Raw genomic sequence first — 72,089 nt, 5'->3', positions numbered from 1 at the left:
TAAAGGAATATGGAGATACAAGACTGGCATTTGAGACTAGGCCATGCATCAGCAAAGTCTATGGAACATATTTCAGCATTGAGAAATAATATAACACTAAAGTGCATAACAGTTTTTAAGTCTGTCCCTTGGCAAAGTAGTGTAGATTACAATTCCCTACTAGTAGTACTAGGTCAAGTGCTTGTTTCCAGCTTGTTCACATAGATGTTTGGGGACCTCATAAGGTACCTACATATGATAGAAAACTCTATTTTGTTACAATTGTAGATGACTATAGCAGATTTACTTGGGTATGCTTAATACAATCTAAGTGTGAAGTAGTTGTTGTAATAAAGAACTTGCTTGCAATGATAAAGACTCAGTTTGAAATCACTGTGAAGGTTGTTAGATCAGATAATGGTACCGAATTCTTCAATTCTCAATGAAACACTTTATTTTCTTCTCTTGGAATTATACACCAAAGTAGTTGTCCATACACCCCACAACAAAATGGGGTGGTTGAACGAAAGCACAAGCATATCTTAGAGGTAGCAAGAGCCCTAAAATTTCAAAGTGCAGTTCCTAGAAGATTCTGGGGTGATTGTGTAAGGACTACAATATACTTGATAAACAAATTGCCCACTACTGTGTTACATGGTAAATCACCTTACGAGTTATTATATGGAAAACCAATTAAGGTGGATCACTTAAGGGTGTTTGATTATTTGTGCTATGCATGTAATCTACCTAAGGGTGATAAATTTACAGTTAGAGCAAAAAAGGTTATTTTTATTGGATATTCAGAAACTCAAAAAGGTTATAGGCTATGTGATCTTGAGAATAAGAGCATATTTGTTAGCATGTGGTGTTCAAAGAGGAGATTTTTCCTTTTAGCACTACTACAAGTCCAGATGATGCAGAGGATCTTTTTTACTTCTCAACATTCATTAGAGACAGAAGAGATGCAACAATCACATCCAACTATGATTTCACCTACATCTTAGAGCATACATCCATAGATTGGAGACACTACTGCTACAGCAGGAGAAACACAAATGATGCAAGAGTTCTAGACAATGTCATATCAGATAGAGAGCATGAGAGTGCAGATCAAATGAATGACAATTTTATTGATGATCAAGCAGCTGAACCAGCAGAAGCCCAGCAACACTCTTCAGAACCAACATCATGTAAACAAGCAATTGAGGCAACAAAAGCTCAGGAGCATTATTTAGAACCAACAGAGGAAGCAAGTGTACATCCTCAACAAAAATCTGCAAATGTGGAAACTAGGAAGTATGGTCGACAAGGAAAGCCTTCCATTTGGCTGAAGGATTACATCACCACTGTTAAGACACACACTAACAATCCCTACTCAATTTCTAATGCCATCTCCTATGATACTTTATCTCCTGCATATTAGTCCTATCTTAGTATTTTTTTCAGTCTTAACTGAGCCACATTTTTTCAAGGAAGCTTCACATGATCCAATGTTAGAAAATAAACGTCCACCAGACTGTTAAGACAACCGGGTTCTCTATGAGTTTCCACTGAAGATACTAATGAACCGAACTGTATAGCGATCTAGTCCTATATCAGTTCCCACAATGCTAATTTCTGAACCAGTATGTAAATGAGACACAGGATGAGTTCCCACTGTATAGAGAACCAAATTCTCTATAAGTTCCCACTGTAAGCAACAGACTGTAGAACCAACCAGTATAGGGAATCAGGTTCTCTAATTGTTCCCACAGTAGCTCAGCAGTAAGTAAAGAACACAGAGGATTTTTTACATGGAGAAATCCCAACTCAAGGGGACAAAAACCATGACCTACACTTGTAGGCTTTCAACATCACTAACTTGTAAACACCTATTACAAGCCACTTTGTAATGACTCTATTACAAAGAATTCAACTAACTTGTGATACTCTTACTACAAGCCACTTTGTGACTCCCTAGTTACAAAGAATTTAACTAACTTGTGATGCTCTCACCACAAGCCACTTTGTCACTCTATAGTTACAAAAGCTTTTACTCACTCTAAATTGTAATAACACTTATTACAAGTCACTTTGTAACTCTCTAATTACAAAGACTTTAACTTATGGCTAAACCTAGTCACAACATAAACTGGAGAGTTTACGAATTTGGATTTCCTAAAAACAGCTTCTAAAAATCAAGATAGGAGTTACAATGAACAACAAATAACAAAGACTCAACAAACCTAAGGACTTAAGATATTTTCAATCTTGGATCCGGTCCTTGAGGTTGAAGTAGCTTTGTTCTTGAGAGAGGTTGTTCTTGCACTTGAGAGAATATTTTCGTTTCTGATTTTGCAAGTCTTAAAGAGGAATGTCTTGTGCCTTGCACCATGTTTATATTACAAAATACATCACCTTAGTGATGTCAAATCTTGGTTAGTACATGCCTCTTCTCAATGGGAAGTGACTGCTGCATTGTCTGTTGAACTGTTGCATGTATAGTTGATTTCCATCTATACAGTTGACTTATACTTCTGTCAGGGGAACACCAAGGGATCATGTCCCTAATCTGGTTCCTATGAATCTAAAGCATACTGCCCAGATTATCTTGAGTCGATTAACTTGAATGATTGTACCAGGCATGCTTCAGGTCCTTTGTTTGGTTCTCTCATGAAGTAAGTTGTTTTACCTTCCTTGATGGTATTTATACGTGTGTGACATCACTTACAATGATGTAAGCAAGGTAGGTAAAAAGCCTTCCATAGAAAGTTGAGTGTTGTACTGTTCCTGTGCAGTAGCGTGTGCAGGCAGTAACTTTCCTACTGGAGAGTTGACTTCATACAGTCTCCTCGGGAACTGTTAGGGACCTGTTTCCTCAATTGTTCCTTCTTCTCTGAAGAGTTGAGTTATATCCCACGCTGGATCCCAACCTGGAACTTTGTGATCTCAAGGTCTTGTAGATGTGAAACAAGTTCCGTATCTGGTTCTGGAACCTAAATCAATGATTAAACTTAGGAACCCAAGCCATCTTGGGTCCCTTATAATGATAGAACGGGTGGATCAAACTTTTTTTTGCCATGCAGGCAGCACATATTTTCTTTTCCGGGAACCAGGTTCCTCATCAATATGCCTCTTTTCAATAAAAACTTTATTTTTCTGCAACAACTGAATTTTAACTTTACAGGAGTCCTTGTAATGAGAAAAAGGGTGAATGAGGGCTCTTTTGGTCCAAGAAGGTATTATACGGTTTTTATGTGAAGGACCAGGTTCCGTAGCAACAACTATTTTTTCAGCAAAAACTTTGTTTTTCTGTTGAGATTGAATTCTGACCTTATAATTTTCTTTAAAGTGCCCAGTGTTGCCACAGTGAGTGCAAAGCCAATTGTCAGGTATAGTAACGTACTTGCTATGAGGGTTGTAGGGAGTCTTTTCCCTGTGAACCCGATTCCCTACCCGTTTCCCTCATTGTTTGTGTACAAGGCAGTGATAGCATCAGAGGACCAGGTCCACTTGAGTGATTTTTCAAGATCACTCTTCACTCTACCTAGTTCTTCTTGAAGTTGTTTGTTTTTCTCAAGCTTAGCACACAAACTAGACTTCACTGAATTTAACTCACTTTCAAGCTTAATGTATGACTCACTTGCAACTTTCTTTCCCTTTTGAGTGTTCCCAGACCTACTTTCCATTTTTAGTCCTCAATTATTTTCTTTAGGTCTACACCTACAACTGATAGGTCATCTCTCTCATGCTCAATGTTAACAACCTTCTCATTAAAACCTCTTTCTTCTTTCTAACACACTCAATGGTCTCCTTTAGATTGACCACAACAACCACTAGATTATCTCTCTCATGTCCTATGTTTGCAATTTTTTCAGTTAAGGCATCCTTTTCTTTCTTCAAACTCTCAATGGTTTCTTTTAAGTCTACAACCCGAACTTCTAGATCTTCTCTCGATTGTTTTGCTTCTCCCAGTTCCAAAGTTAAGTCATCTTTATTATACGCATCAATTAAAACATTAGCCAAAGACATAAGTTTTTTCGAAGAATAATACTTTAGATTTCTTTGAACATCAAAGAAGTTTACCTCATCATCATCATCTTCTTCATCCTCATCAGATTTTGTCATCAATGCAAATATGGAATCATATTTTGCAGCTTTTCTTTCAGCGGCCATCATGGAGGTGTCTTCCTTTTCATTATCACCCTCAGATTCACTAGAGGAATCTCCCGGGCAGTCAGAGCTTGCTTTACAATATTGTCAGCGACATCTCTTCTCTTGAACTTTCTGTCGGGGACCAGGTTCCTCTTACCTTCCTTGTCAGCATTGTGTTTGTAATGGACCTGATTATGGAGAGGAGAATCTTTGATAAAATGTCCTGGTTTTCTACATTTGTGACAACAATCGTATCCTTTAGTGTTTTTGCTAGAGCTACCCTTCTTGGGAATGCCTCCATTTCTACTAACCATTTAATGAAATCTTGGTGGCCTGTAGGTTGATTGACCTTCCTCAAAGTCTAGTAGAGCATCCATGTAGATCCTTTCTAGGTGTTAACCTTTTAGAAAGAACCTTCTCTGATACCAATTGTTAGAAACTAAGCGTCCACCAGACTGTATAAAGAACCGGGTTCTCTATGAGTTTCCACTGAAGATACTAATGAACCGAACTGTATAACGATCTGGTCCTATATCAGTTCTCACAGTGCTAACTTCTGAACCAGTATGTAAATGAGACACAAGATGAGTTCCCAGTGTATAGAGAACCAAATTCTCTATAAGTTCCCACTGTAAGCAACAACCTGTAGAACTAACCAGTATGGGGAATCTCTAATTGTTCCCACAGTAGCTCGGTAGTAAGTAAAGAACACAGAGGATTTTTTACGTGGAAAGATTCTAACTCAAGGGGACAAAAACTACGACCTACACTTGTAGGCTTTCAACTTCACTAACTTGTGAACACCTATTACAAGCCACTATATAATGACTCTATTATAAAGAATTCAACTAACTTGTGGTACTCTTACCGCAAGCTACTTTGTGACTCCCTAGTTACAAAGAATTTAACTAAATTGTGATGCTCTCACCACAAGCCACTTTGTCACTCTATAGTTACAAAGGCTTTTACTCACTCTAACTTGTAATAAAACTTATTACAAGCCACTTTGTAACTCTCTAGTTACAAAGACTTTAAGTTATGACTAAACCTAGTCACACCATAAACTAGAGAGTTTACGAATTTGGGTTTCCTAAAAACAGCTTCTAAAAAGCAAGATATGAGTTACAATGAAGAACAAATAACAAAGACTCAACAAACCTAAGGACTTAATATATCTTTAATCTTGGATCCGGTCCTTGAGGTTGAAGCAACTTTGTTCTTGAGAAAGGTTGTTCTTGCACTTGAGAGAATATTTTCGTTTCTGATTTTGCAAGTCTTGAAGAGGAATGTCTTGTGCCTTGCTCCAGGTTTATACTACAAAAGACATCACCTTAGTGATGTCAAATCTTGGTTAGTACATGCCTCTTCTCAATGGGAAGTGACTTTTGCACTGTCTGCTGAACTGTTGCGTGTACAGTTGCAAGCAATCACTTTCTATAGTTGCTTTCCATCTATACAGTTGACTTATACTTCTTTCAGGGGAACACCAAGTGATCAGGTCCCTAATCTGGTTCCTGTCAATCTAAAACATACTGCCCAGATTATCTTGAGTCGATTAACTTGAATGATTGTATCAGACATGCTTCAGGTCCTTTATCTGGTTCTTTCATGAAGTAAGTTGTTTTACCTTCCTTGATGGTATTTATACGTGTGTGACATCACTTACAATGATGTAAGCAAGGTAGGTAAAAAGCCTTCCATAGAAAGTTGACTGTTGCACTGTTCCTGTGCAGTAGCGTGTGTAGGCAGTAACTTTCCTGCTGGAGAGTTGACTTCATACAATCTCCTCGAGAACTGGTAGGGACCTGTTTCCTCAGCTGTTCCTTCCTCTCTGAAGAGTTGAGTTATATCTCACGCTGGATCCCAACCTGGAACTTTGTGATCTCAAGGTCTTATAGATGTGTAACAGGTTCCGTATCTGGTTATGGATGGTGATAACTAGGGATTTTAATGTATTTTATACTCCTTCTTACTTATGTTTGATTAGAAATTTGTACAAAATAGTCCCAAAAGGCTCACAAGTTGTGCTTGATTGCAGGTTTGATCAACAAAGTGACAAGATATCAAAGATCAACTAAAAAGGGAGTAAAACTTGCACAAGTACCAAGACAAGGAAAAACTCAAGCAAAACAGGCCCAATGCGGCCGCACACCATTCTGTGCGGTCCGCACAAATGAGGTTCAGAGAAGGCGATTTCCAGGCCAATAGGCAATGTGGCCGCTTGAGATTTAATACGGTCTGCACTGAAGTCACTACGGCCGTACTTGATTTAGTGCGATCCGCAGAACCAAAGATAAGAGAGTGCCAGTTTTGGAGATTGAAGTCAATGCGGTCTACACTCCATTTCATGCGGACCACACTAGAAGCCATCGTGGCGGCAGTCCATTCTGTGCGGTCCACATTGCTCGATTTCAGAGAGCTGGATTCTCAAGCTTAGAGCCTTAGTGCAGCCACACGTGATTTTGTGCGGTCCGCACTAGCCCCGCAGGGGTATTTTTGTCCAGATTTTTCAGCTTAGTATAAATGGCTTCTTTTCCCATTTTAAGGTCATCGGATAGTTTTCTCTTCATAGCTGCGCTCGTGACTTCATAGTTTTAGCTGTTTTGAGTAATTTTAGCTATATTTCAACATTGAATCTTCTTGTTTCATTTAGTAATTAATTAATATGAGTTTTTCTTCATCTATTTCTTGGTTTTCTTCTCTAATTATGAGTAACTAGACCCATAAGCTAGGGTTGTGGCTCAACCTCAGTGTGGGTAATTGATGGGACTTGTGTTTTAGGGCTATATTGACTATGGGTGTTTGATATTTGGGCTAATTTCATGTTTAATTGTTGAATTAGTGGTTGCAAATACTAGTTTGTGTTTAGTTGACTTGAGCTCTTCTTGAGAAAGAGAGCCTAAGTCTCTGAAATTGGTCCAACAAGGAATTGGGGCATATTCAAGAGATTGATAGCCCCAATTAAAGGGTTAAACCTCAAGAGAGTAATACCCAACTTGAACCTTGATTGCTTGTGCAAATTTGTAAACCCAATTGGTCTTGAAAAAGTCAATTCGGGCAAAATCACTCGAACTATCGAGAGGTGTAGAGTGGGTAAAATCGTGCAAAGGTTATATCATACTCCCCAAATATGTCAACCATGTCTTATATTCAAGTACCCGTCAATTGACCACCTAGGTGAAAGTCACTACCCTAGTGCCTTTTAACTATTTGAACAACTCGCAATAGTTTACTCTTAGCTTATTCTAGTTTAATTTAGCATTGTAGTTTGATAAAAGTAGAAGTAAAACAAAAATCCAAAAATGTTAAGAAGTGCAATTTGGAACACATACACGACTCTAAATTAGATAAATACCCGACTCCAACATCTAGCTCCCTGTGAAAATCGATCCCGACCCTAAATCGGGTAAAGGCTGCTTCGACCCTAAATCGGGTAAAGGCTGCTTCGACCCTCTCTCGCTACTCAATAGTAGTTCAGGGTAGGCTCCGATCACTTTTTAGCGCCGCTGCCGGGGAAGCTAACGGTATTGGCTATCTATCTAAATAGTTTTGTGTATTGTTCTTCTTTCCTTCTTTGTTACTAATTTTGTTTGTGTCACAACTCAAGTACCAAATGGCAGCGAACAACGCCAATGACCCTCTTGGAAATGTGATTGCGGGGGAGAAGGTAGATGATGTCGGAGATGATGAGGTACCTCTTGTACCTCAAGGACAACGTAGAGGCCGCCATGCTAATGCTAATGTTAATGACAATATCCTAGACCCTCCTCCGCCACCTCCAAGAGTGGCTCCTAGAGTGCTTCCGAACCAAGGCTATGCAAGTGCTATTGTCCCATCCTGAATCCGAGCGGGCAATTTTCAAATAACCAATGTGATGTTGACCTTACTAGAGCAACGTGGGTACTTCACGGGCGTTGCAAATCAAAATGCCTACAAACATCTCAAGGGGTTCGTGGATACATGTTGGGGGAGCAAGCAAACTAATGTGTCCGAGGATGCTCTTAGGTTGAGACTCTTCCCATTCTCACTTAGAGGGAAGGCATTGGATTGGCTCGAGCGACTTCCCACTATTCCATCACTACTTGGGATGAGTTGGCGGACAAGTTCATTGCAAAATATTTCTCACCGGGGCATATGGTTGCATTGAGAGATGAGATCTTGGCGTTCAAGCAAAAGTCCATGGAACCTTTGCATGAGATTTGGGAGCGTTATAGAACAATGGTGAAGGAATGCCCCAACAATGATATGACTAAAACAATGATCCAACAAACCATCTACCGGGGCATTAATACAACAAACCAATGCATAGTGAACCAACTTGATGAGGGCAATTTTATGAAGCTATCGTATGATGAGGCTTGTGATATTCTTGATGAGATGACTAACACTTCTTCCGCTTGGCAAAGTAGAGCCAATGTGCCCCAGGGTGACCCCACGGTTATTCATTTGCACAAGGAATTATATGATCATGGGCAGGCTATAGCTGAGTTGGCAACCACGATGAACCAACTAGCGAAAGCACAGTTGCAACAAGTTCAAAGTACTCGCCAAGTGAATACCATGGAGGGTGTTAACATGCTTGTCAACAATAGAAGACAAAGAGGGCAACAGAACCAAGGGAATTCGGAGCAATTTGATAATGATAGTGGTGGATTTCAAAATGATGGTTATGACAAACAAATTGAAGAGGTGCAATACGTGAATAATTATCAGGCCAAAGAGGCAATTCTTCCAACCAACAACAATGGATACCCCAAGGCAATTGGGGCAATCAACAACAAGGCAATGGTAATTAGGGGAACAACAACCAAAACAACAACTGGGGCAATCAGAGCAACAATCAAAACAACTAAGAAAATTGGAATGGTAATAACAACAATTGGGGTAGTAATAACAATCAAGGTGGATGGAACAATGGAAACCAAGAAAACCGGGGGCAAGGCTTTCAAAGGCCCCAATGTACCAACAACTGAACAATCCACCCTCATTTCCATCTCAAGGTCCTAGTTCTTCTAGCAATGATATGGGTAGAATTGAAATGATGTTCGAACAGATAATGAAGAAGAATGCGGACTCGGATGCTCAGTTGGCTTTCCACAATACCTCTATTAGAAACTTGGAGGTGCAGTTAGGCCAAATCTCACAGTCTTTAAATCCTCGCCCTAAGGGTGCGCTACCAAGTGATACGGTAGTGAACCCAAAGGGTGAGAACAATCATGTTATGGCAGAAACAACAAGAAGTGGGAGAGGCGGCGATGTGCATGCCTCCAAACAAAAGCAAATTGTGGATGATGATGTTGAGTTGCAAGAAGATGAAGTTCCTTTGGTGGTTGAAAATGTGATTGACAAAAATATGAATGAAGAAGTGAGGATTGATATTCAAGATGTCGAGGTGGAAACTCAAAATGATGTGAACCCGTCTAGGGAACACATAATAGACATGCCGGAGCCAGTTGTGTCTAAAGCCAAGGCTCCTTTGACAAGGCCACCTCCGCCTTATCCTCAAAGGCTCGCGAAGCAGAAAACTGAAAATCAATTTAAAAAGTTCATTGACATGATGAAGAGCTTATCCATCAATGTGCCTTTGGTGAAGGCTCTTGAACAAATGCCGAGCTATGCTAAATTCACGAAGGACTTGGTAACAAAGAAGCGATCTATAGACTGTGAAACTATAAAGATGACTCACCAAGTTAGTGCAATAGTGCATTCAATGGCCCCGAAGCTTGAAGATTCCAGTGCTTTCACCATTCCTTGCACCATTGAGAGTGCGGATTTTGCTAAAGCTCTATGTGATTTGGGGGGTAGTATCAATTTGATGCCCTATTCCGTTTTCAATACTTTGGCTATTGGGCAACCGAGGCCGACTTCCATGAGATTACAAATGGCAGATAGAATGATGAAGAGACCATTGGGTATTATTGATGATGTGCTTGTTCGGGTGGACAGATTTATCTTGCCAGCTGACTTTGTGATCTTGGATTGTGAGGTAGATTATGAAGTTCCTATCATTTTGGGGAGACCTTTCCTTGCTATGAGGAAGGCCTTAGCTGATGTGGAAGCAGAGGAACTCACCTTCCGGGTGGGTGACGAGAAAGTGGTCTTTCATGTGTACAAATCAATGAAGTAGCCCAACACTACCGAGGTGTGCTCTTTTGTGGACCTCGTCATAGCAGTGATATGATGACACCAGTGCAATGATCAATGTGGAGGACCCATTGGAGGCCGTATTATTAAATCTTGATGTTAATGAGGATGCAAGCCGAGTGGAGTGCGTGAGTGCTTTACATGGAATGGGCTCTTACTCTTTTGTGCCTAGGAAATTATCTTTGGACCTCGAGAATAGAAAGACTCCACCAATAAAACCTTCAATTGAGGAGCCTCCGATGTTGTAGTTGAAACCACTGCCTCCACACCTCAGGTATGAGTTTTTAGGATCAAATTCTACTTTTCCAGTTATTCTTTCCTCTTGTCTTACTAACATGCAGGTTGATGCCACATTGGCGGTACTTCAAAAACGGAAAAAGGCAATTGGATGGACTTTAACTGATATTCAGGGGATAAGCCCCGCATTCTATATGCACAGGATTATTCTGGAAGATGATGCAAAGCCCTCCTTGGAGCATCAAAGGAGGTTGAACGAGGAAATGCAAGAAGTTGTGAAAAAGGAAGTGATCAAGTGGTTGGATGCCGGGGTTGTGTACCCCATCTCTGATAGCTCTTGGACTTCACCGGTGCAATGTGTACCGAAGAAGGGTGGAATGATCGTGGTTGCAAATTCACAAAATGAGTTGATTCCTACCAGAACCGTCACCGGTTGGAGGGTATGCATGGATTACCACAAGTTGAATAAAGTGACCCGCAATAATCACTTTCCTTTGCCTTTTCTTGATCAGATGTTAGATCGACTTGCTGGGCGTGCCTTCTATTGTTTCTTGGATAGGTATTCTGGGTACAAACAAATATTGATTGCTCCGGAAGATCAGGAGAAGACCACATTCACTTGTCCATATGACACATTTGCTTTTTCTAGGATGCCTTTTGGGTTGTGTAATGCACCGGCTACATTTCAGCGGTGTATGATAGCCATTTTCACCGATATGGTGGAAGACATTTTGGAGGTGTTCATGGACGACTTTAGTGTTGTGGGGGATTCATTTGATGAGTGCTTGAAAAATCTTGATAGGGTCTTGACTCGTTGTGAAGAAACCAATCTTGTTCTCAATTGGGAGAAATGCCACTTTATGGTGGAAGAGGGCATAATTCTTGGGCATAAAATTTCAAAGCATGGTATCGAGGTAGACAAAGCAAAAATTGATGTGATTTCAAGGCTCTCTCCACCTACATCGCTCAAGGGAGTCCGAAGTTTTCTTGGGCATGCGGGGTTCTACCGGAGATTTATCAAAGACTTTTCGAAGGTAGTGAACCCTTTGTGCAAGTTGTTGGAAAAAGATGCTAAGTTCGTGTTTGATGACAAATGTATGCAAGCCTTTGAACTTCTCAAGCATAAGTTGACCACCACTCCTATCATTACCGCACCTAATTGGAGCTTGCCCTTTGAGCCCATGTGTGATGCGAGCGTTGTTTCGGGTTGGGGCGGTTTTGGGTCAAAGAGTGAACAAAATGTTTCATCCGGTGTACTATGCGAGCAAGACAACGAATGATGCTCAAGTGAACTACACGGTGACCGAGAAAGAACTTTTGGCTATTGTGTTCGCAATGGAAAAATTCCGACTCTATCTTATGGGTGCTAAGGTTATTATTCATACCGACCATGCCGCACTCCGATACTTGATGACGAAGAAGGATTCCAAAGCTAGACTGATGCGATGGGTATTGTTACTTCAAGAGTTTGATTTGGAGATTGTGGACTGGAAGGGTAGTGAGAACCGAGTGGCGGACCACATGTCCTACTTGGAGGAGGAGGGGAGGCCTCGTGACGGCCTAGAGACCAATGATTCATTTCCCGACGAACAACTCCTTTCGGTGTTGATGAATGATATACCATGGTTTGACGATGTTGCTAATTTCCTTGTGATTGGTATAATCCCGTGTGAGCTCTCTTCTAACCAAATGAAAGAAGCTCAAGCGGGAAAGTTTGAATTTCTATTGGGATGAGCCATACTTGTTCAAGATTTGCACGGATGGTGTGATCCGAAGGTGTGTCCCGGAGGAAGAGCAATTGAGAATCTTGGAGGCTTGTCATTCCTCTCCCTATGATGGCCATCATGGCGGGGCGAGGACGACCTCCAAAGTTCTTAGTTGTGGGTTTTATTGGCCAACTTTGTACAAAGATGCAAGTGAAATTGTGAAGAGGTGTGATGAATGTCAAAGAGCAGGTGAAATTTCGAAGAAAGATGAGATGCCTCTCAATACCATCCTTGAGGTTGATATTTTTGATGTATGGGGCATTGACTTTATGGGCCCGTTTGTTAGCTCGTGTGGGAACACATACATTCTTGTGGCGGTGGACTATGTTTCAAAGTGGGTTGAAGCCGTGGCTTTACCCAACAATGAGAAGGCCCGGAGTGTTGTTGCATTTCTCAAGAAGAGCATCTTTACAAGGTTTGGTACTCCTCGTGCAATCATAAGTGATGGGGGATCTCATTTTTTTCAATAACACTTTGCTTTTAAAGTATGGTGTCAATCACAAAGTTTCTACTCCCTATCACCCTCAAGCAAGTGGTCAAGTTGAAGTCTCCAACATGGAAATCAAAAGCATATTGTCAAAGACAGTTAACGCAAATAGGATCGATTGGTCAAAGAAGTTAGATGGTGCTCTATGGGCTTATAGAACTTCTTACAAGACTCCGATTGGTATGTCTCCGTATCAGTTGGTGTTTGGGAAAGCTTTCCATCTACCGGTTGAGTTAGAGCACAAGGCCATGTGGGCTTTGAGGAAGCTAAATCTTGAATGGGATGTTGCAGCCAATCTTCGTGTGGAGCAACTTAATAAACTTGATGAATTCCGATTCCATGCCTACTCCAGTTAGTCCTTGTACAAGGACAAGATGAAGTACCTTCATGATAAATATGCTCGTAGCAAGGAGTTCAAAGTTGGTGATTTGTTTCTCTTGTTCAACTCTCAGATACGTCTATTTCCGAAAAAGCTTAAATCAAAATGGAGTGGACCTTTTGAAGTGGTGTGTGTGACCCCGTTTGGTGCTCTTGATTTAAAGAACAAAAATGGGAAAGTTTTAGAGTGAATGGGCATAGGGTCAAACACTACTTGGGAAAAATTGATGACAGCCACGTGGTGGCACATCTTCATCTCAAATGATTTGATGGTAACCTGCGTCGTGCCGCGACGTTAATTCAGGTGCTTCTTGGGAGGCAACCCTTGTGTTTTTCTTTGATTTTCATGGTGGTATAGGATTTATTTTTGGACTAACTGGTTGTGAGATGCTACATGATTGTGTTGAACAGTGCAGAACATAGTGGAAAAAGTGTCAGGTCTCTGAAGTTTTCAATGCGGACGTACTACATTTAGTGCGGACCGCACTGATGATGGATGAAATGTCCAACTCTCTGAAGTTTGCCACCGCGGCCGCATTACGTTTTGTGCGGACCGCAGTGGGTTGCCTTTTCAAACTTGAAACAAGCTATGTGGTGCAAACTTCAGTCCATTCTGTGCGGTCCGCATTGGGTTGATAAGACTGGGCCCCAGGTCCTTTCTATAAATAGGGCCTGAGGTCCTCCTTTTACACTTTTCGATCCTTTGCTCTTAGAACTCTTAAAAGCACTGCTCATCTTGCCTTTTGCTCATAATTAACTACTTGGACTCATTTACCTTCCGTTCATCTCACATCTGGTAAAATCAACTCCCTTTTAATTGCTTTAATTTTGTTATTTTTCTTTTACTATTTGTCTTTCTTGTTTCTCATCCTATTCTCCCCGTATTTCTTTCAATTTTATAGGATTATGTTAGTTATTTTCTTGGTTAATGTGGACTTAAGTAGTTAAAATCAATTGTTCAGAGAGTGGGTAGTCTGAACCCCACCTCTGTGCGGACCGCATTGACATTTTGTGCGGACCGAATTGGCCTCTGTGCGGCTGCACTCCATTTTGTGTGGTCCGCACTATGTGATTTCTGCAACTGTCTGCAACCTTTTATCTTCTGCAACTGTGAACTTAATTGAATCTACTGATACTAACAAAGCATACCTGAACTTGTTTGCAAACAATGGTGAAACAACGAGGCAATGGCTCTAAACAACCAGGCAGAGGAGAATCCTCCCGGGGAGGGAAATAGAAAATGGTAAGATTGATTGTTCAAGCCCGGCAAAACATTAAAAACATGAGGAAGATGATTAAAGCTGCTGATAGGGCAATTAACATGTTTGGGAGTGAGTACGAGCCCTCCCGGGAGATATCTTAAGACTCAATCCCAGAGTACATCCCTGACTGGCCGGAGAGAAATAGACAAAGAGACACTCCTCCCACTTCCCCCGCTGCCTAAGTGTAGACATGTGATTTTTGTCCCTCTCCAAGATTTTTTATATTTTAGTACGTAAATATTTGATTAAGGCCTAATATAGCTATTTCAACTCATTTTGACTCTTTTACTTTATTTTATTACAAGAAAAATAGAAATTACAAAAAATATTTTAGTTTATGTATTTTTCATAATTTCTTTTTTAAAAAAAATACAAAAATAGTACCTTATTTTTATCTTTATATAATTTCGAAAACACAAAAATAGTTTCATGTTTAGTTTAATTAATTAGGATTAAATTTGGCATTGTGTAGTCTAGGGACCCTTCTAGACTATTCTTTGAGACAAAAATAAATAAATAAAAAGACCCTAAGAACTTAACACAAAAGGACCTAGAGAATAATTGACAAATACACAAAAATAACCCTAAAATCCTAAACCTATAAAAGGAAGACCCTAGACAACAAAAAGGATCGGACTCTAGGACCTAGGAAAAAAGGGTGCGCCGTTTGAGAGAATAGAAGGACCCATCGTTCTGTTACTTCTTCTCGAATTGAAAAACCAGCAACACAAAGAGACCTTAACTTCCATGGCTGCTCCTTAACCAAAACCAAACGACTCTCCGTTCTTCATCTTCTTCTACATTTCTGAATGCACACACACAGATACAATCAGGGAGCCCTTCTTCACCACCTCACAGCTTTGCCACCATCTTCTTCACGCCCCAAAAGCAGCCGCTCACTAAAGCCCCATGTCCGACCACTATTTCTACTTCGCCGTTCAGAGTCCCGGCAAGCTCCAAATTGAGTAAACGGAATACCAAAGAAAACAAATTTGAGAGAACACAACAGTGATGATATTCAATCCAAAAACAGAACCATGAAACTCCAATATAAATTAGGTCCAAATCTCGCGTCTTCAACGCTCAAAAATCAGCTATTTAAATGTGTCTTTCTGGTTCAGTTTGAGCTTTCCGTCAAGCTTTTAGGTCATCGATGGTCGTTGTCTAGAGGGGCTCTGTTTTAGTCGTGCGTTAAGGTATCGTCTGGTTGGTTTCCGGTTTGATTTTCTGCCGGGGTTCTAACATTTGAGGTCTCCGGTCACTGGTTTTTCTAAGATTTGTTTTGGAGCTGAATTTGTTGATAATCGAAGGTGGTGGCTGAACTCCCACACTACTGTTTCCTTCAGTTTATTTAGCCGTGTTGGATTTGTTTCTTGAAAATTCAGGTACTGCCTTCCTCTCAGCCATGTAATTACTCCCCAACACATTAATGCTATGAAATCTATTATGTATGTCTTGTTTATGCCTTTGTGAATGTTGTTGATTGATGCTGTGTGTGAGTTCTAATTTCCGGATAATGCTTGCTAAGTCCATATAAGTCAATTCCTGATTTACTTGATTTGCATCTCCATCACATACTTTTCAGATCCTTTTATGTTAGTCTATGATGTGCGAGTTGGAATTTATTCAACTTAAGTTTGTGGCTAATTTAGAAATATGTTCTGGAGATTGATATTATTGGCACGGTTGGAAGGAAGTTAATAAACCATTAGGAGTTAAATTTAAGAGTTGATTAGTGCTTAGTTATGAAAAAAAATATCAAGAAATTAACGGTGGCTATTATTTTATGGATAGACAACTTTGTTAACCCATTTCACGTGAGTTTTTAGATATAAGCTAATTAGGTGTATTAGTTGTATAATTTTGTGAAAGTAGGAATTTTTTCTAACTCAGTTAAATAGCGTGGATGTAAATTTAGTCCTAAACCGTAGGATAAATTAATTATGAATATCGTAGTTGCTTTAGGTGCGTTATTTAAATTACCTTCCTAAACTCGGGTGCACATTTATGTGATCCAAATCCAAATCCCAACAATGTCAAAATATGTCGAAGACCGCGGGTGCATTTATGTGATGTGGTTCAAGACGTGTTTTAACAGTGTTGCAATATTCTTGAAAATTAAATAGAGCGTTTAAGTTAAAATTTGCACATAGGTTTAACATGTACTAAAATCAAGTAATTAAGCCAATTATAACAGTTGAGCGACCGTGCTAGAACCACGGAACTTGGGAATGCCTAACTCCTTCCCGGGTTAACAGAATTTCTTACCCGGATTTCTGTGTTCGCGGACTGTGATACACAGTCAATCTTTTCCTCGATTCGGGATTTGAACCAGTGACTTGGGACACCATAAATCTCCCAAGTGGCGACTCTGAATCTTTAAATGAAATAATCCCGTTTCGATTGTCACTTTAAGTTGAAAAAAACTCCCTTATATACCCCTTCATGGGGTGTAGGTAAAAAAGAGGTGTGACAGCTCTAGCGACTCTGCTGGGGATCGAACCCAGAATCTCTGGTTTAGGGTTCAAGAATTCGAGCTTAGATGAATTGTTACATTTGGTTTTATCTGCTATCTGATATTATTACATGTTTGGGCCTATTGTGCTAAATGTTGCTTTTACCGCTTTGATATTATCTGAACTGTATATAAACTGCTACGAAACCCCTCTCTTCTCTCTCCCGAGGAGTGCACGCTGGTCGTGACTTCTTTCTGTTAGTGTCATATCCCAAATAGAACGAGGTTCGGACAAGTTGCAAAGCCGGATGATCTTTTGGTTACCAGTACGCATCCCCCCTTGGCTCGAGTTGTCCGCTCTGGAAAGCCAGGTCTAGAACAAATAAACCCAGGTTTTTTAAAACCTAGTATAACAATACCTCATGCCGGATCTCTAGTAGGAACGTTTGTTTGCATCATGTGCATTTTGACTTAGGGGACTCAACATAGGGGTTGGGTCCGTCTAGGACAGGTATACCCCAAAAAATAAAAGACCATCCTGATACATCTTATGTGCTACATATTGCATTTATTCAAGGATAAAAGGGTCATTTGGCGGATCAATGATAGCTGAGGATAGATGAATGAAAAAAAAACAATGAAAAAAGAAAGAAGAATGAAAAAAAAGAAAAAGAGAGGGTGAAGTGTGAAGATAAAGCGAGTGGGGCCTAATTATGTTTTCTGTTACATTTTGTTAAGAAAAAAAAAGCTTGAAAAATTCAAAAGTTTTTGTACATTTTCATCATTTTTCAAAAATCAAAAATAAAAAAAAGGGGAAAAATAAAATAAAAAGAAGAGTTTACATGTTTCATCATTTTTCAAAAAAAAAGAGAAAGAAAAGACAAAAAAAACATATTTTCTCTAAATTAGTTGTTATTTTTATTTTTCGCCCGTATCCAATCTTTCCGAACTACGCATACATGATTCTTGTCTTTCGGGGCGTGATACGTAGGCAACCCACATAGCGTCCGGTCTTCCTAGTAAATCTTAGGTTCTTGGCTTTGAGGGATCTTAAGCCAAATTTTGCACTTCTAATCACTTTTTGGCCAAATAAGTCATTTTGCAAAAATAGCCTCAATCATGTCTTGCATGTGTCTAGTAGGGAATGTTATTGTCTCACATAATGTTTAATTTAAGTTTTCTCATACAGGTGTGGATCCACTTACATGAGTTTGAGCATGACAGATACCCCAGACCACCGCATTCAGGAGTTGCTTAAGGAGATTTCTTTTTATATTTGTTATTTTTATTTTATTTTTATGTTTGGAGTACGTTTTTTTTACGTCGTCTTTTACTTTCTAGTTAAATAGCGTGGATGTAAATTTAGTCCTAAATCGTAGGATAAATTAATTATGAATATCGTAGTTGCTTTAGGTGCGTAATTTAAATTACCTTCCTAAATTCGGGTGCGCATTTATGTGATCCAAATCCAAATCCCAACAATGCCAAAATATGTTGAAGACCGCAGGTGCATTTATGTGACGTGGTTCAAGACGTATTTTAACAGTGTTGCAATATTCTTAAAAATTAAATAGAGCGTTTAAGTTAAAATTTGCACATAGGTTTAACATGTACTAAAATAAAGTAATTAAGCCAATTATAACAGTTGAGCGACCGTGTTAGAACTACAGAACTCGGGAATGCCTAACACCTTCTCCCGAGTTAACAGAATTCCTTACCCGAATTTCTGTATTCGCGGACTGTAATACAGAGTCAATCTTTTCCTCGATTCGGGATTTGAACCGGTGACTTTGGACACCATAAATCTCCCAAGTGACGACTTTGAATCTTTAAATGAAATAATCCCGTTTCGATTGTCACTTTAAGTTTGAAAAAACTCCCTTATATACCCCTTCATGGGGTGTAGGTAAAAAGGAGGTATGACACCCAAGCATCAGTAAATATATCTTCTGGGTCGTCTGAGGGCTCTGCTGAAGGCAGTGGGGATGAATACTCCACCTCTACCACAACTTCATTATCCAGAGAGGGTGCAGCAGGAGAAGAAGAGGTAGTAGGATAAGGGGTGAGCCCCATGTTGGCGGGGTAGAACGAACTAAAAACCCGGAGGTGTGGCAAGACCGCTTTGTGAGTGAGGTAGCTTATCACAAATTTAGGGAATGGTGGCCGGTGAGGAAGTTGATCTCGGAGAGGAGCTTTGTTGATAGAGACTTATTACCTCACAATCCCAATATGAGAAGGCAGTTTAGGGAGAGAGTTGGCTGGGAGTATTTCTTGAACAACTGTGAGGATGCAAACGAGCACCTGGTCAAGGAATTCTATACCAATGTTGCCCACATCAAAAAGGGCACAAAAATGACCAAGGTGCGAAATCTAAAGGTGCTTTTTGATGGAAAAACAATAAATGATTACCTCGACTTTGATGAGGAGGATGAGGAATTGTATATGGTAAAGATGGAATTGGGTGAGGAGGTCCGTCCCTGGTTGGCACAGTATTTGGCAATCCCAAGTACCACCCCCGATTGTCTAAATGTGAGAGTGAAAATTTTGAGAAAAAGTCTGAATTTCGAAGCCAAGGGATGAGAAACATTTGTGTGCAGCAAATTGGACCCCATTACTCATGACAACTCCCTCCCTCTTCATCGGGTAGTTTTGGTGGCATCGATCATGGCGGGGTACCCGATTAATGTCGGGAAGGTAATGTCTCGGGTTATTATGCAGGTAGTTAGTAAGGGTGATAGAAAATACCCCTTCCCCAGCTTCTTGACCATGTACTTTAGGGACCTCAAAGTTAAAAATAGGCCATTTGATATAAAGGTAAAAGCGAAGGCCCCGTTCTTATGGTACATTATACAGGGTGATGACAACCGAAAGAGTAAGAACTTCAAGGGAACAACTACTACCCCAATTGGCCAGTCTGAAGAGCCAGTTGTGGTAGTGGCTCCTACTCAGCCTGCCTCCACCTCCACCGACATTCCTTCTGGTCCATCCACTTCAGCAGATCCCGAGATACCCTCTTCCCGAGACTATCCAGTGACTGCCCACCGACTGAGACAGGCTCTTCTCAGCATCAACAATTGGATGCAGATAGTTTCATCCAAGTTGTTTATCCTCACTACTACAGTGGAAGCTCAATCGGCACCTCCGCCTCCGCAGGTCTCACAGTCTATCGAAGATGCCCTCAAGTAGATTCTGGCCAACTAGAAGAAAATCCTTAACACCCATAAAGTGCTCACAGATGCTATTGATTCACACGGCACGGCCCTCAAGGAGGTTGCTAAGGAGCACAAGAAGTTGAGGAAGACACGGGCTTCCAAGGAGTCCGTAAAGGCGCTGAGGGTTGATGTTGACAAGATGAAGGTAGATCATCTGCCTTTGGACTTATTGCTACAGGACCCAGTACTAGCAGCTCATCCCCAACCTGAGCAGTCCCATAGGCCTCCCAAGAGGAAGAGGATGATTCCCCGAGCAGACGATGCAGTCATCCAGTTGGCAGACCCACCGGAGACCTCCTCCAGTCAGCCACATGATGACCTCAGGAGACAGTCCAGGCCCAGGTCCCAGCAGTAAAGCAGTAGGCCGTAAGGAACCAGTCTGAGGTTTCCGAGCATATTGAGGACCCAGGGACCACTCAGGAGCCCATGCAGCCAGACGGGCCATAGGGAGTCTCTATATCATTTCCCCCTTTTTCTTTTTGGTGCTTATTTGGTTTAGTTGGCATTGGGGGCAATGCCAGCTTTCATTTGAGGGGGTAGGCCCTACTTTTATGGATTTGGATTATTGTATATATTTGACAGTTTTTATGCTTTCTTTATTTTTCATCTTTGTATATAATTTTAACATTTCGTTACATTTCTCGTACTTTTATTTTTTTTTACTTTGGGTCTATATATAAAGTTATGTTACATTGTACATAATCATCACATCTATTGTATATTCGATTAAATCTCATCGTGTATATATTCATTTTACTTGCCGCAATTTTTCTCTTTTAGCTTCTTATTTATGTCCGTAGCTTCTTGTTCTAAACATTTGCAATAAGCTTTTGGTTTTCTTAATGCCACGGTTCTTTCCAAAGGTGGAGTTTGTGTGAATCGGGTATGATGGATGGCGTGACAACCTTCTTAAGGGTTTGAGTCCGTTTTTCTTTTTTCTTTTTAGTAGTTAGTGGTAAGGATACCTCAAGCAAAGTTTCACTTGGGCCTAGCACATTTGCCTTTGATCTCATGGTCAAAAATAAATTATTGTATTTAGGATGGTGAAAGTCGCGACTTTGAGATTCTTATGTTGACCTATATTAATCAAGTGGTTTTTCGGGACCATTGTGTGCTCAAATCTTATCTAAGGTCGTTGTGGGCCCCCGACTCTGTGTCTTTAGCAATCCCATAGCGTGTGGTGAGAAATTGCATTGCAAGTCCAAGTCCCGATCCATTGGTCTAGAACTTGCCCTGAATGTTTGTTGAGGCGAAATCCTAAGTGAATTCTAACTTGAGACATGATTATAAGCTCTCTTTGGTCCAAATGATAGCTTGAACACTTCCATAACCTACCAATGATAAGATCCCTAGTCAACCCGTTTGAGCCTTAGACCTTTTTCCTTCAAAGAATCATGATACAAGCCTTTACCCGTTCTATAAGATACCCTCTCTTGGCACCCGATCTTTTCCTTAGAACATGGAAAAAGTATAAGTTTGGGGGGAGAGATGAGCATTTCAACAAAGTGGTAAAAAGGCACAAAATGAAGAAAAGGAAAGACAATGAAAAAGGAAGAAAAGCAAAAAGACAAAAAGAATGTTCACTATGTAAGAGAATAAAAAGGGATTCAAGAAAAGTAAAGAATGAAAGGTGTGGAAGGTTGAAAAAGGAGAAAAGATTTGAAATGAATAATAAAGAGTGACAGTGTGTATCTCTAACCCCTTAGAAAGAAGTGAAAAGACTCAAAAAGTCAAGTGAATGTGTGCCAAAATGAAACAAAAGAAGTGCTTAAGGGAAGATGGAACCTACTTAGACCATACATTGCCTACCCTGAACCAAAAGCCTTCACTATGTCTCCGCAAAAGCCCTATATGATCTTGAGTTGAATGAAGCTTACATTAGTGGTGACTCACATAAGGGGCAAACATATGATACCTAGATTTGGACTTGTGACTTTTCTTTAAGAGAGATGAGTGATTTTCCATTAACCTCGTTCTGAGTGCTACTATTCTAAAGGTGAGGTTTGCTTAGGGAGAGTTGAGGATGTGTAAGTTTGGGTTCCACAATGGCCAAAGTAATAGAAATAGTTCTTTGATGTGCTGAGTCAACTCTTGATGCTTTTGTGCCACACTTAATCCATGGTGTTTCAAAGAGTAAATGTTGTTAATGATTCATTTGTATTGAGGGCAATTGTTAGTCTCAATTGATGCTAGATGAGGTTACTTTAGGACAACTGAAATTTCCTTAAGGGGTGAGTCTTATTTTGTTGCTTGAGGTTAAGCAAAAGCTTAAGCTTGGGGGAGTTGATAACTAGGGATTTTGATGCATTTTATACTCCTTCTTGCTTATGTTTGATTAGAAATTTGTATAAAATAGTCCCAAAAGGCTCACAAGTTGTGCTTGATTGTAGGTTTGATCAACAAAGTGACAAGATATCAAAGATCAGCTCAAAAAGTTGTGAAACTTGCACAAGTACCAAGACAAGACAAAGCTCAAGCAAAACAGGCCCAATGCGGCCGCACACCATTCTGTGCGGTCCGCACAAGTGAGGTTTAGAGAAGGTGATTTCCAGACCAACAGGCAATGCGACCACATGAGATTTAATGCGATCCGCATTGAAGTCACTGCGGCCACACTTGATTTAGAGCGGTCCGCATAACCAAAGATCAGAGAGTGCCAGTTTTGGAGATTGAAGTCAATACGGTCCGCACTCCATTTCATGCGGACCGCACAAGAAGCCATCGCGGCGGTAGTCCATTTTGTGCGGTCCACATTGCCCGAGTTCAGAGAGCTGGATTCTCAAGCTTAGAGCTTTAGCGAGGCCGCACGTGATTTTGTGCGGTCCGCACTAGCCCCGTAAGGGTATTTTTGTCCAGACTTTTCAGCTTAGTATAAATAGCTTTTTTCCCATTTTTAAGTCATCAGATAGTTTTCTCTTCAGAGCTGTGCTCGTGACTTCATAGTTTTAGCTATTTTGAATAATTTTAGCTACATTTCAACATTGAATCTTCTTGTTTCATTTAGTAATTAATTAATATGAGTTTTTCTTCATCTAGTTCTTTGTTTTCTTCTCTAATTATGAGTAGCTAGACCCATAAGCTAGGGTTGTGGCTCAACCCTAGTGTGGGTAATTGATGGGTCTTGTATTTTAGGGCTAGATTGACTATGGGTGTTTGATATTTGGGCTAATTTCATGTTTAATTGCTGAATTAGTGGTTGCAAACACTAGTTTGTGTTTAGTTGACTTGAGCTCTTCTTGAGAAAGAGAGCCTAAGTCTCTGAAATTGGTCCAACAAGGAATTGGGGCGTATTCAAGAGATTGATAGCCCCAATCAAAGGGATAAACCTCGAGAGAGTAATACCCGACTTGAACCTTGATTGCTTGTGCAAATTTGTATACCCAATTGGTCTTGAGATCGAGCAAAATCACTCAAACCACCAAGAGGTGTAAAGTGGGTAAAATCGTGCAAATGTTATATCATACTCCCCAAATATATCAATCATGTCTTATATTCAAGTACCCGTCAATTGACCACCTAGGCGAAGGTCACTACCGTAGTGCCTTTTAACCATTTGAACAACTTGCAATAGTTTACTCTTAGTTTATTCCAGTTTAATTTAACATTGTAGTTTGAAAAAAGTAGAAGTAAAACAAAAAGCCAAAAATGTTAAGAAGTGCAATTTGAAACACATACACGACTCTAAATTAGATAAATATCCAACTCCAACATCTAGCTCCCTGTGGAAATCTATCCCGACCCTAAATCAGGTTAAAAGATGCTTCGACCCTCTCTTGCTACTCAATAGTAGTGCAGTGTAGGCTCCGATCAGATGGTAAGTTTGTTAGATCATCAAAACACAAAGTAAAGTACTTATGCCCAATGTACTTGTAACCTATCATCCAAGGTGGAGCTATGAACGAAGAGATTAAAACACTTAAAGAAAAACACACCTGGAGATGGTAGACTTGCCAGAAGGGAAGAAGCAATTGGTTCTAAGTGGGTATTCAAAATCAAATACAAGTCAAATGGTGAGGTTGAGAGGTTCAAGGCATGACTGGTTGCAAAAGGATACACTCAACAAGAAAGGTTAGACTACCATGAGACATTTTCACCAGTTGCTAAAATGGTAACTGTGAGAACAGTCCTTAGCATAACAGCCTCAAATGGGTGGATCTTATATCAAATGGATGTCAATAATGCATTCCTATAGGGTGATTTATATGAGAAAATGTACATGTTATTTCTACAAAGTTTCCAAAGCCAGGGGAGAATAAAGTCTACAAACTAGTGAAGTCACTCTATGGCTTGAAACAGGCTTCGAGACAATGGAATATTAAGCTCACATATGCCTTAGTAGGAGCAGGATACCAGCAGAGTACAAATGATCACCCCTTATTTACTAAGCAATCAAGACAGGACATTGTTGTCATCTTGGTGTAAGTTGATGATCTTTTAATCACAGGTAGCAACATGTCCTTAGTAGAAGAGGCCAAGAGTACTTTGCATACCAAATTCAAGGTCAAGGATTTAGGGGAACTTAGATATTTCTTGGGTATAGAAGTAATGAGATCAGATAAGGGCCTACTGCTAAACCAAAGGAAATATGCATTGGAGTTGATTTCTACCACAAGATTAGCTGAAGCTAAAAATTCTTCTACTCCCATTGAGACAAATCAAAAACTGACTACCACAGAGTAAGACAAACATGTAGGACACAATGGAGATAAAGAATTGCAGGATATAGCAAGTTACCAGAGGTTAGTGGGAAAACTGCTCTATTTAACCATCACACGTCCTGACATTTGTTTTGCTGTGCAAGTGTTAAGTCAGTTCATGCAACATCCAAAGCAATCTCACATGGATGCTGCACTTAGAGTAGTTAGATATATCAAAGGCTCACCTAGATTTGGTATGTTCCTAAAGAGGGGTCCTATCTCTCATCTCACTGCCTACTGTGATTCTGATTGGGCAGCATGTCCAAATACGCGAAGGTTAATTACTGGATATGTTATAAAACTGGGAGAATCTTTACTATCACGAAAGTCCAAGAAGCAGCAAACAATAAGTCATAGTTCAGCTGAAGCTGAGTATAAGAGTCTTGCAGTAGTAACAACTGAAATTACTTGGCTAGTTGGCTTGTTAAAGGAATTGAATATTGCTTTACAACAACCAGTTGATCTCTATTGTGACAACAAAGCTTCTCTCCAAATTGTAGCAAATCCTATATTTCATAAACGAATAAAGCATATAAAAATTGATTGTCATTTTATCCGAGAGAAGATAAAAATGGACTGCTCATACCTCATCATATCTCAACAAAGCTTCAGTTGGAAGACATCATGACAAAAGGACCTGGTGTTGTACAACACTGTTTTCTTCTTTTCAAGCTAGGAGTGTTCTATGTATTTCACTCTCCAGCCTGATGGGGAGTCTTGGGATATAATGGACCAAATTGTACACAATAGAAGTAGAAGGGAGTTGTTTTGAGTTAGTTAATATTAGTTACTTATTAGTGGCTGTTTTGACAGCTGTAAGTGAGCTTTTAGTTAGTTAGCACTATATAGTACAGCCTTGTATTGATCAACAATTCCAGAAGAATACAATTACGATTTCCCTTCTTCCTCACTTCATTTCTCTATTTTCTCGAGCTAGAATCAAACATAGTACATTGACAAACAATCTTCTTGGTCTAAGAGCAGCCTGAAATTTACACTCAGCGTGAAGGAAAGTGCTTTTACTAGTGAAGTCGGTCCCCGAAATTCCAATGACAAAGTCAAAATTATAGTGGCCTCCTTAAAATTAGTTTTCTAACTTTTTTGATTAATAAATAGAACTAGATCTCGACCTGCCTTTCTCACACCAACAAAAATAGATCGCAACGCCTAGGGGCGGATACACGTATACCCAAGCGGCGTTTGTGATGATCCACAAGGTTATCTCATATTTTTGAACCCAATTCGGAGTTCCGAGGCCTTTAAGACGTTATATTCTTTTTCCTCGATTTGCGTGCAGTTCGGGCGCGTTTTCGAAAAGCCTTTGTGTGAAAATTTGAGAAAATGCTAAGTTTTGCCTTTAAAATTGATTTAGTTGACTTCGGTCAAAATTTAGAATAAACAGACCCGAATCCATATTTTGATGGTCCCGGAGGGTCCGTAGTAAAATATAGGACTTGGGCGTATGCCTGGAATTGAATTCCGAGGTTCCTAGCCCGAGAAATAAATTTTTGAAGAAAATTGTTAAACTGAAAATATAATGGTTTTTAGAAATTAAATAATGTTTGATCTTGTTGGTATAGGGCCCGTATTTTGGTTTCGGAGCCCGGTACAGGTCCGTTATGATATTTAAGACTTGTCTGTGAAATTTGGTAAAAACGAAAGTGATTTGACGTGATTCAGACCTTTAGTTGAAAAGTTAGAAGTTTTGAACCTTTCTTAACAATTTCATGCAATCTGATGCTAAATTCATAGTTCTAGGTGTTATTTTGGTGATTTGATCGCGCAAGCAAGTTCGTATGATGTTTTAAGACTTGTGTGCATATTTGGTTTGAAGCCCCGAGGGCTTGGGTGAGTTTTGGTTAGGCTACGACATGATTTTGGACTTGGGAAAATGTTGCTGGTATGCTTCAGCTATTGCAGACCCCTGATCTCGCAAATTGTGAGATCAGGCATCGCAATTGCGAGCCCTGCAGGGTCCGCTTTTGCGAGCCTTTCTTCGCAAATGCGACTAGGAGACTGGGCCAGCAGAGTTCGCAAATGCGAACGAACCTTCGCAAATGCGAAGTAGTCAGGGAAGAGGGATCATCGCAAATGCGACCAAAGGTTCGCATTTGCGAGCTTCGCAATTGCGAAGCTTAGGTCACAAATGCGATACCTGCAACCGCGCAAAAAGGGACTTAGATGGGATTTTTGATTCATTTCTCAAATTTTCAAGCCCTAAACTTCAAGAGGCGATTTTTCAAAGACCATTTCTTCCCCAAATCATAGGCAAATGATTCTTAGCTCATTTCTTTCAATCTATTTCATCTTTTTATAAGATGTCATCCTAGAATCTAGGGTTTTTAATGGCGGAATTGAGTATTTTTGGGTAAAACTTAGGGATTTCAAAATTTAGAGATTTAGACCTCAAATTGATGTCGGATTCCAAAACCAATTGTATATGCGGGCTCGAGGGTGAGTGGGTAATCGGGTTTTGGTTTGAACTTCGAGTTTTGACCAAGCGGTCCCGGGGTCGATTTTTGACTTTTTGGGAAAAATATTGGTAAACTTGTAATTATGAATTGGAATTGATTTCTTTAGCGATAATTAATGTTATTAAGTTAATTATGACTATATACGAGTGGATTGGAGGTGGAATCGAGAGGTAAAACGGTAATTGAAGCTTGATTTTGGCCGTGGAATCGAGGTAAGTATTGTGACTAACCTTAGCTTGAGGGATTAAGTGTTGTTGCCTTATTTACTACTCCCTCTGTTCCAGTTGATGTGAACATATTTCCTTTTTGGTCCATTCAAAAAAGAATGACGTCTTTCTAAATTTGGTAACAATTTAGCCTACACTTACAATTCTACCCTTAATGAGAAGCTTTTATAACCACACAAATACTCTGGACCCCCTTTTAACTTGTTTAGGTCCACAAATTCCAAAAGTCTTCATTTTTTGTAAACTCCGTGCCCAGTCAAACAGGTTCACATAAATTGGAACAGAGGGAGTACTTGTTTAGTTATTGAGTACAACGTATAGGTGAGGTGACGAGTATCTATACGTTGTTGTTAGGTCATAACATGCGAGTGAATCTTATACTTGTGACTATTGTGTTTCTTTATACATACTGTTCATGCTTAAACTAGTTATTCTTTATGTTAAACTAGTCTTATTATGTTTTCCTGGTGTTGGATAATTGTTGAGTATTGACTCAAGTTGAGAATCATATAGTGAAGTTAAATGTTGAAGCGAGGTTATTTATTGATAATTTCCCTTGTAGGATTGATACTATTTCTGCTGTTTGGGTGAGGAAGAGTGTAAAGCACGAAGAGTGATGCCGTGTAATGTTTTGTGAGCGAGTGATAATGCACGAAAGGGTGATGACGTGCCATATTCTGTGAGTGTTGATGCAAGAAGGGTAATGTCGTGCCGTATTCTGATATTGATAATGCACGAAGGGTGATGCCGTGCCGTTTCTGTTGTTTCTTAAGCACGAAGGGTAATGCCGTGCACATGATTGCTGTGTTATTACTTTTGTCGATTCAAAGAATGATATTTACTGATTTCCTGTTCTGTACTATTTTCAGAATATTCGTAGTCCCCTCAACATGTTTTCCCCTTCCCGTTATGATCTGTTAAATTTATGTTATTATTATTCTCTCGTTTATGATTTAACTGCACAAGTTTATATTATTGTCGTGTCCTAGCCTCGTCACTACTTCGCCGAGTTTAGGCTCGACACTTACCAGTACATGGGGTCGGTAGTATTGATACTACACTCTGCACTTTCTTTGCAGATTTCGGTGCCGGACCTCATGAGTAGAGTTGGGTTGTTGCCTTCAGTCCACAGGAGACCCAAGGTAGATCTGTCGGCGTTCGCAGATCTTGGAGTCCCCTTCCCTCTATCTTAGATTTCCTGTCTCTTTTCATTTCGAGAACATATGTATTTCCTTTAAACCGGTGTTTGTGGAAAATTCTTAGAAGTTCGTGGATTGTGACACCAGATCTTTAGGGTTAGCCGTGCATTAGTGTTTTAAACTGTTAAAATTTTTTTGCACTTCATATATGTTTAGTTTAAATTAATGTTAATTACTGTTTTGGTTAATGATTAATGTGTTAGAACTGTATCTGTTGGCTTGCCTAGCATTCTATGAGTTAAGCGCCATCACGATCCCGACAGTGAAAAATTTGGATCGTAACAGTGTCACGTGACACCGCTTCGTCGGAAACATCTACTACATACATACAAAGAATACTTGACAAACATATATTATTTGTTTCCAATGACATCACTTAGCAATTCACATTGCGTTGTCCACTGGTTAAGCATGTCTTTCCTTTGCAAGGGTCGGGGGATCAAACCACAAAAGCCACATTAATTCCTTACACTTTTTAGCCCCATTGTCTGAAAATAGCATGGATGAACTATGAAGCTCTCGTAATATTCCAAGTGATAAATATTTCTATTTCTATAGAATTACTAATCCTAAACTTTGTAAAGGACTACGTAATTCTACTTATACAGAAAAATTGTCTTGTTCTTTTTCATTTCCTTCAATATAGATGAAGAATTAAAAGATAGAATATTTATGTTTGTGGTGAAATTTCTTTAATTATTTACTATCGTTAATTAGTAGCTTTATAATTCAATATTCATTTTAGTTTTTAGATGTGACATCGCTTGTGAATAATTCTGCGTACGCCACTGGCCAACCAAGGAGGAATGCGTGTTGACGTTTCGTGACATAGGCCTCTAACCTGATCTAACTACCTTATCCGTAGCTTACAAGCTGTGTCATAGTGCATACGAATTCTTGAATATACAATCTCAGAAATAATATGCAACATAGGATTATATGATAAGGAAGACATTGTTTTTAAAAAATAAAAAAAGGAAATACGTACAAATAAACTTATCTCTCCCAATCCATATTCCATATCCGAATGCAACTCTCCTATAGTGCTTATTTTGATATCTCCAAGACTCTCCGCTTCCCCATCCATCCACCTGACTGGTTTCCAGGTTGGTTCGGGTGCTCAAACACTATCGCAATCTCTCCCTTGTGAGGCTTGACCACATTCGTCTTCACTCGGAACCAGCAATTATTCATCATTCCCTGATTATTGTACAAAATTAGTTAATTAACATCCAACAAATTGCATGGCACGCAGTTTCAATTTTCAGTGAAGGTTTTTGATTTTAAAAATAAACGTCTTATTCTCACTAGAGAATATAATTAGACCATGGATTCAATAAGGAAGAATAATTATACTATTAGACTATGGATTAAATTATACACATACACTAACAAACTACACTATTTGTATATTGTAACTAGATATGGTAAGTAATTATTTGCTTTATTTCCTAAATTACCAAATCAAGCTTTTTTGCTTATTGTTGTAGAATACTTTAACTTAATAGTGTAATATTTTTACGTCATCAGCGTACATTGGAACTCATTAAACTATGTTGCGAGTTGATAGTTAAAAAGGTAAAAGAGATAGTGAATTTTACCATGACGTTCCAAATAAGCTTCTCGGGTTGAGTATTGAGGGTCTCATCCCAAGCTCGAACAGCAATTTCTTTGGCACTGAGCAAGCCTAACACCTCAACCTCGAGTGACCAAAAGCACCAGCACCAGTACTTGCCATACTTTGTGGGCTTTTCTGGGTGCACTACTCTGCACACTAGCCACGTGTCTCCACCATCCATTGTCACTTCCACACGTGTTACCTTTTTCCCTCCACCTGTGCGTTGTATTTAAAGAAAGAGGAGAAAATTTAAAAGCAAATCCCTTTGGGTTTTTATAGAAAAGAAAAAAAAGAAAACAGAGTCAAACGTATACTAACCAGAATAAGCGTAGCCCTTCAACGTGTAAGGTTGTCGAGCCGTCCACGAGTTAATAGGCAAGATATCTTCATGACTCGGCGTTGTAATAACAGAGTTGATATTGAGCTCATTGATTATGTATTCTGGCTTGTACCACCATCCTGCACACAATTATATTCATCGCGCAAAACATTCCAAAATCTCTAATTTTTAGTGTACATCACTATACATAGAGGGTTAACAGCTAACCTATGAAAAGAAAAAAAACAGCGCGCTACCCTGTAACTGTAAAGACGAGTTAGCATTTCCCAATGTATATATGTCCCGTTATCCTTAACCTTCCTAAAATATGACAACTTATAATTGACCTAAGAAAGACAGAAAAAACAAGTATGCAAGACACAACATATTCAATTAGTCGTGATCTATTATAATAAGTACAAACTATTAACTTGAGAATATTGTAATTATACATTGTAACGTGTTACCTATATGATAGTATTTACATTGTATATATAAGTTTAACTATCAAAAATAGAGTATATATAAGTTTAATTCAACTAAAAGTACGTTATTCCATTGTTGCCACTAATGTGATAATGTAAAGTTAGTTTTAGACTATGCATCAGAGTGAAAAATTCAAATAATTTTTATGAACTTAAATCTCAAATGCTGTGTAACGTGTATAGAAATTAGTTAATACATCAAATTAGAACCTCTAATACACTGATACAGTAAGGAATTTGTTAATACCACCATATCTATTGAGAAATACTTCCTCCATCGCAATGTATGTGAAGATGTTTGAATGGTGCGGAATTTTTTAAAGAAAAAGACCTTAAAATATTCCATATATATTTATGGTTATAATTTAATAAATTATTTTATAAATAAAAAAATTATTTTTTTAGAATAAACTAAACATAAAAGAATGTCAACATATATAAAAGGGAGTAACTAATTAAGGTAACCACTCACAAATAGTGAGACGAGTGACTTGGTAGCATGTTAAAATATACTACTAGTAGTGTAAAGATATGCCTCTATATATATATATATATAAATTAAGTCCTTGCAGTAGACAACATAATGTGTATTGAAACATGTAGCTTGTCTTATTTTCCCCTTTTATGGTGTTAAGCTATAGATATCTTTTGGATAAATTAAACTCATAATTATACTAAATGGACAAATTAATTAGTCATCTTAATTCAGAATTACGTACCATCAGCATTAGCAAGTTCAGCATTAACATGAGAAGGAAGAACTCTATTATCCTTGTAATGATAATAGCTCACGGACTCTTGGGTAGTGACTACAATTCTTTTCAACCACTTCACCATTCTTCCGCCAATGAATCCTGGAATAATCATTCGTGCTGGAAACCCGTGGTCGGGTGCCAATTTTTCTCCGTTCTGCATGTAAGCTATGATGATATCTCGTGCTGGATCCATTGCAAATTCCTTCTCAATGCTGGTTCCATACTTTGAACCACAACCTCCGGGCAATACATCCGCACCTTCGAAACAAACGTTAAGAGCCCCTTTTTTCCTGCTATAAATACCGCACCGTTTCAGCAAGGCGCGAAGGGGTACTCCGCGCCATAGAGTTGTTGAAACGGCAGCGGCACCCCAGTTGAAACCAATGGTTTGTTTAACCATGTTCTGTTCTTTCCTTCGATTGCCAGCACACACAAGCGTAACGGGCAATTCTCTACAAGGGAATTCATTAACCAACTGGTCCATTGTGAATTTCATAGAACGCTTCACTAGACCCGTGACTTCCACGGTCCAGTCATCCCACGTGCCCTTGGGAACCGGTCCGTGGTTACGAACGTAATGAAGTGGGACCGGTGTGATAAAACCGTGGTGCATGAGCCGGTTCAAGGGTGGTTCGGAGTTAAATGGATGTTTTCCAGTAAGACGAATCAAGGAAGCGTTCCGTTCGACCCAATTATCAGCGGTACCTTCGTCCCTAGTGTCGTGAACAGATGGCTCTAACTCTGAATTTCCTTTTTTGATCATTTGAAGGTACTCGTTATTTTGGTGGTCATCTTCATCATCGTCCTCGTCGGATGATAAGTATTTGTCAAGAAAAATGGTGGGGTTTGAAGCATTATTCCGAGGGAAAGAGAGGGTAGGGATAGGACGGTAGGTGTAGGTGCTAGTTCGAACCACGGGTGGTATGCCCCGTTCAAGGCGACTATTAATAAGATTCTGGTTTCTGATAGATCCTGGCATGGCTTTGGTATCTCTCTTAATTTTTCTCACTTTCTCTCTAGCTAGTTTACTACTACTACTTCCTTCCTTTCCTCTTTATATACCAAGATATTTAAACGACTTTCTCAACGACCTTCCTAGTCCATACTGTACAAATGTGGGGCCACGCCAAAATGGCATCTCAATTCTGTTTATTACGCATTCCCAAACGGCAGAGTTAGGTCCCCTTGGCCGTGGGGGAGGGGGTGAGAAAGGGTACATGAATGGTTGTGATTTTTGTTTAGGGGCTGCCTATATGTAGCAAAGAGGTTACGGTGCAGCTGTTGCTTCGGGCTAACAGCCGCTTCTTGTTTGTCAGGGTCGTGTCATCTGTGACATAGTATGCAATCATGATTTAAAAAATATCTTTTCACAATTAGATCATTTAACAAATTATTAGAAAGTATTTAACTAAATATAAATTGGTAAAATACCAGCTTTGGGGTAAAAAAGAGATACCAAAGCCATGCCAGGATCTATCAGAAGAGCTAAATACCTTTTGGAGTAAATAATTCTACGCCCATAGTATACATAGCTAAATCCTTCAGGTAGTGGCCGCATTATATAAGGGTCGATATTACTACGCCTAATTCTTTCTTTTTTTTTTGGGTAATTGTGCAACCGCCCTAAGGTTTGATTTTCGTAGCATATGTTTTTGATCGAGTGTTAAGCAAAGACCAGGCGAATTCTAGCCATGTTGAGACTTGAGTCTAAACAAATCGACAAAATAACGAGTCGAGCTGAGCCGAATCCAAACAATATTGTACTCAATTAATCTTCCACACTGTAAAGAGTCGAGCCAGATTTGAATTGAGGGGTGGAGGGCTGGACGAGGGTCCAAAGGTTTTTTTGTCCTAGGGCCATATCAAATTACGTCTGCGGATATGCAGCCATTTAATTTCTTGTTTCCCTGTGTTTTGCCTTGAATATATACTGAAGATGTCAGAAATAAACTATAGTTGTATAATCAAAAATAGTTGCAAGTAAGTGTGATACTAAATATAGATTGGTAATTTACAAATTACGGAATAAAGTTGTTCTAACCGGATAAGTGCACTGCTAGTATAGAAAAAAATTTGCCGCACCTAAGGAATAATCGTGGTTGTCTACTGCCATGAACCTTCATGAAAAGATCCTGAGAATTAACTCATATTCAAGAAGCAATTTAGTTCCATCCTCAACACAAGTCATCTGAAAACTATAAATCTTCAGTTGGCCGGTGTTACTATAGTTAACAAAGACTCAGCTTAATTGTCTAATCTGTTTACCCGTAAAACAATGTTGGAAAATAAATATATCCCGCTCAGGAATAATATGCATGGTAAATAATAATAACGCAAGAGAGTAACAATGACACCAAATCTTTTAATGAAGCCACTATAATATTGCAATTTTGTAGTGTCAAAAGACTATAACGACTCAAAAGAAATAACACTCTTTATTTTAAATATCTTACCACAATATTACTCTCACTCTATTTTCTCATAGGCTATAAAATAGTCTGTGAATTACTCTCACAGCTCTAATACTTCTCTCTTATTTTGGTGTGTTTTAAATGAAGAACGGAGGCTTCTATTTATAGCAACAGCTGCCGTCCAAATAGCCAATGAAATTGACTTGTTGCCGATTTGGTCATGCAATTTGCATTTGCAATTTGCCTACAATTTATCAACAAGTTTGGCACCCACAATTGCTGTAAGGCCCCGTAATCTTTTTTACCTAAAACCCGGAATTTCGTAGTGCTGAGGTACGCTTATATGTTTGTGATTGGAGAGATTCTTCGCGACTTGCAAGCTCGCCGCGGCTTGGACTTTTTGGGTCGAAGAATGCACTAAATGGTGGATGGAAAATTTTGGCTGAAGAGAGCGATTCTGTGGCCAAGTTTGCGACTGTAGAATCATTTTGCGGGCCGCATATCGTCCATAAAGTGGAGCAGAAAACTTTTGGAAATTTGAAGGTCAATTGTACGGTCCATTATGCGATCGCATATCCATTATGCGGACCGCATTTCTATCGTGGAATTGGAATGAAAAATTCGAAAGGGGGATTCTGCGGCTCATTCCGCGGTCACAGAACTAGTATGCGGACCGCATATCAGCCGCAGACTGGTCCAGTTTTTGAGCATAATTTTTCGTGGCTATTTTGCGGGCCGCATATTGATTATGTGGTACGGTCTGCAACCGAAGTCCTGAAAAATGTTACCCGACCCCATTTTTATAAAAACCATTTGGGGGTTATTTTGGCTGATTTCATCCGATACTTTAGAGAGTGGTGAGAGTATCTTAGAGAGAGAAAGAGGAAACCTAGCCATATTGCTCATCAAATCTTGCTCAAGCCTTGAAATTCCACAAGAAAGCTCACTAGGTCTTCATCCTAGAGGTAAGATTCTATACCCTAACTCTTAATTGCGAAATTTAACTAAAAATTGGTAATTGGCAATGTAATTATTGGGTAAGGGAGTTGTTTATTTTGCATGTATGTGTTATCAAAGGGTGTAGGAAGGTTGTAAGCTAAAAATGGCAAAGAATGGGTTGTGGAATGATGGAATCCTCCATAAAAGGACCTTGAAACCTTAATGCACACCTAGTGTTTGAGAAAATGCTCAAATGAGCTAGAACCATGATCATCTTCCTAATTTTGGTTCAATTTGTTATAATTCTAAAATAAATTGAAGTTGCTAAGAATTCCGGAATATTTTAGAGTTTGAAGAAGCTCACTTGAGGTATGTTGGCTAAACTTCTTTCTTAGAATTGAACTCCACGATGTTCATGTAAGTTATGTAAGACCCGAGTTGATCACTATGAAATTGGCTATTCCGAGTAAACTTGTGTTGAAAGATTTATGTTCAGTATGTGTTCCGAATGCTTTTATCATGCTATGTTATCATTTTCGAATATGTTAAAAGTATGGGTTGTGTGTTATAAATGTTATAACTTCAAGTCAAGTTTGAATGAAGGTGATTATGCCAAATTATGTGAAAAATCTCTATATGTCTAAGACTCTTAATTGCTCGCATGTGTACCTAAAGTCGTGAATGGAAAAGTCTTATTGTTGATAATGATAATGATGTGTAAAAGTGAAAAGGGGATCATGAAATATGAAACACGACCAAGTGCCAAGAATAATGTTATAATTGTGTAAGGCCCCGTGAAAATTTTACTCAAAAACTCGAAATCTCATAGTGCCAAGTTAAGAATATGTGTTCAGACCTTTTGGATTGATCTGTGCATTACAAAGTTAAGGAAAAATGCTTTTCAGAAGAGCGCGTTTCTGCGGCCCATTATGTGGCCGTATAACAGCAATGCGGGCCGCATATCTGCTGCAGAGTGAGTCAGAATGTTGGCTAATTTTGAGGACAACTATGCGGCTAATTATGCGATCGCATAATCGATATGTGGGCCGCATAGTCATCGCATAACCTCCTTGAGATTTTTGCAAAAGGCAGTTCTGCGGTGCATTATGTGATCGCATAATAGGTATGCGTACAACATATTGGTCGCATACCCGGGCAAATTATTCAAATCTTGAGGGCTACTTTTGCGGTCCTTTTTGCGAGCATATCAGTTATGTGGTCGCATATGTGACCTCAGATTGAGTCGAGGCTCCTATTTTTTAACTTTTAAAACCCGACCTCATTCCGTTAAAAATACCACATTAGACCCTCTTGTGCTATTTTCTACTACATCTAAAGTGAGAGAAAGTGTTCCAGAGGGAGAGGGTGATCCTCACCAAGTCACTACTCAATCATTGCCCAAATCTTTGAAGATTACCAAGAAAAGTTACTAAGCCTTCATCCTAAGAGGTAAGAACTTGTGCCCTAACCTTTGATTTCGAAATTCCTACTAGAATAAGTAATTAACAAGTGGGTTCATGGGTATAAGGATTGATTATCTTGCATGCATGTTTGACAAAAGGGTATGGGGAGGTTGTGAGCTAAAAATGTAACAAATGGGGTGTAGGATGATAGAATCTTTCACAAAAAAGTCTTAAAATCATAATGCACACTTAGTGCTTGATAATGTGCTCAAGTGAGCTAGAATCTTGATTATCCCTCTAATTTTTGGTTTAACTTGTAATTCTCATAAAATAGATCGAAGTTGCTAGGAGTTCCAGAATTATTGTAAGAATTTAAGGAAAGCTTTATTGAGGTATGTATGGCTAAAACCCTCTCTTCTTAGAAATTAAGCTCCCATGGTGTCCATGCAAATGTTATAAGTCCAAAATTTGATTGATGTAGTACTTGTTATTTCAAGTGAATTGGTGTCGCAAGAATATATTTGAAAGGTGTGTCTTAATGTGTTCAATATGCTATTCTTGGTAAATTGAGGATGTATGAAGATTGTGAACTATGTGCTAAAATGCCTAGATTTCAAGTCAAGTTTGAATTGTGATTATTATGCTGAACTATGTGAATTTCTCTATATGCTTACAACTTGAATTGATATCGTATGTGCCCATTATCTTAAATTGCAAGGTTAATGTTGAAAGTGAAAATGATGTGAAATGTGGGGGAAAAGAATTTGAGTTATGATATGTGGCCTAGTACCTAGTATGATGTGATAATTGTGGCCCCAAGTGCCGATGAACTGATATATGTGTGAACAAAAATTGAAGTGAGATTATTGATGGAAAAGGGAAACGTCTTGGTAAGACGGCTTAGCCGATCGGGCCGTGATCGGACGCCAGGCTACACGCATAGTGGTATTGTGCTGATATTGAAATCGGAAAGTGAGAATGAAATTATGATTGAGGTATATGTCTCAAATGAGGCATCTTAGCCGGTCGGGCCGTGATCGGACTCCGCTCAAGAAAGCGGTGGTATTGTGGATGATGATGCAACAGTATTAAATGTCCCAACTTAAAGCTATGAAATTATGTGAAAGCTATATGATCCCTTTTATTTGATGATATGGTGATTGAATAAAAGCTTTTATTGATCCTTATGATTTCCTTATTCTTGTATCGATAGTTCTTTCTAATGAGATGGTATCTAGTTATACATACTAGTACTATTCCATGGTACTAACGTCCCTTTTGCCGGGGCGCTACATCTTTGAATGGATGTAGGTGGTTCCATAGCAGACAGCGCCGGCCGTAGGTAGTGCAGCATCCTTCTCTCAGCAATCTTGGTGATCTCCTTTTCTTCCAAGGGTTATGCAGTATATCTTTTGTTATAAATTACCACTTTTTGAGGTATAGTTGGGGCCTTATTGCCAGTATTATCATAACTGTCTTTTGTATCTTTAGATACTCCATAGATGTTTGCGTGGGTTATGTACGGTCATTGGATGGGTCACTAGACTATGTTGTACTTCTAAACTCTTGTTCCTCTAAATTTTAACTATATGTAAGTTTGGAAACTTAACTATGATTTAAGGATTGTAATATAAAATGAACTAGCAACGTTACATGTATGATCTTTCCTACTGTCGAATTTAAATGAAGGCATGGTTTCTTGATCATAGTGAGTTGTGTAGAAGGTGTCCAAAAGGCTTGCTCAGTTGGGTTCACTCGACTGAGCGCCGGTCGAGGCTCCCGAGGTTGGGGCGTGACAAGTTGTGTCCACTAGTTCCAATGAATTGAAAAGATGTGAAAGAAGTATGAAATGAGATGGTTGATAGAAAAGGATGATGTCTTGGGTGAGACGGCCTAGCTGATCAGGTCGTGATCTGACGCCATGCTACACACATGGTGGTGATTGTGCTAGAAATTGTAATTGAAATTGTGATTGTGGTTGATGTCTCAAATGAGACGGCCTAGCCGATCAGGTCGTGATCGAACTCCGTGTAAAAGTATGGTGGTATTGTGAAAAATGGTATATCGGTGCTAAAGATCTCCCAACCTGAAAACATGGAAGTTTACTTGAAAACTTATTTGGTCCTTAACTTGATGTTTTGGAATTGTTTAGGCTTCCATTTAATCCTCCCTGGAATATTGTTCATTCTATTGAGAAGGTGTTTAGTTATACATACTAGTGCTACTCGACGGTACTAACGTCTCTTTTGCTAGAGGCGCTGCATCTTTAATGGATGCAGGTGGTTCCACAGCAGGTGACATTAATCAGTGATAGCAGTACACCCTATTCCCAGCTGACTTGGTAATCCCCACTTTATTTCGAGGTCATGTATCTTTTGTTCCTTGTGTATTGTGTTTGAGGTATAGTCGAGGCCTTGTTACCGACACAATCATTATACTTTTTTTATTCAGTAGATGCTCCGTAGGCATAGTGTGGGTTGTATATTGGTGCTGAGAGAGTTAAACAATTTATGTTGTGTTTGAATTACTTGTTCCACTTCAGACTATGAAATATGTGTATTTTGAGACTTTAAAATGAAGTAACGAAATGATTTGGTATTGCGTACATGATCTCTTGTTGTCTAATTAATGAAACATATATTCTCTTAAAACATGAGTGAGTTTGGGTAGAAAGTATCTAACAGGCCTGCTTGACGGGGTTAACTCGGTTGAGCGTTGGTTGCGCTCCCCTAGTTTGGGGTGTGATAATTGCCTTTCTCTCAACCAATAAAAATGAGTTTTGGTAACTTTTCAATTTGAAAGTCTGCGATTGTAGGCACCTACCATTCTATTATATCTTCTTTTCTTTTTGTTTTCTTCAATATGGGCCCCATAAATGGTACACTTGAATTCATAGCGTGGTTTATAGACAAGCGAACTGATTTGATCCCAAAATGATAAAGAAATAGAACAAAAATAAGATTATCGACTAAAATTAAAGAGAAAAGGCAAGCCTGATCTTGGGCTCGGTCTTTCTGAAAGCAAAGCAGAAAGAAAGATAGGGCAATGATAAAATTCTTTAGATTCAGGGGAAAATAGTGAAGTACAGTTTTGCATGCAAAATGTTTTCTATTTCTACAAAGGTTGTTAATCCTATTATTTATAGCTCTACCTAGGGAGACAAGATCCTAGAATCAAGCTCCTCTTGAATGAGAATAAAATTATCATTGATTGGTGCATAACAACTGGCCTTGAATGCAGATATTCTCTATAACAGCTGTTTATTAATGTTATCTGATTTCAAGCCTTTGAGTCTTTACCATCCGTTGCGCTTCCTTCGGGTTCTGTCCTTTACTGGTTACACACTTCATAATCGGTATGGACTATTTGCTGATACAACTTTTGCATGTTCTCGGTTCCATGTGTCACCTTGCTATTTAGTCACTTGTTATCAACCAATTTTACCTCCATACAGATAGTCCCCCTACTTTCCGGTGACGCAACTTAGCGTTACTGAGAAATAGATGAGTATTTATTTCTTGGCGAAAAAGTTCCTGAACCGCCTCTGACATTTGAAAGGACACACGTCTTCTCGTATTTAAGGCTCCGAACACGTGTTTCCCCGTGATTCATCAAGTACTTTTGCCGGATTTCGAGGTAATCATGACCACAATTTTTGTCGTATATATCTTCTCCACTACTCATCTTTTTTACGTCTTCACTTTTACTACTCTTACAATCCTTCTTTTTCTCTGAATTTCCTTAGAGCTTTTATACAACATTCAACTTCCTCAGTAAGAACATCATTTAGCGATCCTTGACCACTATGTCTTTTTACACTGCTTTTCTTGGAAACACTTATCTTCTGATCGGTGGAGGCCCGAAGAAAAACAAAGCCAAAGAGGTTGACACAGAGTCTGAATCTCCAACTTTTAACACTATCATACCACTCTATATTAGCACCTCATCCGATCTTCAAGAACAAACCCCATCTGCAACTTCTCAAAGCTGCAGGTTTTGGCCAGTTTGCAGGTACCCCTGCTCCATTCATCCTTCTAGTATCCCTGCTATGAAGGAGTGCTGAAATAACCCCAATGTTGAAATCCTTGCCCGAGATATGGCAGAGCGAGTTACCTACTCCAGGGAGGGGTTTACATATGTCTATATGTATCTTTTTACTTTGGGTCCCTTTTCTTTAGGGTCGAGTGAAGGGCTCAACCCAATAATTTTAGAATTTTTCCACCGGTACAAGGTTTGCTTAGCACAAGTGGGCCCATCCATATAGAGGGCGGTGGCATACCTTCGTCAATTGTGTACTGAGACCGGAGAAACCATAACTCTTGCACATATGATAAACTTTTACTCCTCTAAGATTTTCCGTAGGGGAGTATTAAACTTCAGCAAGCGTGGTCACCACGCCCTTCTCACCAATGCAGGTGATGACAACGATTGTGGATGGGTGGAACGGTTCGTCGTTATTGCTATCATGGACATCATCCCGACCAGAACTCCAACTTTCCCCGAGTCGTAGAATATTTTCCATAAGCCTTTGGATATTCGTTTCCATTATATCATAAACACAATTTCTTGTTATGTTGATTTTCTCTTTTTTGGCTTCCTTCGTCTCATCTACCTACTGGGAACTACCATGGGCTCACGGTCAGGACCGATGGGTTCAGAAAAATCTGATATTATGACTCCGGAAACCCGTCGGTGGAAAGAAATGGCTCCCAAGTACAAGTGAAAATCTAAGAATCATGGTAAGTGAGTAAAACTCCTTTTTTCTATATCTCAATAATTTACTTAATTATATGATGCCCTAGATTCCAGGAGGGTGCTACAGAATGCCCTCAACCGAAGAAGAGCTCATAGATCTGCCTAAGCCTCCGGTGAAGGTGCTTCTTCTCAGAGTCCCCACCCCAAGGACAAGAAACCGAAGAGGAGACGTTTTTCCTAGGCTGGGACTCAAGAAAAGAGTATAAGGAGAGCATCAACTGAGCCGGCCACATTGGTCATTAATGAGAAGGGGAAGCCAGTGATGAAGAGGTTTCCCTTCAAATAAGAAAAGGATCTTCATCGGCTCAACCGGATGCTCAGCTGGGGGAGCTTCAAAACCCACTAACAGAGGAATTTTAGGTACTCCGGGGTGAAATGGATATGGTTGAGAATGCTGATTCCCGCTTCCCGGCTCCTATTGTTGTCTCCGATCTGAGAAGTTTGGCCCCTAAGCATCTCCTGCCCTCAAATTCTGAACAAGAAACAACCACCATTCCTTCTGTCGTAGCTGCTTCTTATCCTTCCACGCCGACAGTTTCTTACCCATCGACGCCAAATGTCCCTTCTCCACCAGCACCAATTGTATCTCCTCTCCGCTGAACAAGAAAGGGATGCTTCTCCTCCTCAATCTCCTGACCACAGGAACTTGAGAAACACCTATACTATAACTTCCTAAGATCCCCCAGGGAAGGTGAGGCTCCACTCTTTCGATTTCAAAGAAGTTCCATATCCTTTCCAAGCCGGAGGAGCTCGCAAATTATATAAAGTTGCTGGCTTCAGTGAAGGATTGGAAAAGGATGGGCTCCCTCTATGTGGAGGGCATGATAAGTAATAGCATGCACTGTTCGGCACAACTATCATCCTAACTTTCTTCTATCTTCTCTTCTGTGTAAATATTGCCATGATAACCATAACTGTAACTCCCTTTTTTTAAGGCCAACCTTCTTGCTTCTGAGGGCTTGCAAAGGTTGATCCTGGATAAGCAAGGACTTTCTTCCGAACGGGATCAACTTTTGGCTAAAAGGAATCAGCTTGTCGCGCGTCTCCTGGTACTTGAGACAAAAGTTGCAGAGATGAGTGAGATCGAGGCTCGGTTATAGCAAACCGAGCAACATAGAAAGGCCCACAACCAAGAAGTTTCCCAATTACATGAAAAGCTCCAAGAGGCTAAGGCTAAATGGGTCGAACTTCATGATATTGTGACCGCCGCTGCCGAGCGCGAGTCTGCCTTCAAGGAATAAATTAACAACTTGAAGGCCAACTTATGCTCAAAAACTGAGGAGGCCAATGATGCCGAGGAGAAGAGGGCCAAAATGGAATAGAGGCTTAAGAGAACCATGAAGCATAACTACCTTCACTTAACCACCAATGTTAAGCTTGATTTCCTACTTAGTGTAGTGAAGGCTGAAAGAGATGAGCTCCATGCCACAATAGACAAACTTCGAGCAAAACTCCCGGATCAAGAAGATTCCCTTATCTTCGAGAAGACCTATGATATGTATCATATGAAGAGGAAGACTTTGGAAGAAGCCAAAGCAGGCATTGCCAATATTGATGGTTGCATTGCCAATCCCGGGAACTGAAGTTAACTGCTCGTGATAATCTTCCTGCTCATCCCGCTGCAACTGACTCTTCGAATACTAGTTTTGAGTATTTGAGAATCGAAGGGGAGACTAAAGAGAATAAAGGCCCTGAACTGGTAGCGGACTTGACTTCTTCTACCGGAGGGAATGTAGACCCTTCTCTCCCTGTGAGTTCCAGCAGCAAAGAATAGTGTATACATTTTTTTCATCTTATGTATGTTGTTAATACCCAATTTTGCCCCAATTTTGCCCTCATATTTTTTCAATATATATATACTTTCAAAACATCAATTTTGCATCATTATTTAGTTTACAAATCTATACAAGCATTTTTATAATTTTTCATAATTTTTAGAGCTTTTAAATTGATTTTCCTGCATTTAAATTACCTGAATAATTACTAATTACTCCAAATTATTTTGTGATGACTTAGTTATCTAAAATTATTACTTGCACCTATAATATATGTTTCAAATGTTTTACTTCATCTCATATAATTACATTAGCATTTTTTGAGCTATTTATTTAATTTTGTAATAATGGCCTATATTCATATACAAACGCTCCTTGTTTATACTAATTTTTGCCAAAAAATAGCGTTATATATTTTTATAATGCTAAATTATTATTTTTAATCATTTTAGTGCATAAAAAATATTTTTACTCATTTACTAATTATTTTTATAAATTATTTTGCTAAATTATGTATGTTTAAAAGGCTGGGCCAATTTTAAATTAATTTTCAGACCAAGAATGGCCCAACAACTTAGCCCAAAATCCTCAACCCAAATCCAAATGACCCCTTTACAAAACCCGGTCGGTACCCATTCGAATCGACCCGCCTTGTTCATTTTTTAATACTAGTCGTTGATCTTTCAAGATCAACGGTCTTCATTCGTTCCCCTCATTTTAATTAACCCAACCCAAAAACTTTAACCCCATTTTCCCTGATACGCCGCCATTGAATTCTCTCCTCTCCTCTCTATAGAAATCCTAGTCGCCTTCTCAAATCTCTCCAAATCCGTCTCAACCATGGATTTTTTCCATGATTTCTATACCTTTTGTGTGTTATCCCGGTATTTTCTACAAAATTATGGTATCACTTAGTACTTGACTAAACGTGGCAAGTAATATCTCCCAGAATCCGGTCATTCCACTTCAACTGCTTGAATCTGGATAGTATTCAGTCCATATACATCATGACCATGGCTATATACATCCGATTAGCCAATATTTTCGGCCAATCTTCGATTTCTGTCAACTAGGGTTTACCTATTTTATTCCTAATCCGAACGTTATTGATTTTGCATATTACTACTTCCTTATTTATGTTTGATTTTACAGTTTTCCTTGTTTACTTGTTCGATTTCAGTTACTATATAAACTCCTCCCATTCCCCATTGAGACTAGACTTTAATCGATAATTTCACAGACATGTTGAAGCTTTATTTAGTTATTCCTTATTCTCTTATTTTGTACTTTGTTTTGGCAAGCTGAAGCCAAGGCCACTGAGATTCTATTATTCGAACTTTTTCTTTGTGCGAGCACTGCTCGAGGTTCTTTTGAAGCTCTTGGGAACTGCGGGAATGGGAGATTACCGGTAAGCCAGATGCTTCGCGAACCATATTCAACTTTAAGGCATTTCGTTGGTGCTTTTGCTGTGCCATTGAGAAAGGAAAGCGCACTCAATCAATTACCATGCCGTGTCGTAAGACAAAAAGTCATCCGCAGGAGCGGAAAGCCCTCTCACTAGTTGCCTTTCAAAGGCATTTTTACATTATCCCATTTCCACGTGAAAGCAGATAAGAAGTCTCGTCTTCATCCTATTGTGATGTCATCTCTATTAAACCTGCTATTCGCGTGGGCCCATGTCTCCCGAACGATCATAGTACGGTTGACGCATTGAGGTTCTGGGTTCTTGTGGATCTTTTGTTCTTTATTATTGTCCGTTTAACTAGTAAGCCACTTGACTTTTGCAATTTCATCCTTATGTATCTAAAAACTATGGCTTAATGTGTTTCTGGGTCACTTTTATGTACGACTCTATTAACTTTACACTTATTTTAAGTCTCTCTGGCATTTAACATCTCCTAATGCTGCTAGTTCTAAGATTGTCTAAGACTAACTTGGATAATCTAACCTCCTAAGCTCGTTTAACTAATGTAATGCTGCTTGAATGTTCATAAATATGCTTAGTTGTTTTGTCCTAAATCTTTGTAATGAATGCTTCACATTTGTAATGACCTGTGTTAGAACTTCTTTTGTTAACTATGACATGTTTCTCCGCTACTTTATCCCTCAACATACTCACTTGATCTCATACCCCTTTAGTGATTGTTTGAGGTTTTAGAACAGTCATCTCAATTTGCTTGAACTGCTTCATGATATTAGGGGAATCTCTGACATAACTTGGACCTTCTTTAGTTAATTAGTGTACTGTATCAATGCCTGAATACCTACATTTGCTATTTGACATGAGTTTGCTTTCCCATTCTGTTCTGAATCTCTATAATGATAGTCTTGCATATGAAATGTGTTCTAGTTTGTGGTAAGACCTTTTCTATCGACTATGATCTTGTTTCTCTGCTAATATGTCCCTCAGTATGTCTTTGGTTCAATTGATACCCTGTTCATTCTATGATTATTTGGTTTATCACAATGTGTGTTCCTCATCATGTCTACATGTTGATTACCATGACACTAGGATGTATACTTAGCATAATTTGGACCTCTTAGGTTTTAACTTGTTTGGTATTGTGCATCTGTGCATGATAATCTTTGTCAATCCTGCACACTAGTTCCCCTCTAACTCTTTCAATATGTCCATGTGTTATTTTTATAAGTGTTGAACTTGCTTTTAGGTCCCTGCTGAACCTGCTTTTTGACCAATTTGATTGGTTGCTTCGTGTTCTCAACCTTTCTATGTCTACTTTAAGTTATAAGTGTATTCCCCCAACTTTTGTCCCTCAACCATTGTCCACTCTCCCTCATTTGTTACTTATGTTGTTCTGAACTTCTCATTCTTAGCCGGCTGAAAGCCAAGGCTACCAAGGCTCTTACTATTGACATCCCTAGTGTGAGCACTGCTCGGGGTCCATTTGAGACCCTTGTAAACTCTGACACACTAGGATTTGGGTCTTTAGCCACTCCCTAAAACCTAAATTATCCCACTCCACCCTTTCTTCCTATTATATGTTGAATATCTAAGCTGGTTGATTTTAATGATTCAATTCTTGGCAATATGGTTGTGTGATTTGTCTTTGAGCTCTTCTATGGATTCTGGGTTGTGTTGACAAATATGGATCCTTGTTAGAAACTTGGGTATGCTGCATGAGAATTGCTGAAGGACCAGATAGTGCTAGATATTTCTTTTGGGCCTGCTGTGGGCGTATTGTCATTATTTATATAATATTTGTAATCTTATTCATTATTAGGCGTGTAATAATTTGTAATGAACAATTGGGTGGTAGTAAAAAATGGAGAATGGGTAGATTCTTAATGTTTTCAAGAAAAGGGGTAGATAATATGCCTATAAGACTCATTGATTCACTTTCTATATGTGCCATTCGATCACTATGTGCACTATAGAAATCACGTCAGTAGGGGAAGCACACACACACTATTTGCTTGCAAACATGAATCCAAATATAGTAATCATTCTTACTGCTACGTGCTATGGTCTTAGTATGAGGACATATTTGCATGGTCTTACGATGATATGACTGGTCTGAGCACATCCATAGTGGCTCACAAGGTACTTACTGATCTCATGTGTCCACCGGTAAAACAGAAGCTCAGAAAGTTCAAGCCAGATATGAGTTTGAAAATAAAAGAGGAAGTCACTATGCAAATCAAAGCCAAGGTTCTCAGAGTGGTTGAATATTCGACTTGGTTGGCTAACATTGTGCCGATTCCGAAGAAAGATGGGAAGGTCAGAGTATGTGTCGATTATCAGGATATAAACATAGCGAGCCCCAAAGATGATTTCCTGTTGCCTAATATACACATACCGATCGACAACTGTGGCAAGCATGAAATCCAGTCTTTTGTGGATTGCTTCGCGGGGTATTATCAGATCTGGATGGATGAAGAGGATGCCGAAAAGATAGCCTTTATCACACTATGGGGATTATATTGCTATAAAATGATGTTGTTTGCCCTGAAGAATGTTGGAGCCACTTACATGAGAGATATGACAACCATTTTCCATGACATGATACATAAGGAAATAGAGGTATACGTGGATGACGTCATCATCAAATCCAGAAGAAACACATATCATATAGTAGACTTGAGGAAATTCTTTGATCATCTTCGAAGGTACAATCTGAAATTGAATCCTACAAAGTGTGCCTTTGGAGTCCCCACTAGAAAATTTCTAGGATTCATCATCAGCCTTCAAGGGATTGAATTGGACCCGTCAAAGGTCAAAGCTATCCAAGACTTGCCACCTCCTAAAAATAAGAAAGATGTGATGAGTTTCTTAGGGCGTCTCAACTACATCAACCGTTTCATAGCACAATCAACTGTGACTTGGAATTTCAAAATGCTGAAAAAAGATGCTGCAACATGCTGGACCAAAGAATGCCAGAAAGCCTTCGACAAAATCAAGAAGTATTTATCTAAACTGTTTGTTCTGGTCCCAACGGAACCAGGGAGACCTTTGCTACTTTATTTGTCTATACTAGATGGGGCTTTTAGTTGCGTTCTGGGACAACATGATGAAACTGGGAGAAAGGAGCAGGCTATATACTATCTGAGTAAGAAATTCACACCTTATAAAGCTCGGTACTCTTTGCTGGAGCGCACCTGCTACGCCTTGACATGGATCGCCCAAAAGCTAGGGCATTATTTCTGTGCCTATACCACATATCTCATATCAAGGATGGACCCGCTGAAATACATCTTCTAGAAACCCATGCCTACCGGAAAGTTAGCAAAATGGCAGATATTATTGAGTGAGTTTGACATCATCTATGTAACTCAGAAGGTGGTCAAAGGGCAAGCATTAGCAGATCATTTGGCAGAAAATTCAATGGACGGAGAATACGAACCATTGAAAATGTATTTTCCCAACAATGAGGTATCATTTGTGGGAGAAGACATCACTGAAGCATATGATGGTTGGAGGATGCTCTTCGAGCGGCAAACTTCAAAGGAGTGGGTATTGGAGCTGTCTTAGTATCAGAAACTGGCCAACACTATCCGGTACCCGCAAAACTCAGGTTTCCATGCACCAACAATATGGCAGAATATGAGGCATGCATCTTGGGACTCAGGTTGGCCATTGACATGAATATTCAAGAATTGCTAGTAATCGAAGATTCCGATCTTTTGGTACATCAAGTTTTAGGGGAATGGGCTACAAAGAACACCAAAATATTACCATATCTATACTGTGTACAAGAGCTAATCAAGAGGTTCATAAAGATAGAATTCAAACATGTTCTGAGGATTCAAAATGAGTTCGTAGATGCATTGGCCACTTTATCTTCCATGATACAACACCCAGACAAGAATTTCATCGATTTTATCCTAATAGGAATTCATAAGTAGCTAGCTTATTGTGCTCATGTTGAAAACTAAAGTGATGGAAATCCATGGTTCCATAACATAAAAGAATACTTGGCAAAAGGAGAGTACCCTAAGCACGCAAATCATACTCAGAAACGCACACTCTGAAGGTTAGCCAACCACTTCTTTCAAACCGGAGGAATTCTGCACAGAAGGACTCCTGACTTGGGGTTATTACGGTGTGTCGATGCCAAAGAAGCATCCAGATTACTCGAGGAAATACATGCCGGAACATGCGGGCCGCACATGAATGGTTTTGTCTTAGCCAATTTATGGATGACCATGGATCCAGAAGTGTTACCAATGCCAGATACATACTGACATGATACGGGTGCCACCCAATGAACTCAATATGACAAGTGCACCCTGGCCTTTCTCTATTTGGGGCATGGATGTCATTGGTCTAATCGAACTCGCTGCTTCAAACATGCATATGTTCATTCTAGTGGCCATAGACTATTTCACAAAATGGGTTAAAGCCGCATCTTACATGGTTGTAACTAAAAGGGTCATTGCATATTTTGTTCGGGATCACATTGTTTATCGGTTCGGAGTTCCAGAGTCAATTATCACCGACAACGCTGCCAATCTTAACATTGAGTTAACAAAGGCCATATGTGAAACTTTCAAGATCAAGAATAAGAATTCCATAACATATAGGCCGCAAATGGATGGAGCTGTAGAATCTGCCAATAAAAATATCAAGAAGATATTGAGGAAAATGGTAGATAATTACAAATAATGGCACGAGAAGCTACCATTTTCTTTGCTTGGATATCGTACCACAGTTCGCACATCAACTGGGGCAACTCCTTATTTATTGGTTTACGATACTGAAGCGGTTATCCCTACCAAAATAGAAACCACTTCTCTAAGATTCATACAATAAGTTAAGCTCAGCGACCAAAAATGGGTACAAAGCCGCTATGACCAACTGACCCTTATTTATGGAAAGAGAATGAATGCGGTATGTCACGGTCAACTCTACCAGAACAGAATGACAAGAGCTTTTAACAAAAAGTCCATACCAAGGCAATTCACACCGGGGCAATTGGTGCTAAAGCGAATTTTCCCGTATCAAAATGAAGCTAAAGGGAAATTTTCACCCAATTGGCAGGGTCCCTACATGATTTATCGAGTACTATAGGAGGAACACTTATACTTGCAGAAATGGACGGGGAGAATTGGCCAAAACATATCAACTCAAATGCAGTCAAGAGATAATATATTTAGGATTGCTTACATTCTTTTATTTGATGTAGCAAAACTACACTTGAGCTGATTCCCATTTAAGTGGAGATACGTAGGCAGCCCTGTGGGTTCGGTCACATCTTAATAAAATATTCATTTTTGCCATGATCAGAAACTGGGTAGAATTTTGAGGAAAAGCAAGTTCATCCAACTTCGTCATATGCGAAGCAACCAAAGTATTGTCAGAAATATTGCATTTAAACTGGGGTAGAATTTTGAGGGGGACCCTCAAAATTCTAAAGCAAGGAGGTCACAATGTCTCTAAAATATGTCACAGTCGTCGGTTTATCTAAATTACTCGATATCACATCCTACTACATTTCAAATAACTATATTTATCAAATACATGCATATTTTTCGAAGACTTTATTTCTATGACAGCCAGATGTTACCCAGGGTAACTCAAATAGGATCTCAAAGCAGGAGCAAAGATAGAGCAAGAAGACGAAAGTGTGAACCAAACTTCCCCACAGAACTCACTATTTTTCTTTGAATGTAGGCACAATAAGACAACGATATTCGCAGATACATCAAGTCACTGCCTTCAAGACAATGAATTATCTAGCATAAACATCTTCAGCTAAGAAATACTTTACTTTCCCATTGTCTTCTTCCTTGCATGAGGCTAAACATTGCCTCCCTAATTGCATAAGGCTAAGCACTGCCTTTCCCTGCATGAGACTAAGAATTGTTTCCTCCCTTGCATGAGGCTAAGCATTGCCTCCCTAATTGCATAAGGCTAAGCACTGCCTTTCCCTGCATGAAACTAAGAATTGTCTCCTCTTTGCGCGAGGCTAAGCATTGCCTCCCTAATTGCATAAGGCTAAGCACTGCCTTTCCCTGTATGAGACTAAGCATTGTCTCCTCTTTGCATGAGGCTAAAGCGTCGCCTCCCTAATTGCATAAGGCTAAGCACTGCCTCCCTAATTGTATAATGCTAAGCACTGCCTTTCCCTGCATAAGGCTAAGCACTGCCTCCTTAATTGCATAAGGCTAAGCACTGTGTTTCCCCACATGAGACTAAGCACTGTCTCCCTCTTTGCATAAGGCTAAGCATTGCTTACCTTATTGCATGAGACTAAGCACTGTCTCCTCTTCTTGTATGAGGCTAAGCACTGCCTCCCTAATGGCATAAGGCTAAGCACTGCCTTTGTTCGCATCGAAACTAAGCATTATCTCCTATTCCTGCATGAGGCTAAACATTGCCTCCCTAATTGCATAAGGCTAAGCACTGCCTTTTCCTCAATATTAAATACTATCTCCATTACGGTATCTAAGACTTAGCACTATCCTCTATTTTCCTGGGCCTAAGCACTGCCCTAACTTACAAAAGACTAAGCTTTGTCTTGTTTCATTTCGCATATGACCAAGTATCATATCTTTGCATTTTATGGGCTGAAACATCACCATTTTTTCCAAAGGCGTCATAGTCCAAAGGCATCATCCTCATAGCCGGAAGACACCATTCCATGGCCTAAGGATCTCTCACAGTGCACATCATTATTCAAAGGCGTCATATCTAGAGGCACCATCCTCATAGCCCTAAGACATCATTTCATGGACTGCAAATCCCTTATAACATGATTCATGGCCTAGGACGTCATCGTCTAAGGATGTCATTCTCACCGTCCAAAGACAACCTTCATGCATCGTGTTTTAAGTTTTGCAGGTAATCCAGGAAGTAGCCGTTCTTCAACGGGAGAAATCGTCGCTTCGGTTTCCGTTCATAATGTTCACACCCTTCAATTGTTTCAAACGTATCCGACCACCATCAATTACCAGCCTTTTACTCCATGACAATTAAGATACTCGCTCTATGATACATCCGTAATGCTTCAGATTCACATTCGTGACTCTGCATAAATTCATTCGATACTGTACCACAAAAAAGAACCATTTCCAAAACATACGACCGCTCTTATAACAACTCCATCGGCTTTGTTCACCGTTGGATCTAGAACTACACACGACCTGATTCCCGTAACACCAGGGATATGTAGACAACTCAGGAACCAGGGTTCGACCCCCATTTTCCCAAATCACATCATCCCTCATTCAATTCGGCCAAAATTGGTCATAATTTTCTTTATCCGACAACTCTTTCATCATTTTCGGGTAAAGAGGGGCAGCTGTTGATACTCAATTTTGCCCTCATATTTTCTCAAAAAATAATATACTTTCAAAACATAAATTTTGCATCATTATTTATTTTACAAATCTATACCAGCATTTACTCTTGAGGCAAAAGTTGCAGAGATGAGCGAGATCGAGGCTCGGTTAAAGCAAATTGAGCAAGATAGAAAGGCCCACAACCAAGAAGTTGCCCAATTACATGAAAAGCTCCAAGAGGCTAAGGCTATGTGGGCCGAACTTCATGATGTTGTGACCGCCTCTGCCGAGCGCGAGTCTGCCTTCGAGGAATAAATTAACAACTTGAAGGCCAACTTATGCTCAAAAACTGATGAGGCCAATGATGCCGAGGAGAACAGGGCAAAAATGGAATAGAGGCTTAAGAGAACTATTAAGCAGAACTACCTTCACTCAACCATCAATGTTAAGCTTGATTTTCGACTTAGCACAGTGAAGGCTGAAAGAGATGAGCTCCATGCCACAATAGACAAACTCCGAGCAAAACGTCCGGATCAAGAAGATTCCCTTGTCTTCGAGAAGACCTATGCTATGTATCATATAAAGAGGAAGACTTTGGAAGAAACCAAAGCAGGCATTGCCAATATCGATGATTGCATTGCTAATCCCGAGAACCGAAGTTAACTGCTCATGAGAATCTTCCTGCTCATCCCGCTGCAACTGACTCTTCAAATAATAGTTTCGAGTATTCGAGAATCGAAGGGGAGACTAAAGAGCATAAAGGCCCTGAACCGGTAGTGGACTTGACTTCTTCTATCGGAGGGAATGTAGACCCTTCTCTCCCTGCGAGTTCCAGCAGCAAAGAACAATGTATAAATTTTTTTCATCTTGTGTATACTGTTAATACCCAATTTTGCCCTCATATTTTTTCAATATATATATACTTTCAAAACATCAATTTTGCATCATTATTTAGTTTACAAATCTATACAAGCATTTTTATAATTTTTCATAATTTTTAGAGCTTTTAAATTGAATTTCCTGCATGTAAATTACCTGAATAATTATTAATTACTCCTTCAAATTATTTTGTGATGACTTAGTTATCTAAAATTATTACTTGCACCTATAATATATATTTCAAATGTTTTACTTCATCTCATATAATTACATTAGTATTTTTTGAGCTATTTATTTAATTTTACAATAATGGCCTATATTCATATACAAACGCTCCTTGTTTATACTATTTGTGCCAAAAAATAGCATTATATATTTTATAATGCTAAATCATTATTTTTAATTATTTTAGTGCATAAAAATATTTTTACTCATTTACTAATTATTTTTATAAATTACTTTGCTAAATTATGTATGTTTAAAAGACTGGGCCAATTTTAAATCAATTTTTGGACCAAGAATGGCCCAACACCTTATCCCAAAGCCAAACGACCCCTATACAAATCCTGGTCAGTACCCATTCTAATCGACCCACCTCGTTCATTTTTTAATACTAGTCGTTGATCTTTCAAGATCATCGGTCTTCGTGCGTCCCCCCCCTTTTAATTAACCCAACCCAGAAACCCTAACCCCATTTTCCCTGATACGCCGCCTTTGAATTCTCTCTTCTCCTATCCATAAAAACCCTAGATACCCTCTCAAATCTCTCCAAATCCGTCTCAACCATGGATTCTTTCTATGATTTCTTTACGTTTTATGTTTTATCCTGATATTTTCTACAAAATTATGGTATCACTTAGTACTTGCCTAAACATGGCAAGTACTATCTCCCATAATCCGGCCATTTCACTTCAACCGCTTGAATCTAGTTAGTATTTAGTCCATATACATCATGACCATGGCTATATACATCCGATTAGCCAAGAGTTTTGGCCAATTTTTGATTTTTGTCAACTAGGGTTTACCTATTTTTTCCTAATCCGATTTTATTGATTCTGCATGTTAATACTTCCTTATTTATGTTTGATTTTACAGTTTTTCGTGTTTACTTGTTCGCTTTCAGTCACTATATAAACCCCTCCTCATTCCCCTTTGAGACTAGACTTTAATCGATAATTTCACTGAAATTTTGAAGCTTTGTTATGTTATTCCCTCATTCTCTTATTCTGTACCTAATTTGCCGGCTGAAAGCCAAGGACACTGAGATTCTATTGTTCGAACTTTCTCTTGGTTCTAGCATTACTCGGGGTTCTTTTGAAGCTCTTGGGAACTTTAATGCATTGAGGTTCTGGGTTCTTATGGATCTTTTGTTCTTTATTGTTGTCCATTTAACTTGTAAGCCACTTGAATTTTGCAATTTCATCCTTATGTATCTGAAATCCATGGCTTAATGTGTTTATGGGTCACTTTTACGCACGACTCTGTTAACTTTACAGTTGTTTTAAGTCTCTCTGGCATTTAACATCTCCTAATGTTGCTAGTTCTGAGATTGTCTAAGCCTAACTTGGATAATATAACCCTCGTAAGCTCGTTTAACTTATGTATAAGTGCCTGAATGTTCATAAATATGCTTAGTTACTTTGTCCTAAATCTTTGTAATGAATGCTTCATATTTGTAATGACCTATGTTAGAACGTCCTTTGTTAACTATGACATGTTTCTCTGCTACTTTGTCACTCAACATGCTCACTTGATCTCATACCTCTTTAGTGATTATTTGAGGTTTTAGAACAGTCATCTCAATTTGCTTGAACTACTTCATGATATTAGGGGAATCTCTGACATAACATGGACATTCTTTAGTTAATTAGTCTACTATGTCAATGACTGAATACCAACATTTGCTATTTGACATGAGTTTGCTTTCCCATTCTGTTCTGAATCTCTATAACAATAGTCTTGCATATGAAATGTGTTCTAGTTTGTGTTAAGACCTTTTCTATCGACTATGATCTTGTTTCTCTGCTAATATGTCCCTCAGTATGTCTTTGGTTCACTTGATCCCTGTTCCTTCAATGATTATTTGGCTTATCACAATGTGTGTTCCTCATCATGTCTACATGCTGATTAACATGACATTAGGATGTATGCTTAGCATAATTTGGACCTCTTAGGTTTTAACTTGTTTAGTATTGTGCATCTGTGCATGATAATCTTTGTCAATCCTACAAACTTGTTCCCCCCAACTCTTTCAATATGTTCATATGTTATTTTTATAAGTGTTGAACTTGCTTTTAAGTCCCTGTTGAACCTGCTTTATGAACTATTTGATTGTTTGCTTTGTGTTCTCAACCTTTCTATGTCTACTTTAAGTTATAAGTGTATTCCCCCAACTTCTGTCCCTCGGCCATTGTCCACTCTCCCTCGTTTGTTACTTATAATGTTCTGAACTTCTCATTTTTAGCCGGCTAAAAGCCGAGGCTACCAAGGCTCTTACTACTGACATCCCTAGTGTGAGCACTGTTCGGGTCTATTTGAGATCCTTGTGAACTCTGACACACTAGGATTTGGGTCTTTAGCCACTCCCTGAAACCTGAATTATCCCACTCAACCCTTTATTCCTGTTATATGTTGAATATCTAAGCTGGTTGATTTTAGTGATTCAATACTTGGCAATATGGTTATGTGATTAGGCTTTGAGCTCTTCTATGGAGTCTGGGTTGTGTTGACAAATATGGCTCATTGTTAGAAACTTGGGCATGCTTTATGAGAATTGCTGAAGGCCCAGACAGTGCTAAATATTTCTTTTGAGCCTGCTTTGGGCATATTGTCATTATTTATATAATATTTGTAATCGTATTCATAATTGGGCTTGTAATAACTTGTAATGAACAATTGTGTGGTAGTAAAAAATGGGGAATGGGTAGATTCTTAATGTTTGCATGGAAAAGGAGTAGATAATATGCCTATAGGACTCACTAATTCACTTGCTATATGTGCCATTCGATCACTATGTGCACTATAAAATCACGTCATTAGGGGAAGCGTGCGCACACACACATACACACTGTCTGCTTGCAAACATAAATTCAAATGTTGTAATCATTCTTACGTCTACGTGCTACTAGAAAACCTGACTATAGGAATAAATGTCACTAAACTATCTTTCAGTTCGACTCAACAAGTTCATTAGAAATCACGTCTATAGGATTTTGATCACTTCATTTGCTATTGTCTCGCTCCGTTCACAAGAAGTCATGCTTATAGGATTTTAATCGTTTCGTTTGTTATCATCCTATTCACCTAGAAAACATGTCTGTAGGGTTAAGTATAACAATAAAATTGATTCAAAGCGCCAATTGTTAGAGATTCTGTCTATAGGATACCACCATCCACCTTAGTAATTGATAATACTACACCTCTCAACTTTGTTTATTATTTCAGTTAGGCCGCTGTCGAAATGCAGGAGTAATTCTGAGTTTCTCCTAATAGATTTCACTATCACCTGGAGCGTAAATCACTTAAACACATCGTCTGTAGGTTAAAATACTAGAAAGCTGCAATCTCAAATTAACATGCGAATCGTATAAGTATTTAGAGATAAACAACGCCTGGCCTCTGAAACTGCTTGTATGCTTTGATGCCTTGTCACGTAGAAATCTTGTCTATAGAGCTTAAGATTCTTAATTCTGAATTGCCTAACATGAAAACTTGTCTTGCGTTCATTTGTTGCCTAAGTGTGGAGGCAAACTTGAGCCCTTAACTGCCCGTATTTGAAGTCCAATGTGTTTTTGTATGTCGCCTAGTTTTGATATTTCGGAGCAACCTAAGTGAGGTCTAGAACCACCCAAATAGAGGTCCAATACCTCCTGGACCATAGGTATGGGACGGGTAGTGCACGCATAGAGCACGATTTAGAATTGAACTAGCACGCTTTAAGTATACAACTTTAATATAGTAATCGGGTAGCATGAGATGATATTCTGTGCCCGCAGAATAATATAAGTAACTCCCTACCTTAAGGGAGTTACGAAGTATTATTTATGTTACACGAGGTGATCCTTTAGGCTAAAAAACTTAGGACACCCCCCTCTTTTATATACTGTTATAGTCTCATCCCTGTATCCGTACTAAGATTTGTACTAATCATATTGTAATAAAATTCTTTGAATTCTGAATTCCCTTTATTTATTTGGACATCTAGCTTAATTGTAATCTACATAATCTTAAGTTCAGCCGGAACCCATAGTTGTAGACCTCTAAGAGTATCTAACACCTTCTCTTTGAGGTAATTTGAATCCTTACCCGATCTTTGGTGACGTTGACTAGTCAAATAGAGTTATCTTCATAATAGGTTACCTAACGCACCTTAAAAATTGCTAGGTGGTGACTCTTCTCTTTTAATACCCATTTAAAAGAGTTGTCAAGACGTCAAAACCCGCTTTCGCGAGAAAATTGGGCGCGACAATTACGCCAGAACTTTTTACTAAGTTTGGTAGTTTAATAAATAAAAGAATTTTTGCTTGAGTGTTGTGCAAAAATATTTCCTTTACTTTTAGTTGATGAAGCTTAGGGAATATTTTTCATCCGATAGCTTTCTATTTCGAGCATAAATTCTTCCAAAATTTATCCTTTACTATAAGATAGGGCCCTTATGTTTATGGTGCTCTTGAAGAGGACATCTCATGTTCATTCCGACACTAGCATTTGAAGCTGCCAATGCACGTGGCGAACTTGTACAACTTATTTCTACGAGGTTGATCATGCAGTCCCCGATCCTGATAAGACATTGATCCCGGTTTTTACAGTCCCTAGTTTTTATGGCACTCTTGGTGTCATATCATACATTAATCCTCCCCCCAATGTTCGAATGCTAAATACAAGGATTCAAACATTGGAAGTCTTGTATTCATTGAAAACTTTTTCCTTTGTTTTATACCATCGCTTCATCGGTGGAGACAACTTGGGAAAGGTTAAATAATCTTTTTGAATTTTGGGAGGCAAGGCTTGCCATCGACACAAAGGTTATTTAACCATCCACAAGTTGTTCACCACACGAGCTCGTAGATGTCGATCTCCATAGGTGTGAGAATTTTGGTGCCTTGATATTTAAAGGTATTGCCTTTGCCGATAGTCCTTCATTCATAGTATGTTTTACGTTGCTGTATCGTTAAAAATCTTGCCAGAAAAACCCGATTAGGACAAAAAATGGTTGAAGGAAAAAAATGGTGCAGCACATACTTTCAGTATCGGCAAGGAACCTTCAGCAATAATATATTTTGAGGTGAGTCACGTTCTAATTGTTGGGCAATTTGACTCCATCTTGATTTTCCAATTCATATCACCCTTTAACGGTGACAGCTAAAACCCGGTAAGGACTTTCCTATATTGGTCCCAGTTTTCCAACTTTAATTTCTTGAGTGCTTTGAGTGACTTTCCTTAAAACAAAATCTCCAACTTTGAAGTAATGGAGATTTTCCCTACGATTGTAATACATTTCCATCCTTTGCTTTAGAGCCACCATCCTCACGTGTGCCAAGTCTCGGTGTTCTTCCAAAAAGTCTAGCTTCACTAGAATTGCTTCATTATTTGCTTCTTCGTCTACTCGGGAAAACCTCAAAGTTGGCTCCCCAACTTCCACCGGTATTAGATCCTCCGAGCCGTACACGAGAGAAAATGGTATTTCTCCTATGCTTGACTTCGTTGTGGTTCTATATTCCCACAGCACCCCCGATAGCTCATCTGTCCACTTGCCCTTAGAATCTTCCAACTTCTTTTTAAGATTTTGGATGATTATCTTGTTGGTCAACTCTACCTGCCCGTTAACACTCGGGTGGTATGGCAAGAAAGTAATTTGTTTGATCATTAGCCCTTCTAGAAACTTTGTGACTTTTGAACCTACGAACTGCGACTCATTGTCACAGGAAATCTTCTTTGGTATTCCAAATCAACATATTATGTGATCCTATATGAAGTCAACTACTTTGCGTTCTCCGATCTTTTGGTAAGGACTTGCTTCCACCAATTTAGTAAAGTAGTCAGTTAAAACTAAAAGGAATTTTACCTTTCCGGGTCGGTAGCAAAGGACCAACTATATCCATCCCGTATTTCATGAGTGGCTGCAAAAGTTTGGTTGGTTGGAACACTAACTGTGCATGACATTGACGTTTGGTGCACTTTTGTACGAATGCCCTCGCGTCTTCTTCCATTTGGGGCCAGTAATAGCAAGCCCCAATTAACTTGTGAACAAACGAGTCTGCACCAAAATGGTTTCTCCAAAATCCTTTGTGTACTTATCTCATTAGATTGGTTGAATTTACTTCGCAGTAGCCGTCCACATCCAATACCGAATGCAACAATTGGACCACTGTACCGGAATCAAATACTTTCATCTCCGTGGACAACCCCAAATAAGCCAATGCATCTGCATTCACATTTTCTTCCCTCGGAATGTGGACAATTGATAATTCTCTAAATCGTGCAAGTAATGCTTGAACCTTGTTCAAGTACCGTTGCATGCGCTCCTCCTTTGTGTCGAAAATCCCATATACTTGGTTCACCACCAACTGGATATCACACTTTATCTTGAAGATCCCGAAGCCTAGTCCCCGAGCTAGTTCAAGTCCTGCAACCAAAGCCTCGTATTCGGCTCATTGTTAGTTAGCGATTGTTACATCCCGCATTTTTCGTATGTTAAAGTTTTGTTGTAAGTTAACCGACGTAAGTTTGGGGATGGGATTATTTTGAGATTTTAAGCATTATGCTATTTCAAACAATTGATAAGTAAATTCGTAAAGGTGAGAGGGGAAGCAAGTCAAAGAAAATGAATTTTTGTCCAAGTTTGGCATGTTGGGATAAAATGTGGCCCGAGCTAAAATACTCGGTATTTATGGACTAGTACCATACAAGGTACCACATGACCATAATAGTAAGGTGTGCAAAGTTTGTTAAAAGTGAGTGGTATTTTAAGTAATATGAGATAATACCTAATTATGTGGATAATTGGGTAATTATTGGTTAACGGAGGATTAACAAATTAATTAAAAAATTAAGTGGTTAATTGTTGGATAAAGATGAGCCAAAAATGTGGCAACATTACTAGGTTTAACTAAGTGACTCTTAAGTCATGAAATTTGGTGTCACAATTAGAAGAATTTGTGGCTTAGTCATTAGGAAAGTGGGTCCTACCAAGCAAGACATTAAAATAACTAACGTGAGCATCATATTGAACTCATTCAAGTAGTCTTCAAAGAATTCATTTCGGAACTCCAAGTCTCTGGACGTGAACATCATATTCAATAACTAACGTGAGCATTCAAAAAAAAAATCAAGAATTCAAAAAAATGTGAGATTTCATACAAAGTTATACTATGTAATAACAACGGAATTTTGCGATTCTAAGGGAGTACGGTGCAATTCTTCTCAAGAATATCATATGGATTTTCCCCTACTTCGATCCATCGTTACGTGTTCATCACAAAAGACGTGTGTTAGAGGAATGTTCAAGAGAATCGGTCCAGATATAGTAAAGCTATCCCTTCTTTCTTTTTGGCATGATCCAAATTATACAGAAGAAACGAGCAAACGCACGGTTTTCATAAATTACTCTATTCATAGAAATACTAGGGGTGTCTATATTCTTGATTCCCCATGTGTCATATTATTATATCTTTTGTTCATGGGTCCAAGAAACATACGTATTGGTAATGTTTATCCGAAAGACATATTGATTTTATGGCATTCCGAGAAAATTTTATTAACGCATTTCTTATGCATTTCATGCATTTATACATGTACATTGACCCATGACCATATGGCAATATATATGCGTATATATGTACATTATATTTATATGGGATACGGGAAAAGGGTTACGGCGTTAGATACGCACCACCACCTGATTAGCTGGTATATGTTGATGATATTGCCCACAGTGGCCGAGATGATATGATGGGATGCCCTCAGAGGCTTGATGATGTTATGAACACATGTACCTATTCACAACATGACATTCATACGCATATGCATGACACTATAAGGATTTCATGATTTACAGAGTTATCTAGACTAACAGGATGAGTCAGTTACTCTATATTTCTTCCATGTCTTTTATGTACTTATTTATGTGCCTTACATGCTCGGTACATTATTCGTATTGACGTCCCTATTTATAGGGGATGATGCGCTTCATGCCTGTAGGTCCCGATAGACAGATCGAGAGCCCTCCAAATAGGCTATCAACTCAGCAGAAGATGTTGGTGCGCTCCATTTGCTTTGGAGTTGCTCGTTTGGTTAATATGATTTAGATATGTATTGTTTATGGCGGGACACTATTCCTACCTTTATGAACATTATGTATTCTTAGAGACTTGTAGACATATGCCATGTACGTAAAAGATTGTATGGCCTTGTCGGCCTATGTTCAGTATACGAGTGGATACTTGATCTTATAAGCCTGTATGTATTATGTATAAGTTGGTATCTCACATTGTATTCTATTGGTTTGGGTCGTGACAAAAGTGGTATCAGAGCAGTTTTGTCCTAGGGAGTCTACAAGCCGTGTCTAGTAGAGTCTTGTTTATGGGTGTATCGTGCACCACACTTATAAATAGGAGGCTACAAGGCATTTATGATTGTCATTCTTTCTTCTTACTCTAGATCGTGTGATAGAGCTCAGTTGTAAGAATTCAAACTCCTAAAGTCAATTTTAGTCATAACACGACGATACCTACATCCAGAAAGATAGTTGGTAAGAGATATAGCTGTAGAAGAGCTGAGTTAGAGGAACTCAATTTTTGCATCATGCTTATGATGGATAAATATGAGGTATTCAACAAATCATGTGCATACTAAGACATGTAAGGTTCTTAATAAGGATCCTTAAGGCAAGAATGTTTATCCACTCTTACGGTAAAAAGGAATAATAGAATCGGAAGGAAGACACAAATTTTAGCAAGTAAAAGAGGCAAGGTGAAGAAGGGTACGAGGTACCCAGTTAATGAAGATTAACCGTATTTACAATTCAAGCAGAGAAATATAAGCATTTAGAGATACCTTCAATTGTAACAGAGGTATGTACAATTAGTCACACTTATCTCAATTATGCTCCATAGGAGCTAACAAAAATAGTTAGGAGAAGGACGAATATCAAAAACTGGTTGGTGTTAGAGTAACCCAAAATGATGATTGGATTGCTTGCATTAGTTGACATTTCCGAAGGATATTGTAAATATGCTAACAAAATCTCTTCGTGAGACACCTAGATGGTACACTCTGAAATAATACAGCTAGATAGGAGTACTATAAAGATAGGCACTGGAAGCCTTGAAAGGATAAATGTTGCCTTACTATGGCTCCTGTTCCTAGTAAAGAAAGAATGTTAGGCAACCCGAAGAGCTAGTAAATGGAGCAAGGGGAGCTAAAAGCAAAGGAACGTCCTATTAAAATTTTCAGAATAAAGTGATAGACAGAAATATTAGCGGGAAATAAGAAGAGAGCTAATGAAGCATTAAGAGTAAGATGTAATACATGGATGACAACAGTAGGTCAAAAAGATAACAGAGTCTATAGTCAAGTGAAGGAAAAGATGAGAGGTGACAGGACTTGAGACAACAAAAGAGTATAGTCCATAAAGTCATATCCTCATTTCAAGAAATAAGTTCACAACTCTAACGCGATTACCATAAGGAAAAGTTAGACCCCAGGGTAATAGAAACTAGTATGGATTGGTGAAGAAGATAAGCTAAACGTGAATTAGGGGCTAAGTGATTTGATAATAGTTAGCATCATGAGAATTTCATATTACGTTCCGGCGATAATAGAATGGACCACAGAAGAAGATTCATGAGAAATTCAGAGAATGGTCATTCAGGAAGACGCTTCCCTAAAACAAGTAATGTGAGTAAAGTTAAACGTAAGGAACTGTGTGTGCCAATTACACTAGGTTTCACCATCATGAGTAAAGAATTTTATTATCCTTGGTACCGAAGAATTGCCGCAAGTCAAGTAAGGGTCATCAATAACGTGAGAAGATGCCAAAGATGAAGAGATAAAACATCTATAGGTAAATCATCATAGTGCTAAATCTTAGTATCCCCCTAAAGGGGGGAATATGGAGTGATGCGGCATTAAGTCAGAATTAAGTAGTTCTAGTAATTATGGAATGGTAAAGGCGGAATGCGATAAAAATGATAAAGGAATAAGATTACACTCATTCAAACCCTACAAATATGCTACGAGTTATACAAGCACGACGTCAATGAGAGGAAGTAAGGGTTCCTTCCCGGGATGTTATTAATAGATTAGGAGCCAATGTGAGACGTAAGTTAGGACAAATGAAATAACCTAAGAAAGATTACGCGATAATATTAATATGAGGATGGGCCAACGAATAGTTAGCAGTTGATTCAGGACGAGCCTAATTATGACTAGACAAGAGGATACAGACAAACTAACTGATCGCGCAAGATAAACATAGTGAACTCCAACATGGAGAATTTCGTCTCGCCGATATGACATCGGGACCCTTGAGACATATTCAGATAGGAGTTGTGGTAGTTAAAGGTATCATATGGATGTTATGGAAATAAAAGAAAGTGCCACTAGGAAGGAAGTCAAACTATCAGTTCAGAAGCAACCCTATAAGAACAAGGGAATGGAGGTAAACAACTATGGATGATTATAGGCAAGGAAAGATATCAAAAAGGTCTATAATAAGCTCATAGCTTTACGAGAGTGAAGAGTTCTCCCTAAGTACTATAACGAAAGACTAGCTGAAGAGATAAGGAAGAAGGCTTCAACCTAAGCACAATGACCCAAAGAGGAAATAGTCATGTAACAATAGTCTCGTAACAATATCATAAGCACTTCAAAGAAAAGTGGCACCTACCGTGGCTAATGAACGGGAAGTAAAGTCAAAGGTAGTATTCGAGATTATATGAGTTGCAAAAAATTCCACCATGCATGGAAACTAAGATAAGCTAAGTAGGTACGCAACAAGGGACAAAAAGACCAGGAAAAGTAATTGCTTACGTTTGAAGAAAGCTAAAATGGAACGAAAGGAATTATTCGATTAATAAGTAGCCGAGAAAACTCTGGTATAAGTAAAAAGAAAGAATTGAGTTCAAGTCATAGACAAATGATTGAATTATTAGAAGATTGTATCCTGGATATTCCATAGCATCCATGAAGGGTTAAAGTAATAACTAATACCATGATCCACATATTGGAAGATAGCTTAAGCCTACACAAAGGTTTATCAAAGGGAAGAGGAAATTAAAAGAGTTACATCAACTAAGTAAATCAGGAGTATGATTATTTGACCTAGAAAATTATAGAAATCATGATCGAGAACATTGCAGGATCACTCTTAATATCAGAGTTACAAGAGGGATAGTACAACAACCATAATCTATAATGGCCCAACAAGAAAGCCGGTTAGAAGAAGTACCAGCCTTATAAGAAGTCAGTATGAAGCTCTCACCGAATTGTGTATACACCAGAGGTGCAAGTATTATAATAGAGCTTCAAGTTGTGAATATGAATTACATCTATGTGGGAATGAGGTCATGAAAAAGATAAAAAGCTACTATGAGAGATTTTAAGGTAAGTAAGGTAAAGGTGAACAATGTACAAGATACTCAAAGGCAGAAGATCGTGAATAGTCCATGCTTCGGATAGAAGGTTAAAAGTACTAGGATTCAATATCCAGGAATGATAGCAGCATCATCTGTGGTATACCTTCCAGCCTATGGTTTCTAAGTACCGAAAGGTCTAACTAAAGAGTAAAAGAAGAGTTAGAGACGATGTGATGTCTCGCTTGATGTTCCAGAATAACATAAGGAAATCTACTTGCTAGCGAAGTATGAATAGATATGTGTAGGTTGCAAGCTAAAGTATGGTAGAGCAACAAGGTTTTAGGAAGACAGGAGTAAGGACAGAAAAAAGGGTGAGTGAAAAAAGGTGACAAAATGACAAGAATGGATAAGTACTTGGGATTAAGCTCATGAAAATAAGAAAGCTGATGGATTCTCTAAGTTATAGATGGATCAGTATAGCTAGAATGAGCTCAAAAGAGTCTAAGACTAGTAGCATTTAGAAGAGATGGAATGCTTCCCTAGTAGTGGAATGAGGGCATAGTTGTGATAGATAAAGGATTTAGGCCTTTTATTGAGTAATGACTTGAAGTGGATTGCATGAATTGTAAGGGGCTAAAAATACCCACGTAAGGTGAATCACATTGGGATGCTATAAAATACGATTATTGAAGTACAATATCGTCCCTAAGTGGATTATAAAAATCACTTAAAATATTCCTCGATGCAACATAAGCCCTAGTCGCAATGTATTACGTATGAAGTTTCAACTTATCAATGGAAGATTGTAGATCAACATCGAGGTGAATCGACAATGGATGGATAAAAGTTACAAAGTACGAGATGAGATTAGGCCATCTGTCTTAAGATGAACAGTAATGAAAAAGCGTTAAAAGACTTAGCTTTATGCATATAGGATAAGCAACAAGAGTAACTTGGAGTTGGTTGCAAACCACAGTAACGATAAATCGAAGTAAGAATTATGGTATAGTATGACCTATGTAGATGTGGTAAAGTCATGCGAATGGATAACCAGTTCTATGAAATAAGATATAACCATATTTGCAAGTTCTACAAAGGACCGAGCGAAGAACTTCAGTACGCCTATAGATGCCCAGCGAGGCAACCTATTAAGCCTTGTATATGTTTACAAAGTAAGTCCTAGAGATTAGCTAAAAGCTGGAGGAAAAATAAGAGAATAGTCGCATAGGCAAACTTACAAGGCCAGTATCATAGAGGCTGCATGATAGAAGGTAGCAACAGTTACGAAATTGGAAGGAATTTAATCACAAGTCGTGGTGTGAGAAAGAGGCCTAAAGGGGGGAATGCCCTAGCCTTTGGATATCATCACAGAACAGTTTCCCAGATGGCAAGGAGAATAATAAAGTATTTGGAAGACATATGCTATGAAAATGATAAGAGCATCAGTTAACACTTGGGGACGAATGTTCCAAAGGGGGGAATGATGTTACATCCCGCATTTTCGTATGATAAAGTTTCGTCGTAAGTTAATCGACGTAAGTTCTGGGATGGGATTATTTTGAGATTTTAAGCATTATGCTATTTCAAAATAGTGATAAGTAAATTTGTAAAGGTGAGAGGGGAAGCAAGCCAAAGAAAACGAATTTTCATCCAAGTTTGGCATGTTGGAATAAAATATGGCCCGAGCTAAGATACTCAGTATTTATAAACTAGTACGTTACAAGGTGCCACATGACCATAATAGTAAGATGTGCAAAGTGTATTAAAAGTGAGTGGTATTTTAAGTAATCTGAGATAATACCTAATTATGTGGATAATTGGGTAATTATTGATTAATAAGGGATTGACAAATTAATTAAGAAATTAAGTGATTAATTGTTGGATATTAGATGAGCCAAAAATATGGCAGCATTACAAGATTTAACTAAGTGACTCTTAAGTCATGAAATTTGGTGTCACAATTAGAAGAATTTGTGGCTTAGTTATTAGGAAAGTGGGGCCTACCAAGCAAGACATTGAAATAACTAACGTGAGCATCATATTGAACTCATTTAAGTAGTCTTCAAAGAATTCATTTTGGAACTCCAAGTCTCTGGACGTGAACATCATATTCAATAACTAACGTGAGTTGTAAAAAAAATTCAAGAATTCAAAAAAAATGTGAGATTTCATACAAAGTTATACTACGTAATAGCAACGGGATTTTGTGATTCTAAGGGAGTACGGTGCAATCCTTCTCAAGAATATCATACGGATTTTCCCCTACTTGGATCCGTCATTACGTGTTCATCACTAAGGACGTGTGTTAGAGGAATTTTCAAGAGAATCAGTCCAAGTATGTTAAGGCTATCCCTTCTTTCTTTTTGGCATGATCCAAATTATACAGAAGAAACGAGCAAACACACGATTTCCATAAATTACTCTATTTATAGAAATATTAGGGGTGTCTATATTCTTGATTCCCCATGTGTCATATTATTATATCTTCTGTTCATGGGTCCAAGAAAAATACGTATTTGATAATGTTTATCCAAAAGTTATATTGATTTTATCGCATTCCGAGAAAATTTTATTAACACATTTCTTATGCATTTCATGCATTTATACATGTACATTGATCCATGACCAGATGACGTTGTATACGCTTATATATGTATATTATATTTATATGGAATACGGGAAAAAGGTTACGACGTTATATATGCACCACCACCTGATCAACTGGTATACGTTGATGATATTGCCCACAGTGGCCGAGATGATATGATGGGATGCCCTCAGAGGCTTGATGATGTTATGAACACATGTACCTATGCACAACATGACATTTATACGCATATGAATGATACTATAAGGATTTCATGATTTATAGAGTTATCTAGACTTACAGGTTGAGTCATTTACTCTATATTTCTTCCATCTCTTTTATATACTTATTTATGTGCCTTACATAATCAGTACATTATTCGTACTGACATCCCTGTTGCTTGGGGACACTGCATTTTATGCCCGTAGGTCCCGATAGACAGACCGAGAGCCCTCCAAGTAGGCTATCAGCTCAGCGGAAGATATTTGTGCGCTCCATTTGCTTCGGAATTGCTCGTTTGGTTTGTATGATTTAGACGTATATTGTTTATGACGGGAATCTGTCCTGACCTTTATGAAAATTATATATTCTTAGAGGCTCGTAGACAGATGTCATGTACGTAAAATATTGTATGGCCTTGTTGGCCTATGTTCAGTATACGAGTGGATATTTTGTCTTATAGGTCTGTATGTCTTATGTATAAGTTGGTATCTCACGTTGTATTCTACTTATATCACAGCATCTTTCCACCTCAGTTATCTATGATAGTATGATACATTATGTTGGTACTCGGTTGAGTATGGTACCGGATGGCCATCGCGGCCCATCGGTTTGGGTTGTGACAATAATACAGTTCTAACGGCCTGCCTTAGGGTCTCTCCCGAGGGCGTGATTAGAACTACTCTGAGACCGAACCTTTTACGTTGGAGGCTCCATCCATATACAAGGTCCAAACTCTGATTTCATTCCCGATGCCAGCACTGCTTCCTTAGCAGCCAAAGGCATTAACCCCGGACTAAATTAGGCCACAAAGTCGGCCAAAACTTGTGACTTAATTGCAGTCATGGGTTTATACTCAATGTCGAATTTGCTGATTTTGACTCCCCATTTAGCCGAACGGCTAGATAATTTAGGCTTATGAAGGACATTTCTTAAGGGAAAGGTTGTCACAACGGCTATTGGGTGACATTGAAAGTAAGGCCTAATCTTTTGAGAAGAAATTACGAGGGCTAAGGCTAACTTTTCTAGGTGCGGATATCATGTCTCCGTTCCCAATAGTATTTTACTAATGTAATAAACAGACAATTACATACCTTCATATTCTTGGACCAGAACGACACTTATCGCCACTTCTAAGACCGCTAAATAAATCAGAAGTTGTTCACCTTCCCCTGGTTTTGAAAACAACGTAGGGCTAGACAAGTATCGTTTTAGGTCCTTCAATTCCTGTTGGCATTCCGGAGTCCACATGAAGCCGCTTTTCTTTTTCATTAGAGAAAAGAAGTGGTGGCACTTCTCTGAGGACCTTGATATGAATCTGCTTAGAGCCGCCAACTAGCCGGTCAGCCTCTGCACTTCTTTTACGCTTGTTAGTTGGTCCAGGATGTCCTCGATGGCTTTAATTTTGTCGGGGTAAACCTCGATCCCTCTCTGTGAGACTAGAAACACAAAGAATTTACCGGAGCCAACCCCAAAGGCACATTTCTCTGAGTTGAGTTTCATATTGTAATTTCTTAGAATGTCAAAAGTCTCTTGGAGATGTTTCAAATGATCTCCTGCATTTAAAGACTTAACTAATATGTCATTAATATATACTTCCATCATTTTACTTAACTACTTTTCAAACATCTTGTTAACGAGCCTTTGGTAAGTGGCTCCGGCATTTTTAAGCCCAAAAGGCATCACATTGTAGCAATATGAGCCAAATTTTGTGATGAAAAAAGTTTTTGCCCGATCTTCGGGGTTCATCCTAATCTGATTATACCCGGAGTAAGCATCAATAAAACTCATCAACTCGTGCCCTACCATAGAATCAATCATTTGATCGATGTTTTGTAGTGGGAAAAATTATTTGGGGCGCGACTTATTAAAATCCTTATAGTCTACACACATCCTAAATTTTTATTCCTTTTAGATACGACAACTACATTGGCTAACCATTTCGGATACTTTACCTTCCGGACCGAATCGATATCAGGTAGTCGGGTTACCTCTTCTTTAACAAACCTGTTTCTGACCTATACTATCGAACGTTTCTTTTGCTTTACCGGTAGAAAGTTCGGATCCAAGATAAATTTCTGGACCACTACCTCCAATGGAATTCTTGTCATATCCGAATGCAACTACGCAAAGCAGTCAATGTTAGCTTTAAGAAAATTTATAAATTTTAACCTGAGCTCGGGATTTAACCCTGTCCCCAAATGAAACTTTCTTTCCAAAACTTCCTCGAACAAGGCCACTTGCTCGAGCTCCTCAGCAGTTAACTTGGTTACATCCATTTCTTTCGGTACTTGGAAGGACCTCGGTACTGGATAGGATTTCGATGACTCTTTGTCTTTATTATCTTCAACCGTAAAAGGAGAAGGCACCAGATCCTGTAACTGCTATTTGCTGGTTTCTTTTCCTTTGCTGCTGGAAATGGTCATTGGTCCCGTCCAAATCACACCTCTATTCAACTTTATGAAACAGTCGATGAAATAGTAATACCTAACTGAAAGTCAAGGTCGAATTCCACATGGAGCTATATGAATGGTATTTAGGAGTATATATTGTGGTGAATGAGCTTGAACTATCTTAGATTGCACTTCCACAAAATTAGTTATTTCTACGTTAATTTAACCTAAGATTGCAAGATAAATAATTGAAACTAAGAAATTGTATTTTTGTTGTTGTTTTCAAATAATGTAAAAGGCATAGGGCTATGACATTCACCTAGGTTTTTGCCTAACTGGTTGTAAACTTTAAAGCTTGTTTTGTTGGTCAGGGTGTATTATAGCTTTCAACACCCACGTACCCACTCAATACCTCTTGGTAAGAGACTGATTTTGCCCAAGTTGGCTTTCTCAAGTCCAAATGGGTATTGAACCAAACAGTTGATAAAATGTTCAAGTCGGGTTTTACTATTTCTAGGTTCAACCCTTTAATTGAGACTATAAATCTCTTGACTTTATCCTAAATTCTTGTTAGCCAAGTTTTCCAAGAGTAAGTCTCTCTTTCTCAAGTAAAGACCAAGTCAAATAGGGATTAACTAATGTTTCCAACCATTAATTATACAATTAAAAGCAAGAACAAGGCTAACTAATAAAAACCCCAATCATAAACAAGTCATAAATAAAACACTCATTAGGTTTACACACTAGGGTTGGGTCACAACCCTAGTAAAAATCTAGCTACTCATAATGGGTATAGAAGAAAAGAAGGAAGAAAATATGATAAAACTCATATTGAAAGATTAAAAGATAAAAATCCAATGTTAAATCACCAAAGTAAGCTAAAGTTGCCTAAAGAAGCAAGGAAAATGGCTACAGAACTTTCAATATTCAAAACTTGACCAAATTTCGTGAAAATGGTCTATTTATACAAAGTTGGAATTTTCGGACAAAAATGCCCTTTCGAAGGTTTTGCGGCTGCACAATTCCATGTGCGGTCCGCATTTTTCTTCAGTCTTGACAGGAGTTAGATCTGGGGCTACACAATTCTGGAATGCTGCCGCATCTCTCATAAATAGTGGTCCACACAATTCTTGGTGCGGTCGTATAGGGCTCTTCTGTGAACCGTACAAATCTGAGTGCGGTCGCTTAGCAGAATTCTGCTGCCGCACAATAATTGTGCAGTCTGCATTTTCCTTTGAGCTTGAAGTGAGACTCTCTGAACGTTAGCTCTTGCTTAGCTTCTGCGGCCGCACAATGATTGTGCGGTCCGCACATTGTAATAGGACTCTGAAGGATTTCCCTTCGCATTCTGTGGCCGCAAATGGACATTTGTGGTCCGCACTTGAGCTTTTGTGCCTGCTTTTTGTTCTTGAGTTGGATTTCATCTTTGTGGCTCATTTTCCAGTACTCCTTCAATTAAGCATATTTTATCAGTTTTCGGGAATACAATTAAACACTTTTAGACTAAAATAAAAGCAAAAATGCGCTAATAAGTAGTCACAATTTCCACTTATTAACTCCCCCAAACTTAAGCTTTTGCTTTTCCTCAAGTAATTAAAGTAATTCCCACATCTACAAGTTAAGAGCTATTCCAGCTAATCTAAGGTGCATCAATCACACATCAATTGGGACCAACAATTACTCACAACACTTATGAATTATCAACAAGATAATGATTTGAATTTTAAGCACCAATAGTTCTAATGTGACACTTGAGCATCAAGAGTTGTTCATGTAGGTCATTGTGGATCTTAAACTCCTCCTCCTCTACTCTCCGTTATCATATCTCACTTAAGAATGTAGCACTCAATTCAAAGATTTGTGAAAAATTCACTCATCTCTCTCAAAAGAATGTCACAAGTACAACTCTAAGTACTATATGCTTGCCCCTCATGTAAATCACCATTAATGTAAGTTCACTCGGCTTGAAATCATGCAGGGCTTTTTTGGAATGTAATGAAGGCTTTTGGATCAAGGTTGGATATGTTGGAATAGAACGGGCTCATCTTTCCTTAAGCAATCTATTTTCACTTTTTGGCTCATGTTTTACCGACTCTTTGAGGCATTTTCTTTTTCCTTAGGGGAACTAGAGAGACTTAACATCACTCTTTCTTGTCCATGATATTCATTTTTTCCTTCGTTTTTTTCTCCATGCTTTGCGTTGTTGCTTTTCTTTGAATCCCTTCAACACTTCAACTTATTCACTTTCTTTTTGCATTTTTCTTTTGTTCTTTCTTTCTTTTTCTTTGCCTTTCCTTTTCTTCATTTCTTTTATCTTTTTGTGCCTTGATAACACTTTCAAACCTCTCGTCACTTCCCCAAACTTATGTTTAGCCAATTATTTCTTAAGAGTATTAAGGAAAGCTGGGGTGCCAAGAGAGGGTCACTACAAAACGGGTAAAGGCTTGTAACGTGGTTATCAAATGAGAAAGGTCTTAGGCTCAAATGGGTTGACTAGGGATAGAAACATTGGTGGGCCATGAAAAGTTTCTAGCGTGTCAAGGATAGCCTACAATCACTTCTCAAGCCAAGAAAAACTTAAA

General features: G+C 38.8%; 1 protein-coding gene and 1 long non-coding RNA gene across 2 annotated transcripts; one reads left to right on the top strand and one right to left on the bottom strand.

Annotated features, from left to right (window-relative positions):
• The first annotated feature begins 15,020 nt into the window (after nucleotides 1–15,020).
• Nucleotides 15,021–18,238, top strand: LOC107820855 (uncharacterized). The gene is made up of 2 exons (XR_001656001.2): nucleotides 15,021–15,772; nucleotides 18,032–18,238. It is a non-coding gene; the product is annotated as an uncharacterized LOC107820855 (long non-coding RNA).
• An 11,324-nt stretch (nucleotides 18,239–29,562) lies between these two features.
• Nucleotides 29,563–33,040, bottom strand: LOC107820848 (nitrate reductase [NADH] 2-like). Its single transcript, XM_016647201.2, has 4 exons — nucleotides 31,793–33,040; nucleotides 30,588–30,728; nucleotides 30,253–30,485; nucleotides 29,563–29,851 (listed from the first exon to the last, which is right to left on the bottom strand). Exons 1-4 carry the CDS (start codon nucleotides 32,805–32,807, stop codon nucleotides 29,699–29,701), a joined length of 1,542 nt encoding a protein of 513 aa, XP_016502687.1. The 5' UTR covers nucleotides 32,808–33,040; the 3' UTR covers nucleotides 29,563–29,698.
• Between the last annotated feature and the right edge of the window lie 39,049 nt (nucleotides 33,041–72,089).

Source organism: Nicotiana tabacum, chromosome 16 (assembly GCF_000715075.1).
Source record: "Nicotiana tabacum cultivar K326 chromosome 16, ASM71507v2, whole genome shotgun sequence".
NCBI lineage: Eukaryota > Viridiplantae > Streptophyta > Magnoliopsida > Solanales > Solanaceae > Nicotiana > Nicotiana tabacum.
This window is presented reverse-complemented; position numbering and strand designations above follow the sequence as displayed.

What these genes read in the sequence shown, in the direction of transcription:
- LOC107820848 (XM_016647201.2), bottom strand. Translation starts at nt 32,807, where the DNA reads ATGCCAGGATCTATCAGAAACCAGAATCTTATTAATAGTCGCCTTGAA. An exon ending in TGAACTTGCTAATGCTGATG is followed by an intron (nt 30,729 to 31,792) that starts GTACGTAATTCT and finishes AATTGTGTGCAG; the next exon opens with GATGGTGGTACAAGCCAGAA. An exon ending in GAAGGGCTACGCTTATTCTG is followed by an intron (nt 30,486 to 30,587) that starts GTTAGTATACGT and finishes TACAACGCACAG; the next exon opens with GTGGAGGGAAAAAGGTAACA.